Source organism: Nothobranchius furzeri, chromosome 6 (genome assembly GCF_043380555.1).
Source record: "Nothobranchius furzeri strain GRZ-AD chromosome 6, NfurGRZ-RIMD1, whole genome shotgun sequence".
Taxonomy (NCBI): domain Eukaryota; kingdom Metazoa; phylum Chordata; class Actinopteri; order Cyprinodontiformes; family Nothobranchiidae; genus Nothobranchius; species Nothobranchius furzeri.
In genome coordinates, this window is record NC_091746.1 from 33955216 (window position 1) to 34024819 (window position 69604).

General features: G+C 42.5%; 5 protein-coding genes and 1 long non-coding RNA gene across 17 annotated transcripts in view; 1 reads left to right on the plus strand and 5 right to left on the minus strand.

Annotated features, from left to right (window-relative positions):
• Nucleotides 1–1563: 1563 nt before the first annotated feature.
• On the minus strand, nt 1564–2901 carry LOC107390257 (trace amine-associated receptor 13c-like). The gene is made up of 2 exons (XM_015966868.3): nt 2729–2901; nt 1564–2386 (listed from the first exon to the last, which is right to left on the minus strand). The coding sequence occupies exons 1-2, from the start codon at nt 2899–2901 to the stop codon at nt 1564–1566; spliced, it is 996 nt and encodes a 331-aa protein (XP_015822354.3).
• A 2583-nt stretch (nt 2902–5484) lies between these two features.
• Nucleotides 5485–6150, minus strand: LOC139070413 (uncharacterized). The gene is made up of 2 exons (XR_011520931.1): nt 5866–6150; nt 5485–5774 (listed from the first exon to the last, which is right to left on the minus strand). It is a non-coding gene; the product is annotated as an uncharacterized lncRNA (long non-coding RNA).
• Nucleotides 6151–7889: 1739 nt separating this feature from the next.
• On the minus strand, nt 7890–9080 carry LOC107390246 (trace amine-associated receptor 13c-like). Its single transcript, XM_015966857.3, has 2 exons — nt 8908–9080; nt 7890–8727 (listed from the first exon to the last, which is right to left on the minus strand). Exons 1-2 carry the CDS (start codon nt 9078–9080, stop codon nt 7890–7892), a joined length of 1011 nt encoding a protein of 336 aa, XP_015822343.3.
• A 17684-nt stretch (nt 9081–26764) lies between these two features.
• Nucleotides 26765–28125, minus strand: LOC107390245 (trace amine-associated receptor 13c-like). The gene is made up of 2 exons (XM_015966855.3): nt 27953–28125; nt 26765–27664 (listed from the first exon to the last, which is right to left on the minus strand). Exons 1-2 carry the CDS (start codon nt 28123–28125, stop codon nt 26845–26847), a joined length of 993 nt encoding a protein of 330 aa, XP_015822341.3. The 3' UTR covers nt 26765–26844.
• A 10170-nt stretch (nt 28126–38295) lies between these two features.
• On the plus strand, nt 38296–47993 carry si:ch211-67e16.4 (uncharacterized). Of its 3 annotated transcripts, none has more exons than XM_015966900.3 (10): nt 38296–38484; nt 39120–39579; nt 39662–39802; nt 40809–41023; nt 41305–41427; nt 42126–42213; nt 42714–42919; nt 45193–45279; nt 45509–45587; nt 47537–47993. In XM_015966900.3, the coding sequence occupies exons 2-10, from the start codon at nt 39156–39158 to the stop codon at nt 47800–47802; spliced, it is 1629 nt and encodes a 542-aa protein (XP_015822386.3). In that variant the 5' UTR covers nt 38296–38484; nt 39120–39155; the 3' UTR covers nt 47803–47993. The 3 variants fall into 3 exon arrangements, with proteins under 3 accessions (XP_015822386.3, XP_015822387.3, XP_070408244.1); XM_015966901.3 differs by having other exon boundaries at nt 38361–38488; XM_070552143.1 differs by lacking the exon at nt 38296–38484 and having other exon boundaries at nt 39016–39579.
• A 1033-nt stretch (nt 47994–49026) lies between these two features.
• Nucleotides 49027–69604, minus strand: part of fer1l6 (fer-1 like family member 6) — a 52876-nt gene continuing 32298 nt past the window's right edge. For 4 of the 10 annotated variants that reach the window (XM_054747177.2, XM_054747171.2, XM_054747173.2 and 1 more), the window contains 29 exons: nt 69430–69530; nt 67703–67805; nt 62971–63090; nt 62745–62897; nt 62442–62613; nt 61199–61323; nt 59897–60031; nt 59485–59808; nt 59344–59406; nt 59128–59226; nt 58368–58590; nt 58051–58187; nt 57848–57967; nt 57710–57770; nt 56268–56312; nt 54946–55043; nt 52932–53060; nt 52712–52852; nt 52502–52629; nt 52258–52428; nt 51941–52101; nt 51458–51600; nt 51089–51177; nt 50915–51013; nt 50512–50632; nt 50303–50423; nt 50071–50228; nt 49886–49986; nt 49027–49563 (listed from right to left, as the gene is read on the minus strand). In XM_054747177.2, coding sequence (XP_054603152.2) covers nt 49383–49563; nt 49886–49986; nt 50071–50228; nt 50303–50423; nt 50512–50632; nt 50915–51013; nt 51089–51177; nt 51458–51600; nt 51941–52101; nt 52258–52428; nt 52502–52629; nt 52712–52852; nt 52932–53060; nt 54946–55043; nt 56268–56312; nt 57710–57770; nt 57848–57967; nt 58051–58187; nt 58368–58590; nt 59128–59226; nt 59344–59406; nt 59485–59808; nt 59897–60031; nt 61199–61323; nt 62442–62613; nt 62745–62897; nt 62971–63090; nt 67703–67805; nt 69430–69530 — 3822 coding nt within the window. In that variant the 3' untranslated portion in view covers nt 49027–49382. Of the gene's footprint in view, nt 49564–49885; nt 49987–50070; nt 50229–50302; nt 50424–50511; nt 50633–50914; nt 51014–51088; nt 51178–51457; nt 51601–51940; nt 52102–52257; nt 52429–52501; nt 52630–52711; nt 52853–52931; nt 53061–54945; nt 55044–56267; nt 56313–57709; nt 57771–57847; nt 57968–58050; nt 58188–58367; nt 58591–59127; nt 59227–59343; nt 59407–59484; nt 59809–59896; nt 60032–61198; nt 61324–62441; nt 62614–62744; nt 62898–62970; nt 63091–67702; nt 67806–69429; nt 69531–69604 lie in introns of those variants that run through there. The other 6 variants (XM_054747176.2, XM_054747178.2, XM_054747175.2 and 3 more) reach the window with 5 other exon arrangements.

Consider the following 69604-nt stretch of genomic DNA (forward strand, 5'->3'; position numbering starts at 1 on the left):
GATGGATGGATGGATGGATGGATGGATGGAGAAAGGGAGACAAAGGAAAAGAAATGCAGTTGGGACAGCCATAAATTTAATAGCACGGGCACGTACGTGCGTCTGAGGAGACGAGGATTATGCACGGCTCTACCTGGGATCTTCCTATCCAACGTGCACTCACTCGACAACAAAATGGACGAGCTGACCCTGATGAGAAACATTAACAGAGACTTTTTCTCATCTTGTGTTTTATGCAGCATTGAAACAAGTTAAAGTGGGCGTTATCAAAATACCTCAGACACCACTCCCTTATTTTAACACTTAGAGAGGTTATTTTTTAATGTGAAGTAAAATCTTATTAAACGTTAATGTGAATGTATTAAACATTCATAATAATATTAATTGTGAATATACTGCTAGATTAACATTAATTTCAACAATTACTAATCCGGAGTAATATAAGATCTGAAAGAAATAAAACATTTGTTTTGATTAATTAACTAATCATTTAATCACTTTAGATAGAACAGGAGTGTTCGCTTTAGTTTTTGAGCAGCGTATAGAAAGACTTATTTCATGCAAAGCCAGATATTTTAAGCCTATATTTATTATAATAGTGATGATTGTGGCTTACAGCTGATTAAAACCCCAAATTCTGAGTCTCAGAAAATTAGAGCATTGTGAAAAGGTTCAATAATCTAGACTCAAAGTGTCACACTCTAATCAGATAATTAAACCTAAACACCTGCAAAGGGGTCTTGAGTCTTTACATGGTCTCTCAGTCTAATTTCAATTTCTGACATAAATGGACTTTTGTACGATTTCGAGTTTCACCTGTATTTCAACTGTTAACTACATGTATTTAACAAAAGCTCAGTAGAGGCAATAGCCACCCTCTACAGGCCTCAGAAAAAACTGTCATGTTATTTTCAAAAGCAGAAGCAGTGATTTCATGATTCAACAGCAAAAAAACATGATCCTGTCGCCACCACTAGCTTGGCCTGGTTGTTCCTAGTCATATCAGAACTTCTCGTGCTGACTGCCTGAATAGGCTCAGAAAAATAGGATTAAAAGGTATAACTTAAAATACACTACTGTCTTCCTTTCTACGTTGCAAAATCACATGGAAAGTAAACACTAAGAGAAACAGCATTAAACTCATGCAGGTTGTTGGGCTGCTTAGATTTGTCATAGAAGCTTTCTAGTAAATTGTACAGAATTAATTTGTTTATCTTTAGTTGTTTTTATTTTTTACTTTTGTTTCAATTAAATAAATTATCATTACTGTAATTTTAAAAAAAATATTTTTTCGTATGCATATTTGATGTTTTATAAGTGTTCCTTAAATGGCCTGCTGTATTTTGTCCTAACTGTTAATTCACTGCATCAGTTGTTGTTAACCCTAAGTGTAAAAGTATTTGAGTGCTCAAAAATGTGTTAGAGGACAGCAATATATATATATATATATATATATATATATATATATATATATATAATCATTTTTTATTATCATTTTCATGCATTAATCAATTTAGAACAATGTTTGTAATATTGAGTTTGACCCTTAAAGTTACAACATCATCATTTCATTATGTTGGCATCACAGGAATCAGGTTGAAATATTTGAAAAGTAACAATAAGTCTAACAGAGTTTCTAAACCAGGGGTAGAAAAACGTGTAGATCAGTGGGTTTATGCAAGAGTTACAAAAAAGCAGCCAAAGTCCAAAATCTGATATTTCTTTACCAAATGGATAATCCTGGCCAGCAAGAACACTATAAAAATAAGGACAGAAGCATATTAGAAACACCAGCACAACAACACCGAGAGCTGTAGCTGCTTTTCTCTCTGACTTCTTAGCAGTTACAGGAACTGAACCCTGCAGAGTGACGGATGCAACATGAGACCTCAGGGCTCGAGCCTGAGACACCGCCACCACAAATACTCTCATGTACAGAATGGTGATGAGCATTATGGGGCCAAAAAAAGTAATTACTAAATCAAAAGCCTGTATCATGAAATCAACTAAAAGTACACACTCACCAACACAGGAGTTATATCTGTCAGGATCCTTAAAAAAATCAGTCAGAATCACCCCAGTATAGAAGACAGAACAAGCCCAGCATGCACACACACAGATTTTGATTCTACTGTTAGTGACTTTGGTTTGGTAATGCAGAGGGTCACAGATGGCCACATATCGGTCAGCTGATATGAGCACCATGTTCCCGACCGAGGCAGAGGTAAAAATAAAGCAGTTGTATTTAACAACTACACACATGAAGTTTCCAAAATACCAACATCCTCCCAACAATGTGATTTGAAAAGGCATCAGCAGCTGTCCAACAAGCAGGTCTGAGACAGCCAGAGACAAGAGAAGGAGGTTGGTCGGTGTGTGGAGCTGCCTGGGAGGAGAGAAAAGCAACACTGAAGACAAAATGAGAAAACGTCAGACCAAATGTCATCTACAACATCTCAAATGTATCCAATAACTGAGACTCGGATTGCTCTGCTGCATTAGTTTTGAATTATGCTGAAACCCCTTACTTTGGGTTAAAAGTCAAATTTATTATTGAGCATGCTGATAAAAACACTGTGGTACTAGTCCTACTGTAAATCAACATTATAACATATAATTCATATTGTATTCACTAATTGATCAAATAAATCTTTTTGGAAACCACAGGAAATGCACTGCATAGTAAACTATTAACATTTAAATGCATTATTTCAGTTTATCTTTATGCCTGAAGTGGGAGATGGAGATGATGACCAGCAGGTTGAGAGTTATGGTCACAAACGAGATGCAGGACAGCAGCACATAAATGAAAATGTTCTCAGAATGAAGCTGCATGGATTTCTTGCAGGACGTGTTAATGAGTTTTGGAAAACAGAGTTCATCTTTATCCAAAAACTCCATGATCAGCTGATCAGAGCCCGTTGAGCTCTGGTGGATCTCTGTCCAAAGTTGTCATTAATGAAGCTGGCTGATCTCACTCCTCCCTCTTAAAAAATAAACTACGGTGTAATCATCTGAGACACTAACCTGTAGTCAGACCTGGAGGTGGGACTATCTCGTGCTTCACTCTTGGGGCTGATTTGAGCTAAAAGCAGAAATAGTACTACAGGAAGTACTACCTCCATGTTGGCCAACTTATGGAGGACCTCTTACCATGCCAGTTTTGCCCACAGATCAGTTTTGCTTTTCAGTTGGCAGTCCGGTAGGCCCTTTATGTTGGGAAAGCCAGGAAATTGAAAAGCTGTAAAAAGATGATCAACTGGCGGACAACTTGGAAGAGACAGGACAAGCCTTGTCAACACAAGTGACGGTGAACTAAAAACATTTGGTAGAGGTTCCAGATGAAAGCCTGTCAGGTTGCATGTGTCAGGATCATTGCTACTCAGAGTAGTTTTCATTTTACCACAGTTAGTTAATTCATTTACACATCAGTGATTACACTTCATCACTTTTATTTACTCAATTTTTCTTCAATGACACCATTCAAATAATCTACATACACATAGTTCCTTTAATTTTTTTACCATCTGACATCATTGTATGGGTCAATTGCTTGTGTGCTGCCAACGCTGTCATAAGCCTCCAGATGAACTGTTAACCTGATGCCATCCACATCTATCTACTGCCATGGGCTTCATCTCCTGGATTATCTTGGCATATTCTGGATTATTCTCTGGGATTCCTGCATTCCTGCATCTCCTCCTGGGTTCCTGCATGGACATTGCCGGTGCTTTTGAGGATTCACAGAGCATATCTCCTAATGAAACATCTCCCTCATATTGCCTTGAGACAAGAGTAACTTACAGTTACAATGAATATTTCACAGTATTCTGTTGTGTCTTGAAAGATCAGGATGATAAATTGGAGGAGGCCAAGTTCTTGATTTAAATGAGAGATGTGTACCGGTATTTAAAAACCAGACTTCGACAAAATATGTTGTTCCATCAAGTTGGAAGAATGTTGTTTAACCTGAAGATACAGTAGATAAAGCCTGGTAATGTGGTAATGACTCTGTAGAATCCCAACAAATTTAAAGAGTGATGATTTCATGAATGCATTTATTTCCTTTAGTGAATCAATTCACACCACCCTCCTCACTGGTGTTGTTTAGCATCATCAGAAGTAAGGTCTCTCCTGCTTCACCTACAATCACCCTGATGGATACTGTGAAAACTTCTTGTCTTTCTTTGTGGATACAGTCAATAAGGTTATATCTAGCATCTCTCCTTCAGCCTTATCTCTGCAGATCCCATCAGGCTGCCACTGGGATTGGTCAGGCAGACGTCAAAAATCTTAAACCCCCTGACCCAGGAGCCACGAACACTCAGGCAGACCAAGGCACCGCACTCCACACCAGGTGTGGCAGGGAGAGGGGAGATGAAGATGTATATCATCACAAGAAGTCCCAGGAGAAGGGAGGAGTCAAATGCCCCACCTGACATATACGGTCATACACAGACACAGTCACACACTCCCTTCCTCATGCTCACACATGCACATACAACCAAAGACTTACAAAAATGCATGCCGGACACCCACTCATGCTCCCCATACACACCCTATTCATTCTGGTCCCGATACTGCTGCACATGGGGCACAACTATTACCGGTTCCCAGAGTTCGACCCTTTCTGCTGGGGTGCTGATGAGCAGGCTCCCCCACCCAACGCTGAGCAAAGCAACCCACCACCCCAAACAAGCTTGTTCCAACTTCAAACCGGCCCGTCACTCAAGAAATTTTTGATCCCCTTTCTTTGCCTGAGCTAACCAAAGTAGTTATCTACGAAGACCTCTGCATGCTCCCTGTAAAGAAATTTGGCTGGCTCAGCCATATTTTTAAAGAAAAAAAAATTGACTCAGTTATATTGTAAGGAGAAACTGTCTTTACTCAGTTATATTGTTAAGAAGACTCAAAGGTTGTTTTCATCGATAAACTGACGATAATATCTGTGTGTCTGTGTTTCAGTTCAATGAGGAAACCAGTTTGACAATTAAAAGTTTTAATTCTTCAAATTAAACTAATGATTTTGAAATTGACAAACAGGAAATAACAATCAACATTGGCAACTTTGTGGGACAATCTTTAACAGTTGATATGCTGTTCTTGCTCAAATAGACCTTCTGTCGGTGAATGAAGATTGAGAGTGATATGATGTGATTATGGATGCGTGTGTGTGCAAAGTGTAGTGAGAATTGAACATGAGGTGAGATGGATGCGTGTGTGTATCTGATTTTGCTTCAGGAAGAAACAGGTGTCTGAGTGAAGTGATGGTTTGGATAAACTTAGGTCTTATCAGAGAACTGCATCAAACGCTAAACACCGTGCTCTGTCTCACCGAACTCTTGTGGACCCTCTTTCGGGTCCTCATGTTACATCCCTCAACACCTTACCCTCATCTTTGATTAAAAATGCTTTTCTGTCATGATTGGGGGAAGGTACCTAACCCAGGACATGCAGAGCACAACACTGACCAAAAATGGATAAAAAAAAAGATTTATTTATAAGGGGAAACTTAAGATGCACAGATAATTCTGTGGTTGAAACTGCAACAATCAGCTCAGCGTTGTGGTGGGTGTATGTGTTGGCAGGAGGAGGGAGAGGTAGAGAGCCGGGGAAGCGCAGGAGAGGGAGCAGAGGTGGAGAGAAGCGGGGCGTCCTGGTGGATGGGGCACTGGGTGAGATGAGAGGTGGGTTATGGCGGTGGTGATATGGTCCGTGTGCTGAAGATCCAAAATCCTGGTAGAGGTCAGAATCCAAGGAGGTCGACAGGAATCCTGAGGAAGGGTAAATCCAATATAAGCGCAAACACTACGAATAACATTTATCCTAAGAACCCTAGAGATCACACGAGTGGCTGGTTACTACCAAAACTGAGGCAATCTTCCGGCGTCGAAGTGTGTCCACCATCCACCTTAAATAGGAAGGCACCCCGCTGATTGCTGATCAGGAACAGCTGGGCCACTCCCTCTCCTGGCAAGAGACTCACAGATGGTTATGAGAACAGGAGTACTCACCCCGGCTCATGACACTTTTCAGTCCATCAGTCCCAGTGTGCTCTCCATAATTAATACATCCCTGGTTTCTGGTCAGGTCCCTGCTTATTTCATAGACTTACATAATCCACCCACTTCTTAAAAAAAGATCTTGACCCCACTCTCCATTGCAGCTTCAGACCCATCTCTAAACTTCCGTTCATTTCCAAGATCTTGGACAAAGTTGTGGCTAAACAACTCACAGCTGCTCTTGATGACCATAGATGTAACATCTATGGTCGCTTCCAGTCAGGTTTTCGTAGAGCTCATTCTACTGAAACAGCTCTTCTTAGGGTCTCTAATGACCTTCTGACTCACAGTGATGCAGGGGACTGTTCTGTTCTGGTCCTGCTGGACCTGACTGCAGCCTTTGACACTGTTGACCATCACCTGCTACTGGAGAGGCTGAGAGACTGGGTAGGCCTATCAGGATCTGCTCTGGAGAGGTTCTCCTCTTATCTGTCTGAGTGTTCCTTTTCTGTGGCCGTCTCCAAGTTTCGGTCCTCCTCCACCTCCCCTGTGGTGTCCCACAAGGTTCTGTGCTGGGGCCTCTGCTCTACCTCCTGTATCTGCCCCCTCTCCAGCACATCCTGAGTTTTTTAAAGCACTATCCTACCATCTTTATGCAGATGACATTCAACTGTGCGTCTTCTTTAAGCCCCATGAGATGTCTAATCTGCAGCTGTTGCACACCTGCTTAGAATCCATTAAAACATTTTCCGGGAACTTTCTAACGCTGAATGATGACAAGACTTAAATCCTCATCTTTGCCCCAGTAAAGCTTGTTCCCAAAGTCAGATACTCTTTTGGTCATCTTGTCCAAGAAAAAAACTCCCTGAACCGTCTGCAAGTGGTTTAGAATAAATGTGCTGGTCTCGAACAAATTGTCGAAACCCATTCACATCACCATGCTCCTCCAGATCATTTGCTGCTGTGGCCCCCAGACTCTGGACCTCTCCCCTGAGCCTGAGATCAGTGGACTCCGTGGTCACCTTTAAAAAGCAGCTGAAAACTCACCTGTTCAGAATGGCTTTGGTGTGTCCACCTGTTCATCCTCTACTTCTTCAGTAGCTTCTTTTCATGCTGGTATTTCTGTAAATTCCGTCTTTTCCGGGATTCCGTAATTACTTATTTCTTTATGTTTTCTGTACAGTTTTTTGTTTTTTCCACCATTTTATTAAGATCTTTTTTAAACTAGTTTTTATTTTTATTATTCTTGTGAAGCGCCTTGTGATTATCTTGAGTGGCACAATATACAAAATATCTTCTTCTTTTTCTTCTCACTTTGTTACTGATCATTAGCAAGTCAGACAGATTTAGAAACAACAGAAGAACCTGATTCATGGTCCTTCTCCATTCCCCTCAAACACACACACACACACACACACACACATACGCGCGCGCGCACACACACACACACACACGTGCGCACACACACACACACGCGCGCGCACACACACACACACACACATCTTCAATATCAATAGAATCACTTTGTTGTTAGTGAAAGGATATGAACCTAAGGCTTAAAAGGTTAAAAGACCAGATCTTGATCTGGGACCTCATTGAAAACAACAAAATTATAACACAACACATTTATTTTTGCCCCTATTAGGCGAGAGCTGGGTTCAAAGATCTAAAATTTCTTCTATGTACACAAAAGGTTAAGTTTCCATCAGAGATCATTCAGAGAGAACAAGGTTTTGACTTTCATATTGCATTATGTTTTGAGGAAAAACATGCATCAATACTTGTTCAGGAGATGGTTATTTCATTTAGCAATTATTTTGTGATGCAAAATTAACATTGTGAACAGAAATAACCGAGAAATGTAGCTTCAGTGCACTGTTCTCAGTTTTAAAGTTGTGGGAAATCATTCTGTATGTTGGCATCAGAAGAATAAGGTTGGCATATTTGAAAAGTAATGATGAGTTTAACAGACTTTCTAAACCAGGGGTAGAAAAATGTGTAGATAAGTGGATTTAAACAAGAGTTAAAGTAAAGCAGCCAAATTCCAAAAGCTGAAAATTGTTTACCAAATGGATAATCCTGGCCAGCAAGAACACTATAAAAATAAGGAAAAAAGCATATTAGGAACACCAGCACAACAACACCGAGAGCTGTAGCTGCTTTTCTCTCTGACTTCTTAGCAGTTACAGGAACTGAATCCTGCAGAGTGACAGATGCAATATGAGACCTCATGGCTCGAGCCTGAGACACCGCCACCACAAATACTCTCATGTACAGAATTATGATGACTGTAATGGGACCAATAAAGGTGAATATCAGATCAAACGTTTCTGTTAAGACGTCGAGAGTAACTATGCATTTTCCACTACAGGAGTTATGTGCTTCAGGTTGTTTAAGAAAATGGTTTAGTATCGCACCATTATACAGCACTGACCCAATCCAGCACATACACACACACACTTTAACTCTTTTTTGAGTGATTTTAGAAGGATAACATAGAGGGTCACAGATGGCCACAAACCGATCAACTGATATGAGCACCATGTGTCCTACTGAGGCAGAGGGAATAACAAAAGAGTTGTATTTAAACATTACACACACAAGGTTTCCCAAATACCAACATCCTCCTAACAACATGATTTGAAAGGGCATCAGCAAGAGTCCAACAAGCAGGTCTGAGACAGCCAGAGACAAGAGGAAGAAGTTGGTGGGAGTGTGGAGCTGCCTGGATGGAGAGAAAAACAACACTGAAGACAAAATAAGTAAAACGTATAACAAATGTTAACTACAGCATTCTAAGCAAATCAAACTTTGGGTAACAACGTTTAATCAATATAATTTCTTGGAAAACCAGCAATTGTAATTTAGCATATATAAAATATTCAGCAGAATTGTATCTTTATGCCTGAAGTGGGAGATGGAGATGATGACCAGCAGGTTGAGAGTCACGGTCACAAACGAGATACAGGACAGCAGAACATAAATGAAAATGCTCTCAGAATGAAGCTGCATGGATTTCTTGCAGGAAGTGTTAATGAGTTGTGGAAAACAGAGTTCAGCTCCACCCAAAATCTCCATATCAGAGCCTCATGAGCTCTACCAGCTTTCTGAACAAAGTTGTCTTTAATAAACTTAACTTAAACTCTCCTCCCCTTTAAAACAGATGGTGTCTGTGGGTGAGCCCACTGCTTGATGGGCTGGTCCTGGAGCTGGTTATTTGCTGTATGCAGCAGGTTGGTGCTGAGGGGTTTCTGCCCCTCCCTGAGCTACTACTAGGGGTTGCTCCGGGGTTCTGACTTTTTGGCTTGGTTCTCCTGAACTTGATGGCTTCTTGCTCGGTTTTGGATTGGACTCTTTGGTTTCAAGCTATTTTTATCCCATATCTAGTAAAGTGATTGTGTGTTGGCCTGGGGGCTCCAGGCTTGGTGTCCTTTAGTGGGTTCCTTCTGGCTGAGAGCTGGTACCCTATTGTTCACCAGCTGTCTCTCCTTCTAGGCCATCCAAGTTTAGCAATTGTGCGAAAAACTCATCCCCGTGTCCCTCGGCTGCATATAAAGGATTCCATGACCTTTTGTTAACTTTTCTGTTAGAAGTTCGATGGTTGTGTGTCATAATAAATTATTGCTTCTCTGGCTTCTAGTGTTTATTTTAAGAATGAGGTAATCAAGGGCATAGGAACGAGTTTAATATTGGGGGGACACATTTTGGAAATCTAACAAATCTGTTGTAGGTCAATATATGTTTATGTTTATACATTTAGCAGACATTTTTATCCAAAGCGACTTACAATTTATAACCCATAGGGCATTTTGTGATCTGTGGGGGAAACCGGAGTACCTGTAGGAAACCCACGCATGCATGGGGAGAACACGCAACTCCACGCAGAAAGGCCGCAGCCGAGTTTCGAACCTGCAACCTTCGTGCTGCGAAGCAACAGTGCTAACCACTGCGTGACCATGCAGCCATATATATAGGTCAACCTCACTGAAAAAAATACATTTAATGATTATTTCTGATTCTAACGTTTATCTCTAACTGATTGGGAGGAACGGCCTGCCTGATCTGAACTCAAGTGGTGTTTCATTATTGGACTTCTCTGCAAGCCGCAGTTTGGCCATAACGAACACCATGTTCGAACATAAGGATGCCCATCGGTACACTTGGTACCAGGGCAGCCTAGGTCGCAGGTCGATGATAGACTTTGTAGTCGTATCATCTGGCCTGCGGCCGTATATTTTGGACACCCGAGTGAAGAGAGGAGCCTAGCTGTCAACTGATCACCACCTGGTGGTGAGTTGGATCGGATGGCAGGGGAAGATGCCGCGTGGACCTGGCAGACCTAAACGCATAGTGAGGGTATGCTGGGAACGCCTTGCAGAAGAACCTGTTAAGACGGTCTTCAACTCCCACCTCCGGCAGAGCTTTGACCGCTTCCCGAGAGCAGTGGGGGACATTGACTCCGAGTGGGCCTTGTTCCACTCTGCGATTGTTAAGGCGGCTGTTGCTAGCTGTGGTCGCAAGGTGGCCGGTGCCAGTCATGGTGGCAACCCCCTTACCCACTGGTGGACACCAGAGGTTCAGGGAGCCGTCAGGCTGAAGAAGGGGGCCTACAGGGCGTGGCTGGTCTGTGGGTCTCCGGAGGCAGCAGACAGGTACCGGATAGCCAAGCGGGTTCAGCACTGGCAGTTGCTGAGGCAAAATCTCGGGTGTGGGAGGAGTTTGGTGTGGCCATGGAGAAAGACTGTCGATCGGCTCCAAAGAGGTTCTGGCAAACTGTCCGGCGCCTCAGGAGAGGAAGGCAGCAACTCGCTCACACTGTTTACAGTGGGGATGGGGAGCTGCTGACATCAACTGGGGCTATAGTTCGACGGTGGAAGGAATACTTTGAGGAGCTCCTCAATCCCACCTATGCGCATTCCGAGGAGGAACCAGAGCCGGGAGACCTGGGGATGGACTGTCCAATCTCTGGGGCAGAAGTTGCTGAGGTAGTCAAAAAACTACACAGCGGCAGAGCCCCGGGGGCGGATGAGGTTCATCCTGGGTATCTCAAGGCTATGGATGTTGTAGGGCTGTCATGGTTGACACGTCTCTGCAACATCGCGTGGTCATCGGGGGCAGTTCCTGTGGAGTGGCAGATCGAGGTGGTGGCCCCCATCTTTAAGAAGGGTGACCTGAGGGTGTGTTCCAACTATAGGGGGATCACACTCCTCAGCCTCCCTGGAAAGGTCTAGCAATGTGGTTTTCGTCCTGGCCGTGGAACTGTGGACCAGTTCTATACCCTTGATTTGGAGAAGGCTTATGACCATGTCCCCAGGGGCACCCTGTGGGGGACGCTCCAGGAGTATGGGGTGGGTGGCTTTCTGTTAAGGGCCATTCAGTCCCTTTACCAGAGGAGCGTGAGTTTGGTCCGCATAGCCGGTAGTAAGTCGGACCTGTTCCCAGTGAGGGTTGGACTCCGCCAGGGCTGCCCTTTGTCACCAGTTCTGTTCATTACCTTTATGGACAGAATTTCTAGGCGCAGCCGTGGTGTGGATTGTGTCGAGTTTGGTGGCAGGAGAATCTCATCTCTGCTTTTTGCGGATGATGTGGTCCTCCTAGCTTCATCCAGCTCTGACCTTCAGCTCTTGCTGGGTAGGTCCGTGGCCGAGTGTGAAGCGGCTGGGATGAGGATCAGCACCTCCAAATCTGAGACCATGGTTCTCGACCGGAAAAGGGTAGCTTTCCAACTCTGAGTCGGGGGAGAGGTCCTACCTCAAGTGGAGGAGTTTAAGTATCTCGGGGTCTTGTTCACGAGTGAGGGTAGGAGGGATTGGGAGATCGACAGGCGGATTGGTTCAGCATCTGCAGTGATGCGGACGCTGAGCCGGTCTGTCGTGGTGAAGAGGGAGCTGAGCCAGAAAGCCAGGCTCTCGATTTACCGGTCGATCTACATACCAATCCTCACCTATGGTCATGAGCTTTGGGTAATGACTGAAAGAACGAGATTGCGGATACAAGCGGCCGAAATGAGTTTCCTCCGTAGGGTGGCCGGGCTCAGCCTTAGAGATAGGGTGAGAAGCTCGGACATTCGGGAGGGACTCGGAGTAGAACCGCTGCTCCTCCGGATCGAAAGGAACCAGTTGAGGTGGTTTGGGCACCTGGTCAGTATGCCTCCTGGACGCCTCCCTGGGGAGGTGTTTCGGGCATGTCCTGCCGGCAGGAGGCCCCCGGGTCGACCCAGGACACGTTGGAGAGGTTACATCTCCAGTCTGGTCCGGGAACGCCTTGGGGTCCTGCCGGAGGGGCTGGTGGAGAAGGCCGGGGAGAGGACGGTCTGGAGCTCCCTAGTTGCAATGCTGCCCCCGCGACCCGGACCCAGATAAGCGGAGGAAGACGACGATGACGACGATTATTTCAGATTCTAACGTGTCACTGAGTGTTTCATGCAGGCTGAACATGAACGTAGTCTCCTACAGCTATCTCCTGCATTAGCTTCTGATAGAAGATCTGATGGGGGGGGGGGGGGGGGGGGGGGGGGGCTAAGCACATTGTTCAACTGGGAGGAGACAAAAAGGGAGACCCAAGACACGTTGGAGGCACTAGCCAGGGAACACCATTGGGATTCCCCAGGAAGAGCTGGCCCAAGTGGCCGGGGAGAGGGAAGTCTGAGCATCTTGACATAGATCACTGCCCCTGTGACCCGACTCCGGATAGGTGGCTGACAATGGATAGATGGATGGACAGTGTGTGTGACAACTAGTGGGAGTTTAATTTTAACTTTAAGAAATTTGCTGTGCAGGGCCTGGACTTTCTTTGCATTCATGAAACCTGGATTTCTATGGGAGAATTGAGTGTTTTAGTGAACTTTTACTTGTTGATTGTGCATGTGTTAATTTTCCAAGGTTGTCTGGCCAAGGTGGTAGACACCATGTTATTTTTAAGGTAATTTAAGGTATTTTTAGAGGTAAGAAAGTAATGTTTTAACTGTATACAGCTTATTCCTCCAGATAAACCTTCCACTTTTAAACCATCGACTAGCAGTGCCTACACCACTCTCAGGACAATCCAGACTCTCTTCATGTGTCGTTCCACAGATGCGTCATGACCTACCAAGCACTACCAGAACAAAGGTATCCTTATCGATTTTCAAAAAACTCCTGAACACCCAGCTCTTTAGAGAGCATCTTCTAAACTAGACCCTCCCTGCACACATCCCCCACTCTACTGTCTACTCCTTGTTCACTACCCTTTATGGTTCATTATGCTGCCTCACTGCCACCTAGAACTGACTGATTAGTGTTAGTGGTTAGCCTCAAGGGCAACCTGCTGGTATCATTATCACTTGTAAGTCGCTTTGGACAAAAGCATCTGCTAAATACATACATATAAACATTTTTATTTACCCATTCAACCTGTCACGGCAGTCCCTCACGTTAGGCACACTTGTGTTTTAAATCAGTGTTCCCCAACCCTGGTCCTCAGGGCCAACTGTCCTGCATGTTTTCAGTGTTGCCCTTTCAAGCACCAGTTATTTTTTTCTGCTGCCACACACCTGACTTAAATCAATGAGTGATTATCAGGCATCTGCAGCACGTTATGTCCTCCTGAGTCACTGCAAATAGAAAGAAAGAAAGAAAGAAAGAAAGAAAGAAAGAAAGAAAGAAAGAAAGAAAGAAAGAAAGAAAGAAAGAAAGAAAACGATCTTTCATATAGCACCTTTCAAGATAAAAATCACGAGACGCTTTACAAAAACAACAAAACAAAAGATAAATTATTTATGTATGATTAAAAATATGTTTAAATGAGAAAATATAAAAATTGTGATTAAAAACAAATGTAAGGAAAGGGAGAGAGAAAATTAATAGGAAAGAGGGAATTTAGTGGATCCAGGAAAGGCGGAATAAGAGCAGAATAAAGAAAGGGTGGTGACGAAGGTCACACAAAAGCCAACTTGAACAGGTGAGTTTTCAGCTGCTTTTTGAAGGAGACCACTGAGTCCACTGATCTCAGGCTCAACGGAAGAGAAGTCTAGAGTCTGGGGGCCACAGCAGGTGTGCTATAAATCAGGTGTGCTGAAGCATAGAAATGGAATGCATGTAGGACAGTGGGCCCTGAGGACCAGAGATGGGGAACACTGTTTTAAATTTTACCAAGGCTACAGTTATCTGAGGCCGTGATAGGATATGCTTATAGGGAGCCTAAGTCATGCCCACCTACTTCCGCACCATGGGTCCCCGGAAGAACGGAAAAATGAATGCAAGTCAATGGGGCTAAAAATGCTATTTTCTAATTTCACTTGTTTTGTGGCATGGATTTCACATATGATGTCCGTGAATCTTAAAAACACATGCTGATACCAAGAACATGCTTATTTTTGAACGGGGGGAACGATATTTTAAGCTTTGTGTAGTCCAGGACTACAAATGCGCTTCACGAAAGTGACGTCATCAAACCAGATACGGAGAAAACTGAAAGTAAGTTCAGCAAATTTCTGACAGGAGGAACGAACCACCATAAATCTGGTCATTTGGTAAGTAGCAGCTACTTTGGGGAGAGAAGATTATGTGGCGACGTCACATATGTGACGTGCCAATTTCTAGTTTGTAGTCATGTTAATTACAAACTTTTACAAGCTGATAAATCTCAAAGTACGTGACAGGCATGGTCGAAAAACCCATCATTAGTTTTCATTTAAATTGCAATACAACATATGTGCAATCCAGGGCGTAAGGCAAAGTGGATTAGAAAATAGCGTTTTTAGCCCCATTGACTTGCATTCATTTTCTTCGTTCTTTCGGGGACTTATGAGCCAACCGGAAAGGGAGGAGACTTAGGCTCCCTATTGCCGCTCAGCAGCGATGACCTCACACTTTAGTTTGATTTGGTTTGTAATAAGATTCTGGATTAGATCGCCCCCCTTTTGGGTGAGGATACCAAGACTCAGAGCAGAGCCCTGGCCACAGTCGGACCTGCAGACTGGCCTGCAGGTAGGCTGAAAGAAAAGAAATGGAAGAGGGACAGTCCCCAGGAAGCTGTTACACAAGTGAAGATCAAGTTTTTTCTGATGTGGTGTCATCAGATTCTTATATTTCACGCATCCATTCTGTTCTGGACTTATGAGACTGGTCTATATCCCTCCCACTAATGGATGCTCTGATGATTTCCTTAGTTTTTTGGTAGAAAAAGTTGCAACTATTAGAGCTGCCATTCCTGATTCCCGATCAGTTTGTGTTGCTCTAACACCCCCTCTGGCAAGTGGACATTCAAGCTAGTGTCATCACATGAAATAGAATGACTAGTCTCTCAGATAAACCAATCTAGCTCTTCTTTTGATGTGGTCCAATCAAGTCGTTACAAGGTAGCGTTCTCAACTATTGGTATTGTTTGCTCTAGCAATCATGAATAATAGTTTTTAAACTGCACTTAGACACTGAGGGCTGTGGGTGCAAGTGGGGTGGTGTGGTGGCATCAGCTGGCATAGGCCAGATGATGCCCGCACTGCCCGCTCACCACAGCCATGGAATACACCTCATCAACACTCACTAACACCATATTGGAGCAGGCGGAGGGAGACTAGGGGTCTTAGCACACCTCTGTTGTTGCTTGGCTTCCTGGGGCTGGAGTTTAGGAGGGAGATCTGGCCGTCTGATTGGGGTCTGGGGTGGCGGGTTGCTGTGCTCAGTGTTGGGCGGGGGAGCCTGCTCATCAGCACCCCAGCAGAAAGGGTCGAACTCTTGGAACCGCTAATGGTTGTACCCCATGTGCAGCAGTACCGGGACCAGAGTGAATTGGGTGTGCATGGGGAGCATGAGTGGGTGTCCGGCGTGCATTTTTGTAAGTCTTTGGTTGAATGTGTATGTGTGAGCATGAGGGAGGGAGTGTGTGACTGTGTTTGTGTATGACCGTGTATGTCAGGTGGGGCCTTTGACTCCTCCCTTCTCCTGGGACTTCTTTTTGTGATATAGATCTTCGTCTCCCCTCTCCCTGCCACACCTGGTGTGGAGTGCGGTGTCTTGGTCTGCCTGGGTCGTGGCTCCTGGGTCAGGGAGTTTAAGATTTTTGGCATCTGCCTGACCAGTCCCGGTGGCTGCCTGGTGGGGTCTGGGTCCCTGGGCTCTGCTGGGTCCCCAGCGGGGGTGGTCACCCCTGGGTCCCGGGCTCGGCCGGCTAGGGGGTGGGAGGCTGTGGGCGGGCCTGTGGGCTTGCCACCGATATCTCCCAGGACTCTGCCAGCTGCTGGTTGTGGCCCCCCGGGGCGATCCTCTGCGCCTCTCGAGGGGAGCGGGGGCTTTTCTGGTTGCATTCTCCCTGGAGTTCCTGTGCTCTTGGGCAGCTCCTGGATCTCTGGGACTTGGAGCTCCCTCCATCTCCTGCACATCTTTAGGGGGCAGATCTGTGGCCCCTCACACTCTCTATTGCACGCTCTTATAGAGAAACCTTCCATAAACAAGCAGTGTGTACACACACAGGTGCTCACATGGTGCTCTTATAAGTATGGACTTGAGCATGTTAAACACAGGTCTTAAGGCTATGGTGGGCACTTAATACACTGATTTATTATCGTGTGATTGTTCAGTTAAACAATGTTGATTATATATTTCTTCATCAAGTTAACGCAGTGATAGCTTGATCTTGTATTGTTGTTGTGTCCCTTTTTTTCTTCTCTCTTTCTGCAGGTCTAGAAGCAGATTCTTGTTCATTATTGTTTATTTCTGGGTCAGTCTGGGTTTAGGCCAGGACCTAGCACCAAAACTGCTTGTGGTGTTAAATGAAATGTTCTTAGCTAAAGATATGGGCAGTGTTGTCTTCCTCTTTTTAAAGAACTTAACTGGCTGCCGACATGGTCAATCACAAAATCATCATCAGTTACATCATTGGGTTGGGATTACAGGCCCTGCCCTCCTATGGCTGAAATTATATACTGATAGCAGAAGTGTCTGTGTCTGGGCAAGGGAGACCTCCCTCCACCTGGGAGAAGCTTCAGTGAGGGGTACCACAGGGCTCTCTCTTTGGTCCCCTCCTGTTTTTGATCTGTGTGTTGCCACTTGGGACTATCGTTTGTTGGCATAACTTGAAATGTCAGTTTTATACTGATATGATAAATGACCTGTATAGTGCCTCTTTAGGGTTCTACAACCCCCCAAGGCTCTTCGCAACACAAACAGTCATCCACCCATTCACACACAAATTCCCACATTGGTGGGGTTAAGCTACGTAGCCACAGCTGCCCAGGGGCACATTGACAGAAGCAAGGCTTTCCATACACAGGCACCACCGATCTCTCCGACCACCACAAGCAGGCAAGATGGGTTAAGTGTCTTGCCCAAGGACACAACAGCAGCATTCTCTGGTGGGATCCGAAATCGAACCTGCAACCTTCCGATTACTGGACAAACCGCTCTTTCTCCTGAGCTACTGCTGTCCCATGATGAGCGGTTTCCTGTAGACAAAAGGCTCAAAGCTGAGTGAACACTACCATAATGGATGTTAATGGGTAACAAGATGGCACCTGTGCTTGGCTTAGCCACGATCACCGGCCACCTTTTCAAACATTTCTCCACTAAACTCCTCTTTTCCACCTTGCTCCTGTCTGCGATCCTCTTCGGTAGTGTCCCTGCTACCATCTCTTATGATCGCCAGACTCTTTTGTCCTTCCGTTTGTTCATGATTGCCCAAGGTGCACTGAGGATTTACCTCTGTTAAAATAATCATATGTGTTTTCTTTTATCAGCTTTAATTATGTTTTAAGATTTTACCATTTATGCTGAATAGTTACTGTATTGTTTAAAGTCTCATGAGGAGACTTTAAAAATGTTGTGCTTTGGTTCTGACTTAATGTGACCCAAGGACGTCTGCTGACACATCTGCTGACTCGTGCAACTGCCTGTTGCTCATTGTGTGATTAGAAACACTGAATGCTCATTGTCTGATTAAGAAACACTGAATGCCCTTTGTGTGATTAGAAACTTTCAACAATTACTGAGAAACTGAGAGCTGAATATTTCCCCCATCCTTTAGTTTCGGCTCTCAGGCATGTAACTAGGGAAACGCCCAGCTTGTAATAAAAAGACTTGCTCGGATCTGGATGACAGAGTGGCGAGGGATCATGCTGTGATGTGGAAACCTGCACTGGCACTGACTGTCATTCTCCTCGAGCAAAAAACAGAAATCTGACCTTTGTCTCTCTTTACTTGTGTTTATGGTGTCTTAGGGGTTTTTAACCTAACAACCTCCCTGTTTGTTTACCTGAGTGGTGCGCTAGCCTGGAGCCAAACGATGATTCCAACCAGGACGCCACCAGCGTTGTTTATCTGATCCCAGGAAAACGTCGGAGGAAATGACGTAAACGAGCAGGAATCCAGGTGAGAATAAGACTTCTCTTAAAGAGTGGTTTATCTAGTAAACATTGGTGTGATCTTATAGCTTCTTGTCCTTTGTTTGGAGCCCTGCGCGCCATTTCTGCACTTGCGCCAGGCCGCGTTGCGGTGCGATTTCTCCGTCCAAGTTTTTAAGGTCTGTTTATTCTCATTCTTCAGTGGTTTCTCCTCCTGTTCCCTTCATGAGTGGTTTTTATAAACACCGTGGATCCATCCATCCATCCATTGTCTGAACCCACTTTGTCCATGTAGGGCCGCTGGTGCCTATCTCCAGCGGTCAATGTGCAATCAGGCGGGGTACAGCCTGGACAGAGAGCCAGTCCATCGCAGGGCAACACAGAGACACACAGGACAAACAATCATGCACACACACACACCTAAGGACAATTTAGACAGACCAATTAACCTAACAGTCATGTTTTTGGACTGTGGGAGGAAGCCGGAGCACCCGGATAGAACCCACGCATGCAAAGGGAGAACATGCAAACTCCCAGGCTTTCCCAGGCTGGGAAGCGAACCCAGGACCTTCTTGCTGCAAGGCAATGGCTCTAACCACTGCGCCACAGCGCAGCCACACCGTGGATCTAACCCTGCTAATTTACGTCCACTAACTCCAGCTGTTTCTGTAGTTTCTGATTCCTCTACCTCACTCAGCATGGCTCTGTTAAATACCCGCTCTGTTGACAATAAGTCCTTCCTGCTCAATGATCTAATTCTCTCTATAAACCTGAATTTTCTGTTTCTGACTGAAGTTTGCCAACAAACATCTAAGTATTCTGGTCTGATTGAACTCTGCTCAAGTGGTTATTCTTTCCTTAGCCAGCCCTGGGGTTTTGGTCATGGCGGAGGCCTGGCTGTTGTTTTCAGAGACCATCTTCGATGTAGCTCTACAACCTCTGGTTACTTTACTTCCTTTGAACTGCAGCTGATTAAAGTCGGGCGAAAGGACCTGTTTTACTGTGCTGTGGTCTATCATCCACCTGGTCCAAATGGTTCTTTCCTTCAGGAATTTAGTTACTTTTTATCCTCCGCTGTGAAGCTGTCCAGACTGGTGATTGTTGGTGATTTTAACATTCACATTGATGATCCCTCAAACCACTTTACCATGAATTTCTCCAGCCTCATGGACTCCTTCAGCTTTACCCAGCATGTTTCTGGCCCCACACACACCAGGGGGCACACTCTGGACCTTGTTTTTACCCTGGGTCAAAATGCTGACAATGTTTTTCCTGAGGACATTTACGTTTCAAATCACCATTGCATTTTCTTTAACTTGTCAGTTTCTGCATCCCCACCTCCTGCTCGCCGTCTGGTTAGTTCTCATTTTTCCTAATGAGAGCACAGCTAGCAATTTTTCTGCTGCTTTTGATCCACCCTGTTCTTCTGATAACGACCCAGATTCCTTAACTTCTCACTTTAACGAGCACTGCCTTCCATCCTGGACAACATCTGTCCTGTCAGAACCAGATCAGTTCCCGCAGTAAACCCTACTCCCTGGTTTAATGACAGCCTTCGCAGCCTGAAGCGCCAATGCAGAAAAATTGAGTGTTTGTGGAAGAAAACCCATCTCCACGTCCATCTGCTGCACCTAAAGGATTTTCTATCATCCTTTAACTCTGCAGTCAGAGACGCCAGGGTTTCCTATTTTTCCAACCTGGTGTCCCAGAGCAAAGGGAACCCCAAGGTGCTGTTTAACACCATCAGCATGTCTCACAGTGATGCAGGGGACTGTTCTGTTCTGGTCCTGCTGGACCTGACTTGCAGCCTTTGACACTGTTGACCATCACCTGCTACTGGAGAGGCTGAGAGACTGGGTAGGCCTATCAGGATCTGCTCTGGAGTGGTCCTCCTCTTATCTTTCTTAGCGTTCCTTTTCTGTGGCCGTCTCCAAGTTTAGGTCCTCCACCACCTCCCTTACCCATTGTGTTCCACAAGGTTCTGTGCTGGGGCCGCTGCTCTTCCTCCTCTATCTGTTTCCTCTTCAGCACATCCTGAGCTCCTTCAAAGGAATCTCCCACCATCTTTACGCAGGTGACATCCAACTGTACATCTCCTTTAAGACCATAAGATGTCTAAGCTGCAGCTGTTACATTCCTGCTTAGGCCTGGTTTAAGCTTGACGCATTTACTTTCCACTTGGTGATGTGGCTCGCGGATGGAACACGCTTCACAACTAGCAGCGTTTATGGTTCATGCGGCTTGTCTCTGCGGTGAGCCAATATTCTCCCAAAATGAACGGGGCAGCATGGAGCTCTACGGCATGCATCCAACACGACACCATAGTAGAAGTAAAAATTACTGTTGTTTACAACATGGCATTCCAGCATGTTTTAACAGCGTCCTCATCTTTTCCGACAGTGCGAGCCATTTCTCTCCAAGAATTAGTAACAACATGTTGATCACGGTGATCTTTGAGAGCTGAATCGTACAAATGTCTGTATTTACGAACCTCTGCCATACTAGTTCTTGCCAGTCCACCTTGATTTTCCGCGTCCGACCGTCTGCATGGTTAGAAAATTTCCTAGGTGCATTGTGCAGAAAGTTTGGGCCATGCGGAGGCATGGTGGAGGGACGTGGTTGTTTAAATGACGCAATATTGCCGCGCGGAGCCGTGCAAACCTCGCGGACGCCTCAAGCATAAACCAAGCTTAAGACTCTATTACAGCGGTTCCCAAACTTATTTAGCCGCGCACCCCCTTCTATGTAACGACCATGTCAACGCACCCCCCCCCCCCCCCAGCCCATCAGACGTCAAGCTAAACAGTCACTCGACAGATGGTTAAAAAAATATGATCGAGCTTTTTCCGGAGTCACTGGCTGGAGCGGACCCGACTTTAATACGTCATCCCAAAATAGAAGCTAATATCTCAATTTGACCTGGAATGAAAAATGTTGTTAAAGTTTTTATCACGGAGGCAGCTCTCATTTCTGCCTTCAGTCTGACGGCGCGCCGGAGTTTGCGCAGCGCGCGCGCTCATTGAATCTGCGTGTGTGTGTGTGTGTGTGTGTGTGTGTGTGTGTGTGTGTGTGTGTGTGTGTGTGTGTATGTGTGCGGCACAGCTCCATGAGCCGCTCAAGTCACCGCGTCTCGTTATTCGCGCTATTTAAACCAATGTTGTAAAATTACTTCTGCCCAGCCCGAATGTGCTCACTTGTGCACCCGTGAGCCGTGGTTCCGCTGGAACGCGTCTGACCTCTGACAGACGCACTCTGAACTTCAGATCTTCAGCGCGCTGTTAATAGCCTGAATGTGAATTATTTCCTGATATATTTTGTTACATACACAATGTTCTGTGTGTGAGGTTTACAATGTCAGAACACCTGCATGAGACAGGGTGTTAATTACAATCTACCAGAATGACTCACCACCTTCAGATTCCTCCAACACCATTAAAAATGATCAAATACGGAACATATTGGCGTGCGCAGGCCAGAGTGCTGAAGCTCGGCTCGGCGCATTGTTGTTATGAAGCTAGGGCACATGCGGAGGACACACACACGCACGCACAAAAATACACTTGTTTTAAATTACATTTATTGGGCCCAATTACATTTTCTTAGGCCCACCCACAAATGAGTTTCTGGCTACGCTAATGGTGACATATGACAGACTTCTCTGAGCTCCGCAGCCATTACACTTTTCACCTCGTGCACCCCCTAGCGGCAGACTTAGGGAATCCCTGCTCTACTAAAACCTGGATGGCTGGGAACTTTCTACAGCTGAATGAAGATAAGACTGAGATCCTCATCTGTGCCCCAGACAAGCTGGTTCCCAAAATCAGAAACTCTCTTGGTCAGCTTGCTCAAGGGCGGAAATCCCATTTCAATTTTGGGGGGGACAGTAAACAGTAAAACTTCAGAGAGTAATTTTTGAGGGGGGAGATGAAAAAAATGCTCTCTACATACAACACTGTATGTCCTTATAAGAGACTGACCTGAGTCTCTGTACCTGTGTCTGACAGGCTCTGGCTGCCTGTGCTCAAGTGACTGGACTATGCCTAATGAAACCATTTAGAAACAATTTCATAGTTATTTCATTTCTTTCTTATAGATGTCTTTATCAAAATGCAAGTTTCTACTTACTTGACGTTCTGGAGCATTAAAAAACGACCTGATGTCTGCCGTTTTTCGTTTCTCTAACATTTCAACTGACCTGGTCTGCTGACAGTTGGACAGCAACACACACAGATGGGATATTGTCATAAGAACGGAGCTGGAGGATATTGATTTGAACATCTCCATAAGCATCCTTTCTTTTTGTTTTCATTTCAATAACAAGACTGTGGCCTAAAACGGAATAAGCAATTCAGAATAAAGATTTAAAAGTAGATCGTCAATAGTTGAAGCAACATGTCCTGAAAAGACATGGCTATTAGCTGACCAACAGCTACACGTGTGGACCGATGTAAAGCATTAGTTTTAAGTACTAAAACATATCTAACTTTTTCACAACAAAGAGAGAGAACATAAATGCCAAATTAAAATTTTATTAAATCACATAACATGAAAGCTACTAAAATCCAAATATATATTTCAAATGTTCCTTCTAAATATGGCTAGAAAAAATAACAAACTTAAAATCAGCTTTCACAAGTCAAGTATCAAAATGACTGAAATCTCTTTAATAAATCATAGAAATGTTTGTAGGCTATTAGAAAATAACTCTGTAATATTTAATAACTTTATCTAAGTCCTACTGAACGAAAAGATACACAAAATCTAAAAATATATTCTTGAAATATTTGTTTCATTTTAATAATAAAAATTTAAAACATTTACTTTACAAATACACTAAACATATACATACTCTATAGTTTATCTTTCAGTTTAATCAATCTCTCACTTTTCTCAGTTTTCATAGTGTTTTTGGGTCTGTGTGGCCAACGGGATCTTTGGCTCTACGTTTTACACTGAGAGCTTTGAGCAACGTGCCTCCACCACACATTTGCTGCAACCAGTTCATCCCTAAGCTGCACGGTGCACCTGCACTTTGACATATTGTAAACAACTGCAGAGCCTGGGGAAGACGGGATAAGAGCGGTTAAACGCTGTGGTATTCCATACATCGGACCAGTTAGTTTTGAGTCTTACCCATATTCATCTGCTAAATAGGATGAAACGCGGACATTTTCATCGATCTATAAATGCTCCGCAGATTCCAGGGGAAGACCGTGACAGCGTACGTGTCCGGAAAAAGGAACTTTTGGTCACCTTAGTGAATGGAATAATAATAGCAGAATAATGCTGGAATGACTAGAGAACATGAAGTGACAACTTTTTTTTACTGTGGTGGTGGTGGTCTGTCATAAAGGGATCTCCGACCGGTGATCAAAATCTAAAGATAATCGGTGTCTATGTTTGACATTTATGACCACATTTGACACACATATTTAAGTTTGTAGAACAAGCGTGTGATAAATGACTTACTGCTGGAAACCGCTGGCTTTTTGATCCCCGCCTCCTGTGAGCCTGCGGGCTGCTGTGAAGCTGTGAGCGAGGCAGAGCTGGCAGCCCCACCCATTGGAAACAGCATGTGTGGACCGACCGTACCAACTTGAGGAATTGGGGGGGGGGACTATAATTTCTCAACAATTAAAAACACATTGTTTTGTATTTGCAGACTACCTTTTACGTTGTGGTTTTAGAAGAAAATACAGGTTTACTGATAGCATTTATGTGTTTACAATAACTTTTGGGGGGGGGGGACAACTTTGTGTGAGGGGGTAACGCGTCCACCCCCCGTCCCCCTGGGATCTCCGCCTATGAGCTTGCTTCTCACACCAAAACCTCCATCAAGAATCTTGGTGTGACCTTTGACCCAGCTCTCACCCTGGATTCTCATGTCAGTTCTCTTGTTCGCTCTTCCTTCTTCCATCTCAGGAACATTGCTAAGCTGAGTCCCATTCTGTCTCACTCTGAACTTGAGACTGTTATCCACACCTTCATCTCCTCACGCTTAGACTACTGTAACTCTCTTTTCACGTGTCTGAGCAGAACCTCCCTGAAACGTCTACAGGTGGTTCAGAATGCCTGTGCTTGGCTTCTGACCAAGTCCTCTAAATACACCCACATCAACCCGCTTCTCCTCCAGCCTCATTGGCTACCAGTCAACTTCAGGGTTAATTTCAAGATCCTGATTTTGTTCTACAGGGTCCCACATGGACAAGCACCACCATACATAACGTAAATCCTCTATTATTAGCCTGTATTTAATTAACTGCCGGGTATCATATTTTGGCTGGTGTCGGAGTCGGCGGAGGTGAATAATGGCCGGTTTTTTATTGTGGCCGGGTGGAATGTGGTAACAAGCAAGTACGGGGGGGCGGTTGTGTCATCCGTCTCACTTTTGATTTGCCAGTGATAGACCGTGAGGGTAACTTTAACCGTGCGGAGACGAAGAGGAGGCGAAAATTTGATATCAAGAAATTTAGGCCTGCCTCTAATTCTGGTCCTCCTTCCAATGAAGGCCTGGAGCTTGATGAGCTTGAGTCAAATACAGGCCCGGGCCTGTATTAGAGGATTTACGGTGTGTGATCTTCTCAGTCCCTACACCCCCAGCAGGTCCCTGAGGTCCAGTGATCAAAGCCTACTGGTTGTGCAGCACCAGGCTAAAGACCAAAGGTGACAGATCATCTGCTGCTGTGTCCCCTAGACTCTGGAACTCTCTCCCCTTGAGCCTGAGATGAGTGGACTCAGTGGTCTCCTTTAGAAAGCAGCTGAAAACTCACTTGTTCAAGCTGGTTTTGGTGTGACCTTCATCACCCTCTCCTTGTTCTGCTCTCCCCACCTATTCCACCTTCCTCAGGATACACTGATTTCCCTCTTTCCTATTCACTCTCCCTCTTTCTTTACATTTTTAATCACAATTGTCTATCTTTTTGCTCATTTGAAATTTATTTTTAATAATTTTCTAAATTCATTTTTACATTTTACATTTTTTGTTTTTGCGAAGCATCTTGTGATTTTTATCTTGAGAGGCGCTGTAGAAAAGATCTTTTCTTCTTCTTCTTCTTCTTCAAGATGTCACTTCCATATAGGGAGCGTAAGCCTCCTCCCTTTCCGGTCAGCTATTGGGTCCCCGAAAGTACGAAAAAATTAATGCAAGTGAATGGGGTTTAAACAGTTATTTTCTAATGAGCCTTGCCTTGCATCCTGAATCACACATGTTGTACTTCAATTTAAATGAAAAGTAATGATGTGTCAATGTAAAGGCTCTGTGAAACAAGATAGTGTTCAGTTTTAAATAATCTGATCTGAGTTGTCATGAATTTGTCCTCTTGCACTTATTTTCTCCAAAATCATTGACTCTGACAGACTGTCCTTTTTTCTTTGAGAGGATCAGAGAAGACAGTGTCCAACACAATGTTTAAAGCTTGTCTACTTCATCTATAAAAATAAGGAAATGACAATAGATTTGATTTCTATGGGTCTTTGAAAGCATCCTAAGTGCTACGCCATTAATCCATTATTCATACACTCTGGTGGGGAGAAAATACTTTGTAACCACGGTTGCCCTAGAGAAGTCTGAGGCTGCCTTGCACCTCTGACCTACCAACAATCACACCTCAAAATGTGTAAATGTATTATGATTTACACATTTAATATAAAATGGGTATTAATATTTTACAAGGCAGTGTTTACACTATAGTCAGCGACTCACCCATACTATCATACAGTGATGGATGGTGATAGGCAACAATATATCCACAGTAGAGATGTGCACTTTTATCAGTCCAACCATTTTTTGCATAAAACTAAAATATTAGAAATTGTTTTTATGACACAACTTTTACAAACAATGCAATTGGTGTACCAATAATATTGGCCAATATCAGCATTGAAATGTAAATTTGGAAAATATTGGTATTGGTTTTCATTCTGACCAACCTTTTACATACCATACGCATATTATACATCAAGCTCTTCAGCTACCTCTCGTCTCTCTCTCAAAATGTAAAAATATTACAAATCTGATGTCTAGTTTTTGAGATGTCAATATTTGCTGAACTATTCATTTCTTTTTTCTCTACGTTTTTCTGCTCATTTTCAGTTTCATTAAAGTTCAAATCACTTTTATTGGTAAGTTATTCACCTTTTACCCCAATACTATCAAATTGTGCCACTGCCCTGCATGTTATAGGAGTTTCCCTTCTCCAACACACCTGATTCAGTGACTGAATCACCCCTCCAACACGTTCTCAAGTTTTTCAGAAGCCTGTTAATCACCAATTGGTTCAAATCATGTGTCTTGGAGCAGGTACACAGAAAGCATGCAAGTAGAGACCCTAAAGGAGAAAGACTGAATGTCCTACCCTGTAAAGCAATTAGAGAACCCTGTTCTGATGTGAGCAATAGACACCCAACGTAATGATTCATCTGTTATCTATTTCATTCATGTTGTGAAATGAAACTTTGGAAATAAAAATAAATGCAGAGATTGTATTATTTTGTCAGTTGTCTCATTTATTCTTCAATTCAAACCTGTTTCTACAATACATTGACATCACAAGAGAAGGGCTGCAAAATCTGAAGTGAAACAATGTGTTTAAGAGATTTCCTGAACCAAGGATAAAAAAATGCATAGATCATTGGGTTCAGACAAGAGTTAACGTAAAACAGCCAAATTCCAAAAACTGAAAACTGAGTACTGAATGACATATCTTCTCCTGCCAGGGAGGGATAATAATAAGGACAGAAACAAATTAGAAACACCAGCACAACAACACCGAGAGCTGTAGCTGCTTTTCTCTCTGACTTCTTAGCAGTTACAGGAACTGAACCGTGCAGAGTGACAGATGCAATATGAGACCTCATGGCTCGAGCCTGAGACACCGCCACCACAAATACTCTCATGTACAGAACTATGATGACTGTGATGGGGCCAATAAAGGTCAAAATGACATCAAAAACACCTGTTTGAAAATCAATCACAGCTGTGCACTCTCCAACACATGAGTTAAATCTGTCTGGATTGTTCAAGTGGTCCTTCAGTATCAGTCCATTATAGAACACAGCGCAAAGCCAACACACACACACACAGATTTTAACTCTCCTGGTGGTGACTTTAGTTTGATACTGCAGGGGGTCACAGATGGCCACATATCGATCAGCTGATATGAGCACCATGTTTCCTACTGAGGCAGAGGTGATAATATAAGCAACATAAATTAACACTCCACACATAAAGCTCCCTAAACCCCAACAGCCCCCTTTTAGGAAAACTTGTTTTGGCATCAGCAGGAGTCCAACGAGGAAGTCTGACACAGCCAGAGACAGGAGGAAGAGGTTGCTGGGGGTATGAAGCTGCCTGGAAGGAGAAAAAAGTATAACTAGCAATTTCACAATAATACAAGTCATTAAAATAAAAATGTAATGCTTTGAATTTGTTTTTAATTTTTCTAATAACAGCATTACTTCATTCAGACATGAAAACTTATTTTGTAAGTGTATTTTCTACAAAAAATAATCAAGTCTTTTATAGAGAAACTTTGGATCCAAAACATGACTTATATTCTTAAACATAAATATTACTGAGTGACAGCACTACTGTAGAACAACGTGAAGCTAACTGTAGAAAACAGCACTATTTCAATGCCTGAAATGGGAGATGGAGATGATGACCAGGAGATTGAGAGCTACAGTTAGAAAAGAGATGACGGACAGCAGGAAATAGAGAAATGTGTTCTCAGTTGGATGCTGAAGCAGATTTCTGCAAGATGTGTTGATAAGTTGTGGAAAACAGAGTTCAACTGCAGTCATATTATCCATAATCTAAGATAAAAGTGAGTAGCCACAGTCCTCTGGCAGCTTTCTGAGCAAAACTCAGTGTGATGAAGACTTTTCTCCTCTCTCTTTCCTATATCAACAAAATTATCCCGCCCTCCCATTGTTTCTCCTATCAAATAAGACTCCAAAACAGGGATGTCACTAGTAATGAAAGACAAGGGGGTAATAGCCCAGGACTGCAGGAAGAAATTAACACACATCGGAGGCTGCTGTACGGGCTTTTTATTATTATTTCACTGGCTTTCTCACATTGTCTTTTGTTTCCATTGGGCTTGTGTTCATTTCTTGCTTGCAATATATCTATCAGTGCATTTAATATTACTAAATGTGAAGCATAATACCTAAAGATATAAAGTGACGCAACACTCCCCTGAGGTATGGAGACCCCAGGGAGACTGCTGCTGGAGCACATGCTCATGTAATTTCTTTAACTTAATGAAAATCTGCATGCGGTGTCTGGAAAAAATAGACTCAAAGCAAAAACTTTCCAGATATTTGCATCCGCTACACACTGCAGAGAGCGTAAATGCTCATTCAGGAATTGCTCTGGAGTGGTTCTCTTATCTGTCTGAGCATTCCTTCTCTGTGGCCGTCTCCAAGTTTTGGTCACAATCAGAATCAGACCCACCTCCACCCAGGCACACCTGGAAAGCACCCAGGCCACCACAGCTGACCACCGCCCCCTGGGCAGAGGGCATCCACAGAGGAAACACTGGAAAAAGGTTAAATTAAGGTTGAAATATAAAATCATAAGAGCTAAAATGAGAATTGTAATATAAAAAGTTATATAGATATTAAAATAATGTTGATCATGATAAAATGATAAAAAACTGTTTAAAAATAGCACGTATAAAGAAAGAATACATTGAATAAATAGATAAATAACCTAATTAATTTATTTATTTATTTAAAAAGTGATAGTAATCAGTTAATAGCTAAGCTAAAAAGATGGGTCTTGAGCCTGTTTCTAAAAACATGAACGTTCTCTGCAGCCCTGAGGTCCCCTGGCAGCTCATTCCAGAGGCGAGGAGTGTAGTACTGGAAGGATGCCTCGCCGTGAATATGTGTCCTGACTTTAGGGATGACAATGAGACAGCTGCCAGAGGAGCGCAAAGACCGCGTGGGTTTATATGGTATAAGTAGTTCTAAAAGATAAGAAGGCCCAAGACCGTTAAGACACTTAAAAACCATTAAAAGTGTTTGATAGTATTCAAGTATATAATCGATCCTGAAACATACGAGGAGCCAATGCAGTGATTCTAAAACTGGAGTGATGTGCTCCTGCCTCCTGATCTTCGTCAGGACACGTGCTGCTGAGTTTTGTAGAAGTTGTAGACCTGAAATCCTCTTTTTAGGAAGACCAGAAAGTAGGGCATTGCTCCAAGAGGGAGCATATAAAGGTTAAAAAGCACTGGGCCTAAAATTGAACCCTGGGGCACACCACATGTAATCCCATGAACGCTAGAGGAACAGGTATCCAAACTCACCATAAAAGTCCTGTCTGTGAGGTAGGAAGTGAACCATCCTTGAACAGCACCAGAGAGGTTGATCCGTTTCAAACAAGTTAAAAAAAATAGTGTGATCTACTGTGTCAAAGGCAGCACATAGATCCAGTAGAACCAACACAGTCACCTTCCGTTTATCATAATTTACTCTACAATCATTTAAAATCTTCAGAAGGGCTGTCTCGGTGCTGCGGTTCATCCTAAAACCAGGCTGGAGTTTTTCAAAGACATTATGGGTGTTGATAAAATCATTAAGTTGAATTAAAACAAGCTTTTCTAAAATTTTGCTGAAAATGGTAAGTTGGATACCGGTCGATAAATGTTTAAGTCATTAAAATCTAAATTGTTTTTCTTCAGCAGAGGCCTCACCACCGCCCGTTTAAAAGCGGCAGGAAAAACCCCGTCTGAAGGGAGCAATTCACCATAGTTAAAACCTCATCTCTAAAAGAATCATAAAATTGTTTAAAAAACCTAGTGGGTTAGGGTCCAGGACACGTGGTGGGCCTCACTGAGGAGAAAACTTTTTCAAGACTCTCAGCTTCCACCAGAACAAAACTGTCCAGTGTTTCCTCAGGTAGACTCTCAGATGTGTCTAAAGCCACCTTACGTTGATAGGATGAAATGTTACATCTGATGGTGTCTACCTTCCCTCTGAAGTGGGCTGCAAACTCCTCACAGAGGGTGTTTGAGGGGGTTTTCTGAATTGAGTTTGGGTTGGAGTGGAGAATATTATTGATTGTGGAGAAAATAATTTTAGGGCAATTTTTATTGTATGAGAGGATTTTGGAAAAGTATTCATTTCTTGAATTTCTTATGGCATTATTGTATGTTTTTAGTATTTCTGAATATATCTGATGATTTATTGTTAATTTGTTTTTCCTCCATCTCCTTTCCGCCACTCCGCAGTTTCTCTTTAGTTTTTTTAGGTTTCCATTTCTCCAAGGTGATGCATGATTTGACTGTAAGTTTTTGGTTTTGAGTGGAGCAAGTAGATTAAGAGCTGCCTCAAGTCTTCTGTTAAAATCATTGATAATGGCATCACAAGGGGCAGAGACGTTAGTTGGAGAGATATTGTTAAAAGCTTCAAGAAAACCAGCAGCCACTTCAGGGGTTAGATGACGCTTCCTTACAGTTCTCACAGAGGGCCCACGCTGGATAACGCTGGTGATGTTAAAAAATACGCAATAGTGATCGGACACTGCCAAGTTGACAACAGAGGACACACCAGTGGACAGGCCATATGTGATGACCAAGTCCAGGGTGCGTCCTCTGTTGTGAGTTGGCTGTGTGACATGTTGGGTAAAATCCATATAATTCAAGATGTTTAAAAAATCTGTGGCTAAAGGGTCTAAAAGGTTGTGCAGATTTAAATCAGCTAAAATAATCCTATCAAAGGAGTTGTGTAAAATTGATAAAAACTCTGAAAACTCTTGAATAAAAGGTGTACTCTCTTTAGGAGAGCTGTAAATAGTGATGCATAAAATCTGAGGAATGCTAAAAGCGGCTGCAGTGTATTCAAAAGTGTTAAAATTATCAAATAAAACAGGTTTTGCTAAAAGTGTTGATGAACTTATAAAAGCAGTCCCGCCTCCCCTTTCCCCATTCCTCGTTGAAAAATTGAAATTAAAATCAGGTGGGGAGGCCTCTGTGAGAACAACAGGGGCATCTGAATGTAACCTGGGCTACGCTGGAGCTGCAGAGCTCAAGCGTCATACCAGGAATTTGCAACGACACAGGTGGAGAGCGAGTGTGCAAAACCAGAGGGACAGAGACACCAGAGAGCAGAAGTTTGTCTGAGACCTCTTTTATTACCGTATTTTCTGGACTATGAGCCGCTACTTTTTTCCCACGCTTTGAACCATGCGGCTTATAATGAGGTGCGGCTTTACTGAAGATTTTCCTTCACCTGCCAGGGGGCGCTTTAGCAGAAAGTGAAACAGGTGGAAGTCAAAAGTGGAAACTGAAGAAAGTGCTCATTTTAATTAAGCACATGCAAGCAGCCGGCACAACGAAGAATTTTTTTCAAAACCATACCCTCTCATCATGGTAACTACACGTATGAGTTCATATGTTGCCGCATTTAAGTTGAAGGCCATCGATCTGGCAGTAAAGGAGGGAAACAGTGCTGCTGCACGTAAGCTTGGCATGAATGAATCCACGGTTCGGCGCTGGAGACGGCAGCGGGAAGAACTCATTCAAGGCAGCACTGCTCGTCTAGTCTGAGATACTCTCCAGGTGACAGCATCAAGCTCGTGTATTTATTTTGCATCTGATATCACTTGCAAGCGTTGCAGAGTCTTTGAGTTTGAGCAGGGCTGGACTGGGACAAAAATTCAGCCCGGGCATTTTGACTGGAGACCGGCCCATCACCAGTTTTTTTTTTTGGAAAAGACATTAAGCCTTACGCTGTTTCTGACACACACCAACGTACACTTTCTTATTGGTAGTATTTATGTATCAATCTAATAAACGTAAACCTACACCATCCTTCCTATCCTGGTATTCTAAAAAGTAGGGTTGGGGGTAACTGATTATTTTTAAAATTATTCTGACGATTATTTTATCGAATAGTCGACTATTCTAATGACTATTTAGATGATTAATCTAGCGATTATTTTTCTATTGCACAATTCATAAAAACCAAAAAATTCTCAAATAAATTCCTCCAAAAAATTGATAAGTTGTTACTGTAAGAGAATAAACACTACAGGCCTTCCATTTTGTATAACACTGCTTTTATTGTGTTGCGGTTGGTTATGTTCTGGTGACGTGTAGAACTTGGGAGTGCAGGCTGCAGCCTGAGAGGTGGTTGGAGACGGAGTGTCTCCATGCTGCTTTGTTTTGTTCACTTATGTGCATGAGGCAAGTGGTGTTACGACCCTTCCTGGGGAGTCACGTGTTTCTCCTATTTTAACTGTAAATCCTTCTAGCTGTTATATTTATAACAAGAAACAGATATTCGGACAGAAAATTTTCACGTTTATTCGAATATGATTGTGGAACACACCCAGCATCATAATAAATGAAGTAATATTTATGCCAATTTAAGCCTTTATGGGTGACCAGGACTCTGTGTTTATGAATGTGGAAGACACCCAGCATCCTGTGATGGCACTAATAACATCAAGAGACAATAAATAAGGTAATATTTAGGTCAATTTAACCCTTTACACGTGACCAGGACACTGTAATCAATTTTTGGCAAGGGAAATGATCATTTGTTGCCATTTTTGAGGTGTTTATGAATGTGAAAGACACCAGCATCCTGTGATGGCACTAATAACATCAAGAGATAATAAATAAAGTAATATTTAGGTAAATGTAACCCTTTACAGGTGACCAGGACACTGTAATAAATTTTTGGCAAGGGAAATTATCTTCTTTTTTTTTTTTTTTTTTGCCATTTTTTGGGGTGTTTTTGATGACACAGTAGGCAGTATGAGTACAGTAACGTCAACAGATAATACATAAAACCCTTATTTGGTCAATTTTAGCCTCCATGAAAATCTTAGCGATTCAATCACTTTTTGGCAAGTAAAATGCCATTTTAGTTGTCTACAATTAAATCATCAATAAAGAATTTAAAGATATTTTGAGGCATTTCTTATAGGTAAACGGGAGGGTGTAGTCTATTTGGCAAGTGACAATCTTAATTTTATGTGCTGAAGTGCTTTTATCTTGTTACTTTTAAATAGAGCAACGTAATGTATAGATAGTAACCTACACAGTGTCATTAAAGCCAAAGCTTGATCATTTTAAATACTTTTTTTCAAGTAAAAATGTGCCCCAAACTAGTTAACTGTGGCTCCATGTCAAGTGGACTAAAGAAAGGAAGGGGAAAAAATTAAATCGCTGGAGAATTGTTTATTTCCATTTATACAACGTTTACATTCAATACAGGGTGCCATTTTACATTATTTATTTTTTTTTTAGTATCAAGGCTGTAACATAAAGAAAGCCAGTTCTTACCACAAAGTTTGTGGCACAAACCATCTTTCAATCGCAAATATTGCAAAAAGGATTAATATATCCTCATTGTGAACGTTTAAGACAAATAGCAACACTTAAAACAACTTCCGAACTGGAAAAACTAATGTGGCAAGGTGCAGAAAGGAGTGCCCGGGCGGGATTCGATCCCCAGACTCCCGGGTGAAAGTCATACGCTCTAACCAGTCAGCATAGGGACATCTCCTTAGCCAAGTAGCCAGGGCGCATCATCAATCGGGACATTGTGGATGCTCACACTGCCACATCTTCCTCCCTCTTTCCACAAGCACGTCCTCGTGCTCCCGCGCAGGGTGCCACAAACACTGCCACACTAATATCCGCAATAAACATCTGTTTAAGTACCGGAAGAGGTTATCTTTGCTTTCTGAATGTCCATATTGCTAGATATGCTGAGTTTTAGGGCGAAATCCTGGGGAATTTTGTCTAGAAATGCAATTGCCTAACCGTGCGCGATCCCGCGGTGGCTAATCATTTTTTGGCAGCGAGTCAATTTATGGCACAACACCGGCTCGGGTTTCTCCTCCTCCTCCCTCTTTTCTTCTCCAACCTGTCGCTGGGCTGAGGCTCCATCACTTCCTAAATTGACTTTACTTGAACCTTCACTACCAAACAACTGTGAGATTTTAACACATGTGCCAGCATCAGCCTGAAGGGCCAGTTTCTTTTTTAGTCGAATTTTCTCCGCTTCTCCTTTCCGTTTTTTGTTCTCCATTTTGTTAAGCTCGTCTGTCTGTTTACTGAGATTCACAAACAACTGGCGGGTGCATCAGACCTCTGGCTATTGGTCCAGCCCAGAGTGTATTGTTACCAATTGGCCAATCCACCAACTTTTACGAGGCGTCGCGTGGGGCGGCGCGGACAAGTTGTCCGCAACAACTAGAGGCCAGGAAAAAAAAAAAAAAAAAAAAACAGACACCGGCCCATAAAAGATGAAAGGGTCGGCCCAGCGGGCAGTTGCCCGCTATGCCCTATGGTCAGTCCAGCACTGAGTTTGAGTCAAAAGAAAGGATGGTTCCAAAGTACTTGACTCACCCGGTTGGCCGAAGCGGGAGGCAATATCACAATGATGTCAAGGTTACATTTGGTCATTGTACTGGTAAGTCAATCAGAAATGTTGTGAAGACAGTCTGATCACTCAGAACATAGAACATGCACACCCCAATAATACAGCAAAAGCAAGGGAAGAGATTTCAGGGGGAAATTAATTTTCACACAATAGACAATAAACCTGTGGCTCTGCTGAGGTCTAAAAGAGGTTTCTGGGATTGTGTCCTTCAGGTTGGCTGCATTGTTGGTTCTGTGTCTCCGGTGGTGAGCTAGTGTCCAGTTCTTGTCCTTAGTCCTGATAAAATACTTCTGATGTTATGTCTGGTTCAGAAATGGCTTGACATATGTATCTGTGTAGAAGCTCTTGATCCTATGACTTCTACTCCCTGTGAGCCCCCCCGCCCCCCACCCCCACCCTGTGCCTGTCTTGTGCACATCTATCCAGTCAGCAGTTTTCCCTTTGACTGTATGTCTGTGATAATCATCATCAGAATTAACGAGAAATTAACACCTAAAACACTTTACTGTGTTTTTAATCTATAATATTAATTTCCCTTTTTGAAATCAGTGATAAAAGTATTGAAATGGTCTACAATAATCTAAGTTGAGCAGCTCTCCGGGCCGACGGGAGACATGCCTTAACAACCTGCTCGAGTCATACGTCATACGTCTGTGCCACAACGTACACAAACTTGTCTGACAACACAGCTAATTATAAAAGATTCATAATTTAAAGAAATATAGAAGACTGCAAGCAGAGGCAATGAGAGTTATAAAAAGTGCTAAAAGGGAGAGTTTGAGAGGTTTTTGTGATAAAATTGGGAGAACCATACCTGTGAGTGATGTTTAAGGAATGATTAAGAAAATGAAAGGAATTTATAGAGAATGGAGATATCCAGTGCTTAAAATGGAAGATGAGTTGGCTGTTAAAAATGGTATAAAGCCGAGCTCTTAGCTAAAACATTTGTTAAGATTAATAGTAGTGATAATTTATCAGAGGACAGAAGGATTAGAAGAGAAGAAGCTAGAAAGAAAAATGAGGTAGAGCGTGATCAAGGACATATTCATTCATTATGGATGTTCTGTTTACTTTGAGTTGAAGCAAGCATTGATGAAGAGTAGAACAACTTCTACTGGGAAGGATAAAGTTACTTATGAGATGCTTAAACACTTGGGGAGTAAAATGAAGGTTGTTATTAGATTTGTATAATGAAGTTTGGGAAGAGGGGCTAATACCAAAAATTTGGAAAGAAGCAGTAATAATACCTATCATGAAACCAGGAAGATATTTAATAGACCAGAAAACTATAGACCAATAGCTCTTACTTAACATGTTGGAAAACTAATGGAAAAAATGATTATGGAGAGAATGAATTATTTTCTTGAAAGTAGAAATTTAACAACAAAATATCAGAGTGGTTTTAGGAAAGGTAGGGGAACAATGGATCCATTGGTTTATCTTAAATGAAATTAGAAAAACACAATTTAATAAAGAAAGTTTAGTAGTTGCATTTTTTGATTTTGAAAAAGCACATGATGTGGTTTGGAAAGAAGGATTGTTAATAAAACTAAATAGAGTAGGACTTAATCGTAGAATATATGAGTGGATAAAGAATTTCTTATTTAATAGATGTATTCAAATGAAGTTAGAGGATACAATGTCAAATAGGTATCTAGTTGAGAATGGGACTCCTCAAAGAAGTATAATTAGCCCAGCACTTTTTTTCTATAATGATAGATGATGCTTTTGAAAATATAGGTTATGACTTTGGGAAAGCACTTTTTGCAGATGATGGAGCCATATGGAAAAGGGGAAGAAATATTCAACATTTACAGAAGAACTTGCAAGAAGCAACATAGAAGGTGGAAAGTTGGTCTTATGATTGGGGTTTTAAGTTTTCAGTAGACAAAACTAAAAGTATGTTTTTTACAAGAAAGAGGAATGTGGTGGTTAATCTTAAGTTGTACGGAGAAAATTTAGAGCAAGTAAGGAGTTTTAAGTATTTGGGAGTTATTTTTGATACTAAATTAACTTGGAAGGAGAATATAAGTAAAATTGAAGAAAGATGTAAAATAAATAATTAATATAATGAGATGTTTCTAAGGAACTGACTGGGGTGCTAGTGCACAGGCATTGAAGCAGATTTATATATTCGTGATTCGGACAGTGATAGATTATGGTAGTATTATGTATGGTTCAGCTTGTAAGACTTTATTAAAAAGGATAGAGAGTATACAAAATCAGGTGTTAAGAATATGTAGTGGAGCAATAAAATCAACACCAGTATTATCTTTACAAGTGGAAATGGGAGAAATGCTGATATGTTTGAGATTTAAGCAGATTTTGTTAAATTATTGGACTAGCCCACAGGGGTGTACAGAGAAAGAACATTTGGTCAAGAGAGAAATGTTTTTATGTTGGGAAAATGGACATGAAAGTATGAGAGTGTGATTGGGAAAGCAAATAGATTAGCTGAAATATTTAAATTGGATGATATCACTTTTGTAAATAAATGTTTATATTCAGTTACTCCAAAGTGGATTTTTCCTCATTTTAATATTGATTTTCATGTTAAGATTAAAATGGAGCAGAATAAAGGTAAAGGAAATTGGGAGAATATTGTTGCTGAAAGATTGGATAGTATTCATAAAACATTTATTCCAATATTTACAGACGGCTCCAAAGACTCAGGAAATGAGAGCACGCATTTCTCTTTTGGTATTCCAGTTTTAGAAAAGTGTATACAATTCAGAACGTCTCATAGTTCATCAGTTTTTATGGTGGAATTGTTAGCAATCTCATTTACTTTGGATAGAACAGAATAGAATAAAAAGGTGTGTTATATGTACAGATTCTCTTTTGGCTCTAATGTCAGTTAAGTCATTGTCAACTGATAGTAGATCAGATATTATTTTAGAAATATTTGAATGATTATTTAGATTGAAAAGATTAGAAATAGAAATTAGATTTAAGTGGGTTCCAGCACACAGAGGGGTTGAGGGAAATGAAATAGCAGATTTTTATGCAAAACAAGCAACAAAATTAAACACACAGGTAGAAATTCCATATAGTGTCAAAGAAGTGAAGGTGATGATCAGGAAACAGATGATGAATGAATGACAGGAAATGCGGGTAAGGGGAGAAAAGGGAAGCAATTTATTTAATACATAGGGAAAGTTTGATGAAAATGATGGAAACTGATTATAGAGAACAAACAATAAAATCAAGGTTAAGGATGGGACACACAGATTTAAATGGCATTCTTCATTTAATTGGCAAACATCCTACGGGTTTATGTGGAAAAGATAAGGAAATGGTAGAGCATGTTTTATGTTATTGTTGTAAATATGTGGTATATAGAAAAATGTTACAAGAAAAATCAAAAGTTAGAGGATATGGAGAACTGAGTTTAAGGACTTTGTTAAATAGGGATAACAGAATTTATAACTTAATGTTGGAATTCCTTAGGAAAAGTCGTTTAGTTAAAAGAATAGTTTTTTTTAGTACTCCTCACTCTGACTCGCACTCCTACACAGTAGGTGGCGGAAATGCACCTTAAGTTGGATGCCACCCGCCATTTAAACAGAAAAAGAAGAAGAAGACGACAACAACACAGCTGAGATGCTAACGGAAGCTAGACAATAACTCTTAGCTGGGCTCAAAAAGCTAAAGTCTCTGTTACTCCATATGAAGGATACATTGTAAAATATTACTGAGCGACACTTCTTATGTGACTCCGGCTGTTGTTAGCAGATGATCGCATTAGGATCGTAAAGCTAAGTGAGTAAGTTGAGTTAGCCGTATGAATGTAAGGCTGATAAAAGATGTGTTTGTGAATATAAAGGTATAGATCGTTCTGATGGGTCTGGGTATGTACAGTCTATGGTCTGGATGTGAACATAGAGCAGTGCTGGTTGTTTTTCTCTGTTTTTGGCTAAAGCGCTGCAGTTAGCTTCTGATTAAGCCTCTGGCTAAAGGAACATTTCACTGAAGTTCTTGTATCTGTTCCTCCCTTGATCAGCTAAAGTTCGTGACACTCAGGATGTGGACGGTTCAGACTAAACTCTTCTACAATAAAAGCACAGTTTATTCCTCATAACACCTTTTCTCTATTCAGGAAGGTTCAGGATACAGGACATTTCAGTTGTTTTGTTTTTTGGCAGCTGAACGACATTTCTAAACTAAGATTCAGAAGCTAACTTGCTAGCTGTTTTCTTTATTGGTCCGCCCCTGTTATGTGACCCAGGCCCTTCATAGGTGTGTGAACCCATTAAACAACAGCAACCAGCTTAAGGTGTGATGGGTGATAAGGATACATCTGTGACAAACCTCTCAATTTGAGTCTTGATCTTTTTTCTTCTGTGTGGAAGTGTGAATAATTGATGGTCTTTGAAGTCCTGTTGTTATGCTGGTAGGTGAACCTTTCAAGGACCGTCTCTCGTCTTTCTGAGATGGACGTGAGCATTGCTGTGTCCCTGATCCGGGGCCAGATGGGTGCAGTTGTGGAGCGAGCCGTAAACACAGCAGTGGAGACAGTGCTGGCTGAGATGCTCAAAGTTGTTGGCGTCAAGTTTGAAGAGCTGAAATCTCAGGTGGTCCTGATGAAGAGGGATGTGGTGGCACTTCAGAGGGAGAAAGCCCTGAAGGAGAAGGAGAACGACAACATCAGAGCCAAGCTGCGCTACACTGAGCTGAAGCTCAAGTACTACCGGCAGGGGGTGGAAGAGGAACTGCAGCAGAGAGCTTCTGCTCCCTCTCTGATCCGCATTCAACCTTCCACCTTCACCCTGATGCAAAAGGGTGAGGCCAGCAACTCACCCACTGAACCCTCAGCTCAGAGAACTGCTGCAGGAACACTGCTGAGGAGTAGCCAAGGTTCCACCCTCACTTTCTTCCTTTGCTCCTTATCCTTCTTCTACTTTATTGTCTCAATCCTGATTATTTCTTTTTATCCCAGAATGCACCTCTCCAGAAATATCTTGCAGAAAAGGAGTCAGGGGTCACTGTTCTTCAGGTGTGGGGTGTTCAGACTCATCCGAACTTCTGTCCTTCAGGCTTGCTGTGGACACTCCTCCAGAGTCTACAGACAGCAATGCAGGTTTGAGTGGGTGGTGGTAACAGGTGTGATGGTGGTTGTGAGGTACTATGGGGCCGCATTTCCTTTAATTATTATTATTATCCTTTGTAGCTGTAACTAGAGAAATTAGTGCTGGGCAATAAATAAAAAATAAATACAAGTAAATCTTTCTAAATAACATTTCCTTTGTAGACAGGTTGATAGAAATGTTGATATAAAGAACAAATAAATCATAATAAAGAGCGAGTCACCTCCAAATAAATGTATTTTTCTGGTAAATTATAAAAAAATTTAGTGACTATTTGTGCTGTAGACATGTATAGTCATTATTTTAAATGGTGCTCTGCACTGGACCAAACAGCGGCTGGAATAGATCCATACAGAAGCCAGGTGTGCTAACAGCTAATATTTGTGTAGTTTTAGCTTACTGCAGGTAACAGGTAGGACATGGCTGGTAAAAGAGGAAAAAATTATGTATATCTCAGGATAGGGACAGCAGAAGCTCAGGAGGTAGAGTGGGTTGTCCAGTAATCGGAAGGTTGCAGGTTCGATCCCAGCTCCAACCAGAGAATGATGCTGTTGTGTCCTTGGGCAAGACACTTAACCCTCCTTGCCTGCTGTTGGAGGTCGGAGGGACCGGTGGTGCCAGTTTTCGGCAGCCTCGCCTCTTGTCAGTGCGCTCCAAGGCAGCTGTAGCTACATCGTAGCTCATCACCACCAAGGTGTCAATGTGTGAATGACTGCTTGTATTTTGAAGCGCCTTGGGGGGTTATACAACTCTAAGAAGGCACTATGCAAATACGGGATATTTACCATCACTATCAACTGATGTGAAAAATATAATTGTGATGATAGGAATTTTTCCCATATCACCCAGCCCTAAGAAATGTGTCGTTTGTTGTGACTTGTTGGTTCATGGTATGCTTCTGAGACGCTACAAGAAACAAACTCAAGTAACAAAACGCTGCAGACTTGAGTTTCTGTGGTGTGTCTCACTACGTGTGAACTGGATCCATGTCTCTTTCAGGGGTTTTTTGTCGGTCTGAGCCTGATGGATCTCTCGGGACTGGTGTAGAACAGGAGAACGAGTGGACCATCTCAGATGGTGCTGATGATGACCAGACCTCTTCACCTGTACAGCCTCCATCCGAAGGTGCTGCTCAACATCCAGCACCCGTCCCTCAGTCTTACGATGCCTCTGCTCAGGCAGACAGTATCATGCTGCCCCCTTCTGCCCCAAAGGTGACAACACACTAGTAGTCCGACTTTTATGACATACTGCTGAAAGTGTGTGTGCGTGTGTGTGCGTGTGCGTGTGTGTGTGTGTGTGTGTGTGTTTTACAGGAATACATTAAATTCAAACCCATCTGATCATACCTACAGGCTGTTTTCCATCAGTTGTTTCTGGTTTATTTTTCCCCCGTGTGTTTAAATATTACTTTGATAGTAAATCCAGATAGTGAGCTGGAACTACCATGGAGGAAACTGAACCCTGAGGTCTTTGAGACTCTGGTTCTCTGCAGGTGAAGCAAGAGGAGGAAGAGGAGGTGATCTGTATCAAAGAAGAGCCTGAGGAGGAGCAAGAGGTGGTGCGCTCTCTGCTGCTGGACTGCCAAGCGGAGCAGAGTTGTGCTTCGGGGTCAGAGGTCAGGTCACATTTTAACATGTTTTACTTTGAGGCAAGAGCGAGCGAGCGAGAGAGAGAGAGAGAGAGAGAGAGAGAGAGAGAGAGAGAGAGAGAGAGATTCCTTTTACAGAAGTCTGTGAGGACAGAATACATTTAGTGAATCGTAACAAACGGTTATAAAACTTTCAGCATTAATAAACATTGTTTTTTTACACATTTATCTCTTCACTTTTTGCCAGTGATGACAGGGAATCTGGTGTTCTTGTTATTTTGCTGGAGGTTGCACTCCCACGGATTTTTGACCCTAATGGCCATCCGTTGGTAAAGTCTTATTTGAACACGAAAAAAATGCTTGCTTGCAGTGATTTAGGTGTACTGTCCCCTATCGCCAGGGAAAATACACACTGTGACTTTAAAAAAGGCTTTTCTGCACAAATTCTTCTGCACAGTTTAGATTTAAGAGTTCTGATATATATCTATTTTTAATCAAATTGGTTCTCACACCATCTTACTGGGTTTTAATCATCTTCTGATTCAGCTGTGGAAATCTTATTTGTAAATATCACAAAATCATGTTTTCCAAATATTTACCTGCAAAAGAGAAATGATGTGTCATGTGTTACATAGAGGCAGGTTACACCAGATTTACTGGAGAATGAACATTGGTCTGTCCTAAAGTCAGACTGCTCAAAGGATTAAAGTTCTTGTTCCTTTAAGGTTAACAGCCTGGAAACAGAGCCGTCTAGACCTCCAGCTGGCCTGATGAACTCTGGTCCTACTTTCAGTTCTGCAGGATCCGGCATCTGTGAGTACATTGCTGTTTGTGCACAGAAACCTGGAAAAGACCTTTTAGCTGTTCAACCATTCATCCATCACCTGGACCAACTGAATCCAGTTCAGGATCATAGGGACCAGGTCTGCTTCTGCTCATCTGTGGGTGGGGCAGCTGGGACTAGACTGTAAACTGGTATTAAAGTAACTGTAAAGTAATTAGCCGTTTACCTGGGATTAGGCCTGTACTGGGTTTAGCCTCCTACTGGAGTTAGGGGAAATCCAAGAGCAAACTCTGGTAGAGGGCAAACCCCAATATGGGGGAATGGAAAGGAAGCTAGTCAAAGTAAATGCCTAATCTCTGATAAAGTCTAATACCAATCATGGCCAGTTTTAGTAAAGTGCCATCTGAGATTAAACCAAACCGGGATTAGCAACAGTGATGAATAACATTACCATTACTACAATGCTACCTTCTTCCCATTTCTTGTTAACAACGGCCTTTCCCACATTCCTCCCTGTATGTACTCTCAGATACGCTGCCACAGCTGACTGGCTTGTTCCCGTCCTCCGTAGTCCTGCCTTCTGGTATCCAGGCTCGACAGGCAACAAGGTCCTGGTCCAAGGACCTCAGCCTGTATGAGGAGTATAAACTGCGGAGAACTGAGCTGCGGCATCGAAACCTGAGCAGACGCAGGGAGTTGGAGAAAGCTCTGCCTCAGCCTCTTCTGGCAGATCTGGTGAGTCCAACCCAGAGTCCTGGTCTATGAATCCAGAGATAACATTCTCTTCTCAGGTAAATTACACTGCTTGGCTGTTATGGCTGGAGCCTTTTGTGTTTTCTTTCATTTTCTTGTGCATTTTTCCCCCCTTCTTGATGTTGCATCTGAGGAGCATGCCTGCAGAGTAAGCCTGTCAGCTCACCCTTGCTCCTCCCTGCACCAGATGTGCCATGTTTTTATCAGCCGCTGATTGTTTAAAGGACCTGCTGGAGCTCCTCACCAATGGGGACAATAGTGCAGAGCTGCCTTTCCTCTGGTCTGTTGTTGCCATGGTTGTTGCCCTCTTAGGACTTGAGACTTGGATACTGAGTAGTGATAAGAGTTATGGGTAATCTGTTACCTTTTGAGATTTTAAAGAGCAAGTCACCCCCTACAAGAAACTTACTTCACTCCCACTTCATGTTTGAAAAATGCAACAAATGCTGTTGCTTGGCAGACCGAGAGGGCGGAGCCGCTAACAAATACACACACACACAGGCTCACAATGGCATTATGACATCATAATATACCAGATGACATCATAGCATACCTCTTAGCCAATAGCGGTGGCAGATTTAAATTCAAATACAGTGCAGAATTTTTCCCAGACGACAGCGCAACACTGACAGTTTTAGGCAGAATATTTGAATTTTAACCAAGATGCACTGAACTGCCAAATTACTGACTACACGTGTCTGTAGCATGATTCGACACTCGTTTATATAGTTTATCAGCAAAAAAAATGTGATTTGGGGGTGACTTGCTCTTTAAGCTCTTTTTAGAGTAATTAGCTTTTTTTGTGTTACATTTTGGTGTCTGAGCTTGTTTTGGTTATTTGTTGATATCCCTGGGGATAAAGACCCTTTTGTCCAATCTTTGCTTTTTGACTCTAGAATAAACTACAAAAAAAACAAAAGAAAACCTTTGTTAACTTTTAATTTGTGTCACACGTCCTCCATGTTACCCCAGACCCCCTAGACAGCTGGGATGTAACACTGGCCAAAATAAAGTCACCACCGGGATTTAACTAAGCAAATAGGTATGAACCTCCGATTGGACAATTACTGCATGGGTGATCAACTTTCAGCTGGTAAAAGGTTATTTGGTGCTATGAGTTGCTTCTTATTTCTTAAACAACCACGTGGAAAGACACATCTGGTGGTCATGGAAAAGATGTTGGTCTGTTTGAGAAGGGTCAGATCATTGGCATGCATCAAGCAGAGAAATCATCTAAGGAGATTGTAGAAATGACTAAAACTGGGTTAGGAACTGCCCAGCGTATTATTAAAACTGGTCTGATGAGTCCAGATGGACCCTGTTCCAGAGTGATGGGTGCATCAGGGTAGGAAGAGAGACAGATGAAGTGATGCACCCATCATGCCTAGTGCCTACTTCATCACCTACAGGCTTGTGGGGTCAGTGCTATGATCTGGGGTTGCTGCAGTTGGTCAGGTCTAGGTTCAGCAACAGGATGTGCTCCAAGAATGAGCTCAGCTGACTACCTGAATATACTGAATGACCAGATTATTCCATCTTCCATCTAAAACCGACTGATAGCTTCAGCCGACTGGAGGCTGTAAACCATACATGACAAAAGAATGGACCACTCAGCCCATTACTCTACGCTTTTTTGTATTTAGTTTAATGTCAAACCATTTTATATTTATTTCTTACAGGGACCTCTCCTCTGTCCCGAACGTGTTTACCACTCTGCCACTTTCTCACAGGTGGCATTCTCACTGGTAACACCTGAGTTAAGAGAACTTCAACTTTGGCAACTTGTGCTGCATTTTCGCTGTCACTGTTTGTTTTTCCTTGTGAGAAACATAGAGAGCTCAGGACGTGGTGTGACCAAATATGGTTAGTCAAGGGTGTTTCTGTATTTAAGTGACTGTGAATGAGCACAACACAACACACCTGGGTACGCACATGTGGGATTCATCAGCATGCGATTGTGAAGGAATATGCGCACGAGTGGGGGCCGCATGTTTCATTAATCTACCGGATTTTGGCCGTTCTTACAAACGTTCTCAATTTCATTTGTAGGATGGAATAGGTGTGGGTGATATGGCCTCAAATCAATGTCACAATATATTGAGCAGTTCACTTCGCTAACTCACCAACCATGAACCGCTCTTAAGTGGTGGCACAAAATCTTCTCTCATTAGAAAATATGGGACTGTGGTTAGCTATGCCCTTGTTTCAGTACCAAAGCCATTTAACGTGTTCCCATAATGATCTGTGTGCTGTAGGTCCGTGAGCGTCGAGAGAAGACCAGACTCAGAGTGGCCCGGTGGAGGGCCAAGAGGAAACTCCAGGCCTGCCTGAACCAGAATCAGGTCTCTGATGGGATGACCTGAAGGGTCATCATCTGAACCCTTTCATGTGTTTTAAAGTTTCCAGGCAGTCTTGAGGAACAGTAACGGATTAGTTTGTTTTAACAGTCATAAACAATGTTTTAAAGGAGTTATTTATAGAGAATATAAAGTTGATTGGTTTAATTAAACATGTTTCTGTTGAATGTTGAAATCACTCATAATAATGAAAACTATGTTTTTGAACTATGAGGTCCATGATGGTACCGCTGGATTGTCTCAGGCCAGTTTTCCTGCCAACAGTCTGCCCCAGCAGCTCAGAGCACCCTGTGGTAAGATGACCATTAACATTCTCTGTGCAAATCACACCGAATAGTTAGGAATGTCAGGATAACACCATCTGTAAGATTTATCTAAAGGAAAGTCTGACATTGAGTCTTTAAAGTAGACATGACATCTAGCTCATGGATGGAAAGTAGCAGCTGGTTCCACTAGAGAGGAGCCTGAGAACTGAAACGTCTGCCTCTCATTCTACTTTTAGAACATGTAGGAGCCAAAAGCACGCCTGCCATCTGAGAGTCTGGTACTCTGATGTGGATATCTTGAACAAGATTTTTTTTATTAGCAGCTTGTTCTTAGAAAGATTTGTAGTCTTCAAGTAAAACAAAATGTAGCATCATCCAGGTCTATCTCTCTACATGTTTGTAGTTATTAACTGGTTGGATTCATCAGGTTTCATAGGGAAATGGAACTGGGTACCATTTTATCCTATTGTGTCCAATAGAAGCATATGTAAAAGTAAAGAGTACTGGACCAAGTGCAGAACCCTGAGGAACACCATGACTTACTCCAGTGGAAAGATGAAGATTCATGAACAAACGGGAACCTGTCAGATAAATAAGACTTTAACTAGTTTATTGCTGTTCTCTTTATTATAATATCGCATTTGACTCTTTGTAAAAAAAAAAAACTAAATGAACTCTTTAGATGCCAGAGTTAAATATTCAAGTTTGATATGATTATTTCAAAAGGCTGTAGCTTGAAAATGCTTAGAGAAAAAGATAAACTGTAAATGAGAACAATCTCTAGTAAGACTCTAAATTCGTGAGCAAATTCACAGATGTAATTTGCATATTATGATGTCATCAGGCTGACATTTTGGAATGCACACCTTTTACAGAAGTTCCTTCCTATTTTACAGGTTATTTAGACAAATTTCATTACATTTTTTTAATACTTTTATTTATATATACAAATTCAATGTAAAATGTTATGTAAATTATTTTTACATTAGTATTTTGTTTATGTTTATGTTGGCCTCACTCAAAACAGAGACTTTATAGCCATATTTGTCGGGTTTCTTTGGGCTTGTACAGTTTCAGGGAAGTCCTTTCCTTGAATGTAATAATCATTTGATCCAAGGGAAAGAATATTTTTATGATTACGTGGCACACTTTGACTTCCATATAAACACATCTGCCGCTTTTTACAGCTTTTTTTTACATTGTCACTACGTCCAGTGTTGGGGAGTAACTGAATACATGTATTTAGAATACAGTATAATAAAGAATAATAAAGATGAGTAACTGTATTCAGTTACAGTTACTATTTTTAAACATGGTATTTAGAATACAGTCACTTTCGTAATACCATTGGAGTACTTGTGTTTTTTCCACTTTTCACTCGAAAGATGAAGGAATGAATGAATGACATTATTTATAGAGCACATTTCCTGTACGACAACAACTCAATGTGCTTAACAGTTAAAGAGACTAAATAAAACAAACAATTATAAAATATGTACACCCTTAAAAACGATCAGTGTTTACATATTAAAATATACACATGAAACTAAAATCTATACATTCAAACATGCACGCACACATACACATACACACACGCACACAAACATTTATACACGCATTTGCACATACATCCATGCACAGCCATAAAACATAATTGTAAGAACTTATTTATGAATATAACCATTTCTATGAAATGAGGAAATGAATTAGAAATGAAACAACCTATCCATATGTTTGTTCAAATAAAAAGGTTTTCAAAATTTTCCTAAAAATATTTGTTGTAGCTCCTTCCTTCTTCACTAAAGGCAGAGTATTCCAGATCTTAGGTGCATAGACACTGAAGGCAGCCTCCCCTGACTCCACTTGAGAGTGCCATTTGAAACCATCATACCTGTCCCTGTGGGACTGAAGAAGCAATAATGCAAGAGTCTTTAAATCTAGTTACAGCAGCTGCTCCTTTTCTTTTTGTGATTCAGCTTCCACCTCCAGCAGCCACCAGAGGGAGAACTCAGCAGCTCCTCAGTCCAGCAGCTACCTCAGCAACATCTCAGCCAACAGCACCGTCCCTGTTCTGCGTCTAATACCCTCCTCCCAGTCTCAGCATGGACCTGACATGGCTCCTCATGAGCATGCAGTGACATCATCCTGCTCCTATCCACGGATCAGCCAATCACTGCAGGGAATCTCTCACAGTGAATTTCCAACAGAACTTCCTCCAGGCTCGACAGAGCTCAGAAGATAAATATTTCATTGTCTCTGTCACACACACACACACACTTTATTGTGGTCTGTACCAAAAGACCGCTACATGCTAATTAGCTTCACAGATACATTGTACTGAATCACTTCACAAGTTACTGAAGTTTTCTGAATGCAGCTCATTTGAGTTGTGTGTTTTTATTGGGTTTAACCACCATCATCATGCCTGTGTGATGTTTCTGCCTTTGCTGTCATCTTCCTCGTGTGGTTCTTTTGCCACCACTCATGTGATCATCCTCAACTTTTTGTGCAGCACTCACAGTTGGATTAAACATGCATGACAGATGGAATCCTGACATTTTTCTCTGTGGAAATAATTTCAGCAACATTAAAGACTGTTTTTGACTTTCATTGCTTTAAGACCCGTTGTGATGATTTAAATCAGGTTTGGTTTGTTATCAGGTTCCTATGGACTGGATTTAGCTTTGTGTCCTTGTAGGGGTCATCTCTCATGCACCTGCAGGACCTGGGTTCATTTCATTCTCTTTAGTGCACATTTACAGTTCTGTGAGAAATTGTTCATCCTCACGGATTTCTCTTATATTTGCTGTTCTGTCACTTAAACGTTTTAGATCAGCAAACAGGTTTTAGCATCAAAGTTCATGAAAGTTATCCAAACCACTGGTCCTTTGTTAAAGTAGTCCCTCTAAACTGGTTTTAACAAGCCTGGCAGCAATAACTAGATCCAGTGTTTATGATAATTATAAAAGAGTTGCATTACTGTGGAGGATTGTTCTCCCAATGTTCTTTACATTCTTTTAATTTAGCCATGTTGGAGAGTTTTCCAGAATGTCTAGGGTCAAAGTTCAGACATTTGCCTTCAGGGCTTTCTGGTGGAGAGCAGAATTCATGGTTGTGTCAGTTACAGCAAGCAGCAACAAAGTCCCACACCATCACACTACCACCACCATGTTAGACATCAGACCAGCAGCATGATGTTTCTCCAGTGTTCATTTTACTACAGATGTAACAACTTCATAATGTTCCACTTTGTTTTCTTTGTCTCTCCATATTTTCCCAAAAGGCTCAGAGATCATCACAATAGTTTTGGGGAAATGTGAGATGGGTCTTTGGGCGTTTGATATTTTTTATATATATTTGGCCTTGGGGATGTCGTAGAGGCTATTTTGCACTACTCTGCCCTTCCTCTTGTCCTGTGACTTTTGGAAACACCACTTCCCAGTGACTGAATAAGAAAGAAAATGGGTAAAAAAAAGTTTCCATTTTATTTGCGTTCTTTTATAATCAGTGCTGTTCAAGAGTCTTGGTCTAGTTTTACGTCAGCATCTCGAGGAGGAAATAAACTTCATGATCTCAGATTGGAGGTTTAAAAATTCCAGCTTCTGAACTTGGAAAACAACGTTAACCTTTAACCTTCTGTCCACAGAAACAAAGTAATATTCTTTGTGCATCTTCACTTTTCAGACTAGTTTGAGTCTTTGACCAGGTTACAAACAAGAACTGTTTATAGATAACAGGCTAGCATGTCTTATTCAACACTACATTTAAACCTGGAAAATATATTTTAATGAAGGCTATCTCCTCTGAAGCCTGCTGTCTGCTTCATCCATTGATGATCTTCTGAGAGATGGCTCCTGGCAGAGTGTAGAACAACAGGGCGAGGAAGAGCACGGTGATGAGCAGGATTAGAGCGATGATGATGTACTTCTTGTAGCTTCGCCACACCAGGTGGAAGAAACACTTAAACGGATTCACAAACCAGGAGAAGGAGGTGTCGGGGCGGCTGCAGGAAGAGTGGAGGAAAAACTGTTTAGAAATGATGCTCAGTTTATTATGAACAAAAAGGTTTCGTAACCTCTGCTGTGTGACACTTCTTCACTTCTGACTTGATTGAGCTCAGGCACATTTTTGATTAGTGAAGACTAGAAATGAAGATTATTAAGATGAGTTCATTAAGATCTTACATGCATGATCTCATTGCTGCCACCAGGTGGCAGCAAGACTGGAATGGACTCCTCATGGTTCAAATTAGTCATAATATTTTATAAGCCCTTACGCCAAGCACTGTCAGCTTCATGTAACAGTTACTTCAGCAGTAATCTCACTTTGGTTTGGGCAGTGGCTCTGGCTCTTTCCTCGCCTTTCCTACTGGGTTCTTCTCAGCCTCGTCACCTGTCACCAGATGGAACTCTGCCTCCACCTTCCCCTGGAGAGTCACAAAGATGATGCTGTTTCTGACAGTGTGTGTTGGTTTCTTTAATAGCCAGTGAGTGTGTGTGTAAGTGGTTACTGTGAGCTCTCCAGACTTGCAGAATGGCCACCAGCCACGAGCCCTCTTCTGCTGGAAGATGGAGATTTTCTCCATCAGGTCTGTCAACATCTCTGCTTTGCATGACTTGGCTGTTTTTGCTCCACGAGGAAATCCATGAAGGTCCAGCTCTAATGCACCTGCACACAAACACACAGACAAATGTATGAAATACACACATCGGATACACATGGAGAACTACTCACACACCCACCAAGGAAGTCGTCGGAGGAGAGCGTCTCAAAGTCCCAGACCTGCAGGATTAGGATGGCAGGGAGCTTCTGCTCGGTTTTGTCCAGTGAGAAGATATGTTCTCTTTTCTTCACCACCACCACCTGCAAGCGTTTGTACAGACCACTTTACAGGGTTTTTACTCTCAGGCTGGTGAACTAAAGACTGACCAGCATGGTTCCTTGTGTTTACCTTCTCAGCAGGCATATAGCTGAAGGGAAACACAAAGCGCCAGTTGAAGTTTCCTTCCCCGGTCAGAGAGTTGTAGTGAACATCTGTCTCCTGTCGGTCATCTTCTAAACCCTTCAGCCAGCTTTAAACACAGAACAATGAGGTGACCTGTACTGGGACTTAAACACATCTACAGAAAAGCCTAAAACTGAAACGGCTTGAGTCACCAAACAACCTTCTGGAAGAGTGAGACTGAATATTTAGATCATTTCTTCTCTGAATTCTACAAAAGCAACAAATGAGTTTGAGTTTGAATCCATTTCAGTGATTGAGATGGTGACTTAATTAAAGAGAGATTATCTTTAAGGGACAACAGGCCCGGTTCTGTCACAGATCCAACAGGAACTAAGCCTGGAGCCTTTACCCTTTGACATAAATATCACTGGACTGTTGGCCCGTCAGAAAGTTGGTGTCTTCCAGAATGACATCCTCTGTGTTCCAGATGATTATACGTAGCTCATACCTGAACACACACACACACACCAGGAAATCAGCTCTGTCTATGACACGTTGATGCTGAAGAACCACTAGACCTCACCCTTTGGGTTTTCGAGGTGAGATGTCTACAGGAGGGCCTGGATGTGGTAGGTCCAAAGGGAACATGTCCACCCACATCTGAACCTGGCCCTACACCCACACACACACACACACAGACACACACACACACATAAAGAGAGACACACTATGTCTCATTTGAGCCCCTTCACCTGAGATCTGATGTGACATTTAGTCTTTAGCCACATTGACGAAACTAAGAACACATCTTGTGAGTTCTCTCAGTCATCACATGTTCTAACAATGAGTCCATATTTAAGTTAACTGGAGACTCCAAATTCTCCCTAGAGGTGTCAGTGAGTGTGTGCATTAGTAGATGAGCATCTTGATGTGATTGTACTTAGTAAAACACCTGATCCATTCCAGGCCGGGTCTTGTTGAAGAGAGTTCTGGTCTCAATGTGTTCTGGAACCAGCTTGCATCCCACACCAGGGATCTCAGCCCAGCGGTGCAGTATCTTCAGGGACAAGTGCTCGTAGGACTCCACCGGCTCATCTAAGAGGTGCAACATGCAGGGCTCACTACTGATCCATGTAGGTAAAAAATTAATAATAAGTACTGGGAGGTGTTTACCTTAAGAACATCTAGTGAACACATCTCATACATGTGACTAAGGACTCGCTATGATACAGTTTTACTCAGCTGTTGTTCCTTCAAGTTTAACTTTACGTAATGTTAACTCAGATGTACCTAACGTACACTGCTCCTGTGGGCCCATCTGACCAGACAGCTTGCTGTAATCACTTCCATAATAAAGCCACTTCCTGCTCATAAATCGTGAGCTGGTGAACACACACCCTCCACCAAAAAATAATAAACAAGCTGCATGATTTGCCTTTATCTTCTTCCATGTAGAGCGTCTTTCCGGTAAAAACTTTGCCTGCCACAACGATGCGACCGGGACTGAAGTGAGGGCCGTCCACTCCGTTTTCTCTGCACATCCTTGACAGCAACTCTGATGGCTTCAGACAGTCTCTCCAGGCGTTGTAACCCCCACTGCCAAACAAACAAAATGCTGTTTCAGTGTGTGTGTGTGTGTGTGTGTGTGTGTGTGTATGTGTGTGTGTGTGTGTGTGTGTGTGTGTGTGTGTGTGTGTGTGTGTGTGTGTGTGTGTGTGTGTGTGTGTGTGCGCTGAGGTGAAGTGAGCTCACAGGCTGTACTCAGTAGGAAGTCCACAGGTGGCTCTGTGTCGGCTGTAGAATCTGTTCTCCAGGTCTATGCGAGTCTCTCCAATCAGGTCGTCTCCTCCCACCAAGTCAAAGTCGTAAACAACCACTGACAGAAGAGACTCCTGAGGAAATGTAGCCTGCAACTCAAATGATCTGGAAGAACAGTTGCTGATGAAACCACTAAAAAAGGTTGTACTGCTCTGAGATTTGTGAACTAGTTAATAACCTTCCAAAAACAGGATTCAGCTCCTTGGGAATGTAGTTGTCTCTGTCTTTGATTTCATTTTTGCCAATGCGAAGAACAATGTATGGATCAGCTTTCCCGTCGGGGTCAGCTGGATGCAGGTTGGATGCCTGAGACGAGCAGGGATCATTTAAAACCAATGTGATTCCACGAGTGAAGGAGGAATCCGATACAGGACTGAGCAGCACTCACTGAGATGATGTAGACTCGTATGAGAACCTGGACCTGGTTGTTTGGAGGAATCCCTCTGTCAATTCTGTAGTGGCCCATGTCTCTGACTGCCTCCGAGCCTCCTTCTCCACCATCAGTCAGCTTGTAGAGGCAGAATCGTCCCTAAGGAAGCAGCAGAAGGAAATGAGTCGAGACATGTGAAGGTTTTAAAGACACGTTATCTCAAACAAAGGAAACGTACCTTAAACTTCCCAACAAACCTCTCCTCAGATGTTCCCTCCTCCTCATTGGCTTTTCCTCTGAACAGCTCGTATGTGGTCACCCAATCATCAAACGGTCCAAACTCTGCCTCCAGCTCCTTGTTGTACAGCTGCGCAGATTACCACAGGCATGCTAAGACACGGGGGTTTATGTTTCAGGACTTACTGACCTGATCTGGTCTTCACCAGGTTCTACATGGCTCTAATCTAACCTTGAATCTAGAAAAACACCCAAAGGTGCACCATGGTATTTATAAACAGAAACAATGACCAGGTAGAGAAAAAAAATAAAGTGTTGGTCCAACAAAACCTTCATCAGCAGTAGGAGCTCTCTGTAGGACATCATCATTTTCTCTCATGGTTCTGGGGGGCTTCTGGTTCATGCCAACATGTCTTCAATTCATGGAGATTTGCAGACATTTGGTTCTGCACAGCTTTTTGAAGGTTCTACCACAGCATTTCTGTCAGGAACAGTTCCAGACTTTGACTGGACCACACATATTCTGTTCTAGACCTGCTACTGTGTTTAGGATCGTGGTTTTGTTTCATGACCTGGTACAGTCCAAGCTTCAGACACGTCTCCTCACACTGGCCCTCCAACACAAACTATCCACCACTGTGCTGACAGTTTGGACCAGCTGTTCCTGATGGTTTTGCTGTGACTGTATTTGTGGTGTTAGTTTAAAGAGGAGAAAATGTGGATGTAGAACAAGACTAAACCAAAGAGAGAGGAAGAGGAAGAATAAACCATTGCTTCTGTCGAGTTTCATGGGCACCGTGAGATCCCTCTCCAGTAAGAAGGGGTGTACTTGAAGTGCTGGTGAGGACCCAGAATATCAGGAATGCAGTATGATGTGTTCACAGACATGGCTGCAGGATCACATCCCCACCTCCAACGTCTCTGTACATCTTTCAGACACACGCACACAGAGACCTGAAGAGGAGTGGTGAGATGCTGGTGCTCCCGTAGCCCAACACAGGAGAAGGTTCCAGTGCTGTGGAAGACTTCCCAATGCCTACAAGTCCCATCCGCGTGTCCTTAATAACTAATAACAAGTTGCCCTAACATCACATCTCCTTTGAAGCTGTCTCCCAAACATTAGAGATCATTCTTTGGGGGTTAATGGGGGCGATGGTGACACAGGAGTTAAGTGCTCGCCCTGCAATCGGAAGGTTGCAGGTTCGAGCCCCGCTCAATCTGTCGCTGTCGTTGTGTCCTTCGGCAAGACACTTAACCCACGTTGCCTGCTGGTGGTGGTCGGAGGGACCGGTGGCGCCAGTGCTCGGCAGCCTCGCCTATGTCAGTGCGCCCCAGGGCAGCTGTGGCTACATCGTAGCTCATCCCCACCAGTGTGTGAATGGATGAATGACTGACTGTGTTGTAAAGCGCCTTGGGGGGTTCCAGGACTCTAGAAGGCGCTATATCAAATACAGGCCATTTACCATTTTAAACCATCAAATTAGTTCCCAAGCACGGTCGTGTCTGAAGTTCACCGTTCCCCCAGGGGTTGGGTCAAATGCAGAGAACCAATTTCACCAGTGTGTAATGACTAATGGGACTCTAACTTTATATGTGAACAAAACTAAGAAGATGATTGTGGATTTTTGGAGAAATGATTATATCAAACATTTATTTCATCATGGGGGAATATAAATAGGTTCAGTGTCCACCTGGACAGCAGACTGGACTGGAGACACAACAGAGACTGTTTACAATAAAGGACAGAGCAGACTGGATACTGACAGCTAAGATCATTTAGTGCTTGCACCTATATGCTGCACAAGTCTGTTGTGGAGAGTTCAGTCTGATGTACCAGTTTTGTGTTTCGACACCAAGCTATTTTCATCACGATGAAGGAGAGTGAGCGGAAAATAATGATGTCAAAAATCTCATTTGATCAGTGATGATGTGTTCTGGTGTGTTTATTGGAAGAAGCTGAATTTCTTTCCTAAATTCTGAACTTAAAGCTGAGTTTGAGTCTCTGATAAAATTACCTGCAGTGTGGCTAATTTTGTACGTAGACCAGAGTGGAACTCTAGAGTTTCCTTCCCTTTCTGCTTCCTCTTCCTCTCTCCCTCTGCCTGGACGCTGACTGAGAGACAAAACAGCTGATGTTTACAACTACTGATACAGAGCACAGGAGAAACAAACATGTAGGGACAGTTTTCAAAAGCCGGCAACAGCCTCAAAGTTCAGTTTTAATATTGAACAATGTGCTCTAAAGTAGGGCTGCACAATATGTTACTAATTACTCAACATCACAGCAGTTTCTGCAACAGCAATATGACTAAGAACTGCTTTTCCTGATGGACTGTCTTCTGTGGAACTAGGATTGGGACAACATTACATTTAACTTGTACCAAGTTTTGTAACTTGTAACATGTTTTGTAACTGTGACTTTTGTTTTGTAACAGGTAACTTTAGTTTTGCAGCATGCAATTCTCATTTTGTAACATGTAATTTTGGTACTTAACATGGAACTTTTATTTTGTAACTTGCAGAAAAAAGTCAATGTACAAGTTTCAAATCACAACTTTCAAAACACAAATCTCAGTCTACAGTTACAAAACTCAAGTCTACAAGTACAAAACATTTTGTCCAAATTATCGCTTCCTTCCAACAGGAATTGTCTTGAACAGGAATCCAAGACTCGTGAATCTTTAGGAAGGAAGCTAGAATTGGGACAAAATGTTTTGTACTTGTAGACTTGAGTTTTGTAACTGTAGACTGAGATGTGTGTTTTGAGAGTTGTGCATTGACTGCTTTCTGCAAGTTACAAAATGAAAGTTTCATGTTACGTACCAAAAGTTACAGTTACAAAACATGTTACAGGTTACAAAGCTTGGTACAAGTTACATTTAATATCGTCCCAATCCTCGTTCCATAGTTCCCGTCCTTCATGTCTATAAGCGGTTTAGATGATACAGACATGGAAAGTGTTGTGGTTGGTGTGTTGCAGTTTAAGAGGAGGATGTCAGTTTTTTGTAACCAATATCATGATCGCAATAGTCCAGAATAATGTCACAGTCTGTTGTTTTTCTAACGTGCTGCAGCCCTAATTCACAACCACATTCTTCTTCACCTGCAGAATGTGTCTGCACTGTATCTCCAACACAAAACTCTAACCCACAATAACATTCATTTATTACACATACCATGTAGATTATTCAGGGACATAACCACTTTTGCACTGTCAAACCTACAAACAGAGCAGCCAACATCTGTGTGCAGCTGTGCCTCAGAGAGCACATTCAGTCAGTCCCAAAGCCTGCAGCTGAGAAAGGGAAGCATGACTCTTTCAGATCTGCATCCTTACCCAAAGACTCTATTCCATCGCTGAGCATGCTGTGGTAGGACAAAGCTGTAACGCACAACAATGTGTGGGTCAAGGGTCAACTATCAGGAAGCACAATCTACTGCTAGTTCACGTTCAACAGTCAGGAAAAAGAAATGAGCTCCTGAAGTCAGTAGTCTGAGCTGCTTCTTTTCCTCTGATGTGTTTGTTGTTTGGTCTCTGATTGACTCGAATCCAGAGGAAGTTAGTTAGAGAGCCAAAACAAGAAAATACCTTTAATTCTACACAAGTGCCTCATGATTTTTGTCTTGATAGCTGCTATATAAAAGATTGTTTATTTCTTTTTTCTTTCACACTGAAATTGGTTTGAATTCTGGGTAACACCAAGACTTTGTACATTCACATCTTTTGCACATGACAGCTTTGGAGTTTGTCAACTTTCTCTGTGAAGCAGCGCTCACACCTGGTTTGGCTCACCCGAGGCTGGTTTGGCAAGTTAAATCCTAAAGGGGGCAAACAAAAATGCAGGATGCCGTGTCTTTGATTTAAAGAGATACAGAATACTGAGGAACCAAGAGAGACACACCAGTGACACCCTCGCTATGTTTCTGTATAATCCAGATTAGGAAGGTGAGGCCTCCTTGTAACTTTCTCTCACCTGTAGTAGATCAGCAGACAGAAGCTGATAGTATTTGTATTCATCTGCCATAAACAAAGAGTGTTGTCATTATTATTGGCTCAGATCTAAAGTCAAATGTAATTTTACATCTGACATAATATCAATTATTTGTATAACTAAAGGAAAAGAGCCTTAAAATACAAATTACCCCCCAAAATTGAGAACGGTTAAAATAAATTAAGAAAAAAGATTAGAAGTGACAATAAATATTCCAATTTATTTGAATATTATTAAATCAGTATTTTAAAACTAACTGGATGATTCCATTAGGAGATTCTTGATCTGCGAGGTATAAACAGTCTTTTTGTTTTGAAATTATATATTTTTTAAACTAGTAAGAAGAAAGAAACAATGTTAAAGATGCAATAATTTCACCAGTGTTTTGTAAACTTGCTCTCTGGGGTCTAAAACGCTCCTGAAGGCCTGATGATGTCATCTACAGCTGTCTTTGACTGGTTTTACACAGAATGGAGATCCTGTATTTCACTGGTTGCTGATAACAACGTCCTCATGGTTTAATCCCTCATTTCTGTTGCCGACAGTTGAAACCAGTTCACGAGCTTTTTATATTTAAATGGTCCACTGGTCAGGGAACTGAATCAGTGACTAGTGGGCGACATTACAACGCCATGAAACCTGGAAAAGTATTGACTAAGACCATTTCATTAACAGTTAGAAATAGATCAAGATGCTTCCATGGAGCAGAATCCCTCCTTGGTGGTGTCTGATAACCCTTTTTACTGATCATTGACCTTCAGGGAGCTTTAACTCCCTCTCAGGATACATGAGAGCTGCTTGCCTTTCTCAGAGATGAAGGGTAACTGAGAGATGTCCTTCAGCTTTGCCTGAAACACAGAAACAGCACAGCTTTTAGGTTTGGACTGACACCTGTCCAGTCCTTTAAGACAGCTTTGAAAGTTACCTGCTTCTCCACAGACGCGTAGTATTTGGACCACCAGTCGATGACGGACTCTGCTGACTCATCAGCAATGGTCCGCCGCCTCCTCTTGGTGGAACGACGGGTGCTTTTGGCGCTGATCTCCTGTGTGAAAAAGACGAACAGAGTGAGGACTGTGTGAAGAGTGACGATAGCTACTGACATGTTTTTATAAAAGTCTGTTTTACCCTTTTCTTCCTGGGTTCTGGCTGAGCTGGAGGTGAAGATGGAGCAGGAGCTGGAGCTTCCTCCTCCACAGTGACGAGGAAGTCCTGATTGGTCACTGCCACTGCAGAACTAGTTCCTGCAGTGCTGTGTGATGGACCTGCTCCACAAAAGGCAACAGAGAAGGATATCACACTTACTTTGTTCTAACAGTGAGAGAGAATAAAACAGGTCAAAACTGTTGAAGAATTGTTTTTGCCCGTGGAACGTTTAATAGTTCTGATGTTTGAACACATTTTTGGAGAGCTGGTAACAACGTGACATCTCACACATGCTTTACCTTCAGAGACCGGAGGCTCTGTGGTTGGAGCTGGTCCGGCCTCCGTGACCTGAGTTGGTCTCTGTGTTCGGTCGGTTGGAGGTGGGGCTGGAGGTGGAGTGGACTTGAAAGCTTTGAGATTGTTGATGATGTGGTTTCCAACCAGCGTGCTGCGGCCGAAGGCCCGCCAGTCGACTACCGTGATACTGAGAGGAGGATGGAGGTGTTCGTTCTCCGGAAGCTCCTGGAGAAGAGTAGAGAACAAATACACCCGTGCTGAAGAACCAGGTTCTGAATGAGCTAGATCAGGGGTTCCCAATTTCTTTTTTTTTTTAGGACCCCCTTGCTCATGTCCAAGACAAGCCAGGACCCCTAGCCCCAACTCCTACATGCGTACACACGTTAAATGTGATCATTTACCATCTCTATACGGACACACGGTTATAAATTATATATGGAGTTCTGATTATACTGTAGAGTGTGTTATTGGGAGTTTAAAAATGTAATTTTTACAAATAAGTTCTTGCTAACCTCACAATCTCAGCAAAGACAAAATTGTGGGGACCCGCTGTGATTTTGTGGGGACCCCCTATTTGGGAACCCCTGACCTAGATGACCAACAAAGTGGGATTACCTGAACTTTATTTTAATACTTGATAATTATTCTACTGATGTTGAAAGCTGCCATTGATGAAAGTAAGATGTGTTCTTTTATCTAGCCCCTACATTTGGATTGTTATTAGTGAGATTCGTGTTTTTGTTTGGAGTGTGTTCACTTTACCAGCTCCATGGAGTCTACCAGCGTAGTGAAGTTTGGGTTGGACTTGTACTTTTGAATGACGGAGGACCGCAAAGTTTTACCTGCACACTCTATAAACACCTGAAAAACAGAGAAATCCAGGTGTTTCAGGCTCTAGTGGGCCCGGCTATTATACTTTATAATAACTGGTCACAACCCTGAACTCGCCATGAACTCTTCCATGTAATGTTTTCTCACCTGTGGTCGGTCAACAGACAGAAGCTGAACCTTCCTCAGCTCCCTCAAACCCCAGAACAACACCTTGTGGGGAAACCAAAAGAAAAGCACTTTTAATACCAGAATCATTACTTTCACTAACTTCCCTTCAGGTTGTCAAACCTCCAGTCTGTAGGTGCTGAGAACAGGCCTGATGTTGGCAGGAACTGTGTAGATGCCTCCTTCCTCTTCCTCTAAAGCCGGTAGACTCGAATGGCCAGACTTGGGGATCTGCGCAAGACTTGTATTAGAACTCCATCTTGCAGTTGTGTAGATGCCGAGGTGAGACTGACTGACCTGGAGAAGTTCAAATGCAGCAAGTAGGTCTCCTCCTGACTGGCTTCCATAGTGAAGTGGACTATACTGCAGGGTGGGGGGGATGTAGGGTTCAGAGGTCAGATGCACACCAGGGACTGCCACAGTGGCTCCCAGGTACTCAGCTTTACCCTGGACACATTAGGTGGAGTTCAGAAACATCAGCCATAATCTAAACTGTGACGACTGGATTGCACCATGGGTCTACAGCTGGCGTTACCAGAGCGTCATCATCGTACACCTCGATGACGACACGCGGGGGCTCCTTCTGGATGAACTGCAGGTCTCCACTCAACAGGATGCGGCTCATTAACAAGCACTGGTTCCATGTTGGACTCAGGGTCTGACTGATTATCTGACAACACAAGCAAAACAATAAACTTAGGACAGCGCATGAAATAAGGACAGGAACTGTATCTGACTCATCTTCCTCACTAGACTCCAGCATTGTTTGCAGTCCCTGTCTCTAGTCTCTGTCTCCTCTCTGTTTTCTGACTCTAGGCTGTGACTCAGATCTGTCACATCATCTCTTGTTTCAGTTTCTAGTCTCTGATAAGTTTCTTGTCTTTGTGTTTGACTCTTGTCTCTGTCCCTAATCTCTAGTTCAACTCCCCACCTCTAGTCTCTATTTCAGGTATTTGTTCTTACTAGCTGAGGTCTCTGTCATTAGCCCCTGACTTGTGTCACTGTTTGAAGACTCGCTTTTATCTGCTGCAGGTCTCGTTCTCTGGTCTCAGTCTCTGCCTTTAGTCCATGGCTCTTGTTAAGAGGACTGCCGAACAGGCAGGGGCCTTAGTGTTATGCACTGACCAAATGGTCTCTTTATTATTATTATTATTATTATTATTATTTATATGTGAATTTGGCTCAAACGGAAGTATGTACCCCCATAAATCATACATCAAATCGACCCGCTCAGTCGGGAAAGTGTGCTTTTACCTTTTTTAGATTTTTGAGTTGCCATGGCAACATATTTTTGCAAAAACTACTATTTTGTACTTTCAGGGAATGCTCTTGACTTCTGTAAAATATTTGGTGCTGCCCATTTGATCACGTGATCACGTGTTGCACAGGAGCAGGGGCCTCATTTATCAAGCTTGCTTACGCACAAAACCGGGTTGGAAAACTGTGAAAGCAGCTTTCCACGCAAACGTTGGGATTTATGAAAGAAAACTTAGTGAGGGTCGGTTAAATTGCTAGAGGTTAGAGGTGAAATGTCGGTGAAATCTCCGTTTTACCGCGGGCGTCGGAAAACGATGCTCTGGCACAGTGAGTCGCCTCTCGACGTGCAGGAGCTCTCAACGCATCGGAAACAAACGCTTGGTCACACCGCGTCATTTTTCAACGTTTAGGGTGTGAGAATGTGTTGACCCCCTTGAGGAACAATCAACATCCAAATGAAGAAAACGCTGCTGTACCGTAAGAGGTTCTTTAGTTTCCCTGCACTCTTCTCATCAGTCATTTTGTATTTTTAACCAATACCTGAAGAACAGACACACTTGTCAGGTTGGCCCACACTTACATTCGTGGTTAGGCTGTGTGAGAGGAACGTGACTCGGGCGAATGGGTCTGACAGGCCCGTGTTGTCTGCAGCTATCAGACCGCGAGCCTGATACACGTGGCAGCGCAGCTGAAAGTGGTGGTGCTCTGCAAACACAAAGAATAACAGAACATTTCCTCAACTTGCCATATTGGCCTTGCATTCACAGATGTGGAGTTCCCTGTCTACTGCCACCAGGACAAGTTCCTTTGGAACTGTGACTTGTACCCAGAAGAGAACACTGGTCTTACATTGAAATGTGCTTTTAACCACACAATCACAAATGGTTTTCATAAATCTTCATAAAACAGAAGGCTCTACGTGTCATCAGCTCTCAAATCGGTGCTCAACGTCCAGTGAACAATCTGAATAACTGTGGCAGGAAGGCTGTCAGAGTAACTTAGAGTAAAAGTTACTCTGATGAAGATACAAGAAGTGTCGAAACAATCGCATTTTTCTTTGGTGCTCACACCTCTTAAAAAGGTTTTCTCACACGAGTGCTCCAGCCTTCCTGTCATGTTTTCATAAATCTGTTTTTGATATCTGCTGGAGTTTTTCGACCCAGCTAAACTAGGGGAAAACTAAGTAACATTATAAACAGTTATTAATGGTTTCAACACTGAATAAAAGAAAATAAAAATTGTAAACCAACTTTCAGGGTATTTACAAATGCAGCTGGATCTGGAATAACAATATTTACCCATAAAGCAAAATCAGGCTACAAAAGCTACAGAAGAAACTTCATTACTTAAGTATTTTAAAACTTAGTTTATTAATGACAAATGTTGTTGAATAAATAAAAAATATTAGAGCAGTTTTTCTTAGGTTTTATTGGGATGACACAGTAACAGGCCTCCAGCCTGACAACAGACACAAAAAAACACACGTCTGGCTCAGCGTGACTTGTTAGGTGACTCTTTGACTCCAATCAAAGGGCGGGAATAACGAAACTATCCAAATGGACACGGAATGTCCATTTTTGTTTAGTCACTCTTTTTCAGTGAACTCAACTTGTCGTTTTTGGTTAAATGTTGTTGACTTTAAAAGACGAAATTTGAGTTGTACAAAAACAGCATCTTCTGTTCATTTCAGTTTGGCCTCATCATTTTTCAGAGTCACAAGAAGCCAGAATCAGCCTCCAGATGGTTTGTGTTCGAACAATTAAAGCTAAAAGCTGATAAACGAAAGGGTTCACCAAGGTCCAGGGCCACAGCTTCTTCCTCACCTGTGCAGACCAGGTGTGAAGGGGGGCTGCTGGCATCAGCACCCCCCTCGTTTGGTGTGTATCCTGCAGGTAGGTCATCCAGCATGTGGGAGGAGTCTGAACAAGATCCAAACCACAGATACACGTCTAGCTTGGCCTGAACCGTCAATGCTGCAGCACGCTTTCCTGGAGGCTGCACACACACACACACACACACACACACACACATTCATGAAATGCACATATTAGTGTGTGTGTGTGTGTGTGTGTGTGTGTGTGTGTGTGTGTGTGTGTGTGTGTGTGTGTGTGTGTGTGTGTGTGTACCTTTAAGAACAAGGTTACTACTTTCCCACAGAGAACCCCTCGGGATTCCTGGTTGCCAGAGTACAGCAGGTCGCGGGTTCGAACCCTGGCGTAAGCTACTCGTTTGTTGTTGCTTAGCAACCACACAAACATGTCTGGTACCATGTGCTGGGGCTGCAGGGTAAAAGAAGAAACGAAGATGTAGAAAATGAACTGAATCCATCCTAACTCCCTACAGTCTTATCACCTCTTCCACAAGGAACCTGAGTTTCTGCATTATCTTTGTAGCTTCCTGCAGCATTTCTTTTACTCCACCAGCTTTTCTTCGTCTCTCTGTCAATGACTTGGCCTCTCCTATCATACCCTCCTGCAACACAAATGCAACCTGGATGTTTACAACACATTTACTAGGATTTATTTTCATAACTGTCATCAGCATGAACTAATCAGGAATTGCTGTGAATATTTATGACCAAACTAGAAACTAGCTTAGGTCAGTCCTCAAAGGTTTAAATGTAAATCTTAAAGGTTGAATGTGAAAAAATTTAATAAAAAGCTTCACAGGACATTTAGAAGTGTGCAGAATGAAGGTACAGTATTTTCCTTTAAAAGCTATATTTCAAAAATAATCAAATATATATTTGACGGGCACGACATTGGGTTTATGTTTACATCTACCAGCCAATAGAGGGCACCATTGCGGGTTCCTCAGCATGGTGAGGCTGGCACAGTAGAAAATGGTGGACTTAGCAAGTCAAGTAGCTGTTTCTGAGCCCAGAAGATGTCCTTATCCTTCTCAGAAGAAGTGTGATCGTAGAAGATCTAAAACCAGAGTTAGTGTAGGTGAAGCCTACAACAGATGGACCCAAATAAAAAAAGTCACGTATCAACAGCAAACCTGGTATCCCGACAGCTGGAAACCTTATTCTATTGTTGCAACTACAACCTCCACACTAGCTGTCGCTTTGGTGTTCGTGTTCCATATTCAACCTTTAAGTTTTTATCCGTGTCTTAATATTTTTACCACAGTAAAGATGTACTTTTATCAAACAGATTTTCTTTTATTTTTACAAACTGCTAATGCAAGAAGAGAAATTCATTTCTTACTTTTTTCTGGCAGAAAGAAAAATAGGTTATAAAAATGAATTAGTAAAAATAGTAAAACACATAATGCATAAAACAATAAGTTTGGGTCTTGTTCTGATAAAGTAAAGATAACTTTAAGTCTTACTGTACACCACTGTACACAGCCCAACTATGGACTAACTATAAGAAATGTAGTATGCTTAGGCTGTAGGTTGCCTATAATGATGCTCTGCATTTGATTCTAAGGAAGCCTAGATGGACAAGTGCAAGTGAGACTTTAGTAAATGCAAAGATGAGCACCCTACAAGCTGTCTTCAGAAATTGTATCGATATATATTTTTTGTAGGCCGGACAATTCTAAAAATGTGATTGTTTTAATTCTAACCAGTACCTGTTACCTCCAGTCAAAGATGTGGAAACACTGGTATAACAGTCTTTTTTATTTTTTAGATTAGGGAGTTACTATAATTATACTTTATTTTCACACTACTGTTATTATTGTTTCTTGTTTCTGTTCTTCATGATTACTCGTCTCTTGTGCTTTATTTCATTTCATTTCATTTATTTATAAAGCCCCTTCTGCGAACAATGCAGATGCCCAAGGTGCTGAACACAACACAATAAAAACATAAAACCATCAGAATAAAATATAACAATCGTAAAACCAGCATAAAATCAATTAAAAGAGGAGAATAAAAGCAAAAAATAAAATCCAGAAAAAGATTAAGAGGCCAGGGCATTGAAACTGGGTAAAATTTGCTAAACCTGAAAAGCCTTGACAAAAAAATGGGCCTTAAGGCGAGTCTTAAAAACCCCCAATGAGGGTGACTGACGCACCACCAAAGGCAACTGGTTCCAAAGTGCAGGTGCCAACACAGAGAAAGCACGGTCCCCCCGTGACCTGCACTTAGTGCGTGGAACGATCAACAGCTCCCTGCCGGCTGAGCGAAGTGCCCGCGAGGGGGCATGCCGAAGCAAAAGGTTTCCAAGATATGCTGGAGCAGTTCCATGTAAGGCCCTGTATGCCAGCACCAAGACCTTGAATTTTGCAGCCAATGAAGGGATGCCAACACAGGGGTGATATGCTCCCTGCGCCTAGGGCTTGTCACGAACCTAGCGGCTGAGTTTTGAACTAACTGCAAGCGTGCTACCGCACCCTGACCAAGGCCGGCATACAGTGCTTTGCAGTAGTCGAGCCTTGAAAGAACAAAAGCATGTGTGACAGTCTCTAGATGTACTCTGGACAGCAGGGGCTTAATTCTGGCTAGTCGGCGTAAGTTAAAAAAACATGATTGTACAACCTGGTTGATTTGCGCATCGAATTTTAGGGCTGAGTCCAGTTGCACTCCCAAATTTCTGATGGTGGTCTTCATGTTGGATGCTAAAGGGCCCAGATTCACAGCATTGCATGGGCGTGTAGACATGCCAGGGCTGAGTACAATTACTTCAATCTTAGCGTCATTCAAATGTAAAAAGTTTGTATCCATCCAGGAGCGCACATCCTCTAAGGCATCTACAAGCTTTGACATTGACCCATCGACCCCTCGCTGAAGGGGGAGGTAGATCTGACAGTCGTCAGCATAAAAATGAAAATGCATGCCGAACCGCCGAAGAAGATTCCCCAACGGTAGTAAGTAGATGGCAAAAGAAGCGGACCCAGTACAGACCCCTGTGGCACACCCCACTTGAGTCCCTTCCAGGTCGAGGAGGTTTCACCTACACTGACACAAAAACTCCTGTCAGATAAGTAGGAATGTAGCCATTGTAGGGCTGCAACGGTAATTCCCGCCCAATGTTGTAGCCGATCCAAAAGTATGTCATGATCGACCGTGTCAAAGGCCGCAGACAAATCTAACATCAAAAGAATGAGAGCAACCCCCCATCACAAGCTAAAAAAAACATCATTAAGAACCATTAAAAGTGCAGTCTCAGTACTGTGACCTGCTCTGAAAAGATCTCCCAGAGTTCGTTAGTGTCTAAAAATGCAACCAGCTGTAAATTTACAACCCTCTCAAGCAGCTTAGATAAGTAAGGCAGATGTGAGATAGGTCTGTAATTGGCCAACACAGCCTCCTCCAACCCCTTCTTTTTCAGCAGTGGTCGTACAACAGCCCTCTTAAAGGTAAGGGGAACCAGACAAGAGGCCAGACTGGTATTTAAGATAAACAGTATATAAGGGGCCAGAACAGAAAAAGGCTCCTTAAGCATCCTTGGGGGAAGAGCATCATAAGGGGAACCAGAAGGTTTTTGCCTAGAAATGAGTTCCTCTAGCTCTGTCATAGATATAGTCTGGAAGGCTGGCAGGTTTGCCCTAAGTGGCATAGGCTCCACGAAAACAGGAGTGCGACCTACAGTAGCAGCCCGAATCATCGCTATCTTGTCCACAAAGTAGTGAAGAAAATCTTCACATGTCCCGGCCAACGCAGCCGTGGACCTGGAGGCAGAAGTTGCAGTTTCCAGTACTGAATCAATTACCTTAAAAAGAGTGCGTGGGTCATGAGAATTTGATTCCACAATGTTGGCATAGTATCTGATCCTAGCCTGTCGTACCACTTCCTGGTAATCAAAAAGTGACTTTTTATAAATTTCATAGGACACGTGAAGTTTGTCTTGCTTCCACTTTCGCTCAGCTCTCCTGCAGGCCTGCCTGGAGGCCTGGGTCTCATCAGACATCCACGGCTCTGCCCTATGCCCTCCTTTCCTAATCTTAAAGGGAGCAACATCATTCCAAACGGATGTGCATAGCGTGTCAAAACGAGTAATAAACTCTTCAACAGGGAGGTGGGCTAAGAGAAGATCCTGTCCTGCTAGACCAAAGCTCTCACTGAATCTCGCCACCTTAGCAGGATTTATGGCACGACTGCGCCTCTCAGGAAGAGAAGCTGGGACCTGCCGAGACGGAACACTAAGATTACATAAAATCGGAGAGTGGTCTGAAAAAACAGGCCTCAGCATGTCCAAATTAATGGACTGAAGACCAGAGGAAAGAACCATGTCAAGAGTGTGTCCCTTCACATGTGTAGGACCCTTAACCCACTGAGAAAGATTCAGTGAACTTCAGTGAGCTTTAGCATGTCATATTGTGCTCATTTCATTTTATCTTATCTGTACAATGTTTTTCTTCTTCTGTGAATTGGAGTAAGGGTCCAGAGTAAAGAATACTTGAATACAAAGCGTGAAAAAGGTTTTGTCAGACACAGGAAGATATCACCACTTCATCACTTCTACAGTCCAAGCCATACTCGAGTACAGTTAAACCTCCATTGTCACTTCCTTCTGAGTTTGTTTTGAGAATCTGCCCTCCCTGTTTAATTTTGAAGCCTCTTGTCTCATTTGTGCATCCTTATATAACACCTACATGATGCTGTAATGTCTGTAATGGAATGGCTACATGTAATTGCAGTTCTTCTCCTTGATGATCTCCTTAGAGTTCTTCTGGTGAAAGCCTCTTCACAAAAAACACGTGCAGTGTTTCTCCTGGTGCATTTTTCTCTGTTTAAATTCAGCAGATACAAACCACTGACTGAACTGGTTAAAGGTTTTCTCATCCTGGCTGATTGTGCCGTGAAATCTTCTGACCGTTTTTTGCAGTTATCTAGCTCCAGTGTTAATTTATCCACCTCAGTGTTTGTCTTATGTCTCTTTTTGGTTTTTCCTTTCTTTCCTCTTGTCATACTTCAGTTTTTCCTGAACATTTGCACAAATGTTTCTGACAAATTAGTAATTCATATTTTAGGATGTTTTACATCCCCTTCATGATAGATAACATCACTCCAACTGCACATCACAGAGCCAAACCCAAGTACATAATGCTCTGTTGCCACTGCTTCCTGTGTAGAAGGATGCCTAACTGAATGTTGGTACTGTGTGTTGGATGAGTGTGTTCATCCCACCAGCTCCTGTTTGCACATCGTCAGACGCTTCTTGTCTAGCTGCGTCAGGTTGCTGCTCTTCAGCTCAGTCTTCAACTTGGCCTCAGCGGCTGCAATAAAATTCCTGCAGAAAACAATAAACAGTTTTATTGAGGATTACTCCAACTGCAGGAGGTCAGCTTATTGGATGCTTTTAAATTTTCATTTGTGTTCTTTGTTTTTCCTAATTTTCTTTTACTTTTTCTTTTTATTAACGGACTCAACAGAAAACATTAGTAAGAAACAGGAGAATGAATCAGAGAAAAAGACAAACAACTGCATTAAAGGAGCAATGTGTAAGAATGAAGTAAGAATGGCAGAAGATTCTAGATGACAAGCGAAGATGAGTTGTACACAGTAAATAGGTAAATATTAGGGGTGGGACTTTTACGCGTTAATTATGATTAATCAATCAGAAAAATTGAGAGTTAAAACAAATTCACGCATTTAATCACAGCTTGCATTTCAAGCAAGGTGGAACCTTTGTCATTGCATGATTTCCTTGGAGACTGAATATCACGCATGTTCCACAAAAATAAACAATCAATGTTGATTAAGAGTCTGCTTCTAGACCTGCAGAAGGAGAAAAAAAGAAAAAACACACAACAATACAACAGGAGCAAGCAATCACTGCGTCAACCTGGAAATATTAGATCAACATTGTTTTACTGAACAATCAAACGATAATAAATCACAGTGCATTTAGTGCCAACCACAGCCTCAAGACATGTGTTGAACGTGCCCAAGTCCATACTTATGAGAGCACCATGTGAGCACATGTGTGCGTACCCGCGCTTGTATATGTAAGGTTTCTCCATGGGAGCATCTAATAGAAAGTGTGAGGGGCCACAGAGCTGCCCCCCAAAGATGTGTAGGAGACAGAGGGATCTCCAAGTCTCAGAGCTCCAGGAGCTGTGACCCAGGGAGACTGCAACCAGAAAAGTCCCTGCCCCCCTCAAGAGGCGCAGAAGATGGGCCAACATTAACAACCAAACTTTTTTCCATCTTGTTTCCATTTGTGTATCTGTTTCAGAGGGTAAGGGGGTGATGTGTAATTAGCCATGTGACAATGATGGTAATCATTTCAGAAGCATAAATGTGTGCGGTGTGTATGTAAATAAAAACATAAATACACACTATATATATATGCAAATATTGTTATTGGCCATAACAGCAATATTAGAATTAGATATTGGTATCGGCCCAACAATTTTACATTGGTGCATCCATAATTTTAACCAACATCATGAGCTTTTATGCTTTTCAAGCATGAATTACTTTTTATCATTCATTTTCAATCTTTTCAGCTTTACTGCATTTAACTGATATCAAAGTTTAATAAGTTCACAATTTTATTAGCAATTAGCTGAATAGTAATCATTTTCAGAAACCTTTTTCTCCAATTTTTTAGCTTGATTAATTTTCCCATTCATGAGTTTGAACACACTTTAACCATGAACATACATCACACAACTCACTCCCCATGGTGAGTGATGAAGCTACTAGATCCTGTTTACAGGATTGGCCATGCGGTGTGTTAGAAGACAGTGTCCAATATAAACTGATGAGCTCAAGATGGATGGATGAAACAGTCTAGTGTTTACCATGTGTGCTGTCCATGGTGCTGAAACACTAAATGTCTGAATAAACTAAAACTACTAGTAAAAACTTAAAACACAAAATTGAATACACAAAACAGCAAAGATTACCTGGCATCCAAGCAAAAATCTCTGAGAACAGTTCTGAGTGTTGGCCCGGCTGCCGGCTCCATCTTCCTATGAAGCTCAGCTGCACCAGACACCCCCTCCTCCTGCAGAGCGTAAAAATATTACAGGTGATAAAGTATTCATAAATGTGAATGTAATACCTGCTTACATTTACAAC

What these genes read in the sequence shown, in the direction of transcription:
- LOC107390257 (XM_015966868.3), bottom strand. Translation starts at nt 2,901, where the DNA reads ATGGAGTTTTTGGATAAAGATGAACTCTGTTTTCCAAAACTCATTAAC. An exon ending in ATCTCCATCTCCCACTTCAG is followed by an intron (nt 2,387 to 2,728) that starts GCATAAAGATAA and finishes CTCTCCTCCCAG; the next exon opens with GCAGCTCCACACACCGACCA.
- LOC107390246 (XM_015966857.3), bottom strand. Translation starts at nt 9,080, where the DNA reads ATGGAGATTTTGGGTGGAGCTGAACTCTGTTTTCCACAACTCATTAAC. An exon ending in ATCTCCATCTCCCACTTCAG is followed by an intron (nt 8,728 to 8,907) that starts GCATAAAGATAC and finishes CTCTCCATCCAG; the next exon opens with GCAGCTCCACACTCCCACCA.
- LOC107390245 (XM_015966855.3), bottom strand. Translation starts at nt 28,125, where the DNA reads ATGGATAATATGACTGCAGTTGAACTCTGTTTTCCACAACTTATCAAC. An exon ending in ATCTCCATCTCCCATTTCAG is followed by an intron (nt 27,665 to 27,952) that starts GCATTGAAATAG and finishes TTCTCCTTCCAG; the next exon opens with GCAGCTTCATACCCCCAGCA.
- si:ch211-67e16.4 (XM_015966900.3), top strand. Translation starts at nt 39,156, where the DNA reads ATGGACGTGAGCATTGCTGTGTCCCTGATCCGGGGCCAGATGGGTGCA. An exon ending in GTCTACAGACAGCAATGCAG is followed by an intron (nt 39,803 to 40,808) that starts GTTTGAGTGGGT and finishes TGTCTCTTTCAG; the next exon opens with GGGTTTTTTGTCGGTCTGAG. An exon ending in CCTGCCTGAACCAGAATCAG is followed by an intron (nt 45,280 to 45,508) that starts GTCTCTGATGGG and finishes TTGAACTATGAG; the next exon opens with GTCCATGATGGTACCGCTGG.